Genomic DNA, 72,089 nt, shown 5'->3' with positions numbered 1-72,089 from the left:
TTAAACACTCATTTGAAATTATAATCTCTGTGAGTAAATGTCATAATCGCCCCTAAGGCCTGGTGCAGATTGGCCGGAGAGCAGTGGTCTCAGAGGTCAGGGGGATTGGTCAATACTGACCTCTCTGTGGTCAGCCAAGACACTCAGTCATTGAGAAACAAAATGGCTTCTGTTGGTCAGCTGTTTACTGGGTTCATGAAGCCGATAGGGGTCATGATCCATTGAATGAAAAAAGTGGGACATTAAATAAATGTTATAAAGATGTGAATGACTGGAGAAATATCTGTGTAATTGTTTAATAGAACCTGTTGTAGTATGTGTTTGTGTTTGTGTGCACAAGTACGTGTGTAGGCACCGTGTGACTGCATGGAGAGTGACGCAGGAGTGACGCAATCCCTGACTGCTCATCAATGCTTCATAGGTTAGATCATTAGATCTGAAGTGACAGGTCTACACTGAGCTGAGCTGGGGAGGGGAGGGAACAGGGAGGGGCATATTGCTATTGATCCTCTGCTCCATGGGCTTCTACTGTTACCATGGTTATCTGTGAGGGGGCAGGGCAGGAAGGGAACACTGCATATGAGGTGATTTAGTTGCTATAAATTTGTATCACAATTACATTTCAGTAGATATTCTAGTTTAATCTTTGTTTTTGTTAATTTTGTGGGGCTCCTCACCTGATTTTATTGTACAAAAGTCTCTATATGCCTGTTATAATTTGCCCATAATTTAATTTGTCATAATTACACCACAGACGAATAGGACACTCATCTGATATACATGTTAGCTAAGGCTCTGTGGTCCTATAACCATTACTCTTCCATAGCTCAATGAGTCAGTGGTTTATTGTGGGCAGATAGATAGAGCAGAGGGGTCTGACAAAATCCTCCCAAAGCTCCCAGTCAGTCAGCCAGGTTGGGCCGGGCCCAGGCAGGCCTGCCAAACTCCTCAGCTGTTCCTCTAAAGCAGGCTGAAATAAGAGCAGGCCTCAAAAGCCCTTTGATCTTTTACTGCAGGGGTCAAGGCTGAAATGACCCGTAAATGAAGGAGGAATGAGCTTTCATTTTGTCAACCTGCTCTGTTATTATAAAGCAGGGCCTTCGGGTGACATGAGCTTGTCTTAAGTGCCTACGCCGGTGGAACAGCCAAACATGTTTTGGTGTCACCCAAAGCCCTGTTCACCTACACAAGAAAACATTTACTGGGCCCCCATTGAACAGCTGTGGGAATTTACTGAGGAGTGTGTGTGCTCGTGCTGCATGTCTGTGTGTGTCATGGCAGTGTGCATGTGGGACTTTTTGCCTGTGAGTGTTTGTAGGTAGATTTCTAAGGGAGTTGCTCTCTGGTCTACACAGCGTCTGAGGTGCGTTGTCGTCGAGAGATGAAGAGGAGCAGACATCACATACTAAACAAAGCAACAGCAGTAAATACTGGGCTAAAAGGGAGCCGTCTCTCTACTGCAGCTGCTGTTTACAACATTCACATATCCAGACTAGTAGAGCCAACCTGTGTTGGCGGAGCACATAAAGGTAACAAAACATGATCATTATGGGATGCATTTGTACAAAATCGTGGTACAGAACATCTTCTTCCGAGTGCTGACATCGCCCACGCATCGCTCCGACTACAGAGAGAAAACCCCGCAGCTGACAAAGGGAAAGCTGGGGAAGAAAGAGCGCCATTTCCATCACTCAAGTCTCAGCTTGTGTTTAGAGTAGTTCAATATTGTGCCCCATTTTGATTTGAACCTGACATTTTTTCTGAAGCTCCCCTATTCCGAATCACAGGGAGAGAAATGAGAGCACTGAACTCACTAGATGTGGAAGAACGGGAAAAACCCCCGGAAGAAAACAACAGGGAAACACAGAGAGAAAACAAATAAATACATAAATAAATCAACAATAGTAGTGTTGAGCCGGTGAAGGAGCCAAACAGGGAAACGTTGCAACAGACATTGCAGTGGGGAAATATTTAAATTGCGGTTATATCAATAATTGAGGTATCTGAGACACAGTGTTTTTGTTCACCATAAGGTTTGATGTAACGGTAGGAAGGTTGAGATTAGGAAGTGTTTGTTTTATTGATGCCCTGGTGCAGATCACATCTGGTGTGAACACTCCCCATTACCCCCATACATGCACACACACATGCACACACAGACACACACACACACACACACACACACACACACACACACACACACACACACACACACACACACACACACGCACGCACGCACGCACGCACGCACGCACGCACGCACGCACACACACACACACACACACACACACACACACACACACACACACACACACACACACACACACACACACACACACACACACACACACACACACACACACACACACACACACACACACACACACACACACACACACACACACCAACCAAAATCCGCATCAATCAATTAACAGTAGCCCCGTCTTAACACGTCCAGTTGTTAAGACTAGTTAGACCCAGTTTACAGACCCTTGTGAAATTCTAATAATACAGTATTACTGCACGGCAGGAATTGCAAACTTGTAGTTTATTCAAGGTTTAAAAATGCTTCTAATGTTAGCAATTTCCACTTTAAAATGTCAGACTTGATTTGCCCTAATGCACAATGTGTCTGTGGGAGTATTTACATATTCCCGTCCGTGCGGGGCCAAGGTGACCGAGTTGATAAATACTGTGTTGAAGCCAGATAAAGTCACTCATATTTCTTACTAATTCTGGTGTCCGCGTCCCCTCACTTCATAAAATAAGTAGTCGGGTTTATTATGTCACGGTTTGGAATGAAAAAGTAGACTTGAAAACAAGTTTTACTGGCATTTGATGTCAACTAACTAGCTAGAAAGCAAGCTTACTAGTTAGCTACATTAAGAACAATGCTAGCTAAGTTGCAGAAGCTAGCTAGCTAAAGACCACATGTCGGAACCACAGCAAGATAATAATGAGAATGCAGAACCAGCACACGCTAACCTGAATGAGATGGCACGACAAGCAATATTCCAAATATCTCCCCCTTCCGAATTCAACTTCACTCACCCAGGAGAATGGCCACAGTGGTTCACCCTCTTCCAACATTTCAGACAGGCATCTGGCTTGGACAAGCAGCCGCAAGACAGGCAAGTAAACACGTCGCTATACGCAATGGCCACAGAGGCTGAGACTATAGTATGCTCCAGAAATCTGACAACTGACGAGCTAATGATTTATGACACTGTCTCATAACTCCCCAACTACCATGCTAGCAATTCAGAGACTCGTAAGAAGTAGTCAGGTTAATTATGTCACGGTTTCGAATGAAAAAGTAGTCTTGAGAACAAGTTTTACAGTTTTGTAGTTAATGATCTCAGCTAACTAGCTAGCCACACTAGCCACAGAGGCCAAGGTATGCTCCAGAAATCTGACAACTGACGAGGTAATGATTTGTGACACTGTCAGATCTGCGCTAAACAGCCACTTTGTGCCGAAACAGAATGTGATTTTTGAAATAGTTAGATTTAATAAACGCATTCAGGAAAGTGAGGAATCAGTGGACAAGTTCATCATTGCTTTGCATGAGCTCAGTGAACATTGTGATTATGGACAATGGCGAAGGTGCATAAAGATGGAGGAATTCAGATATGATGCTGTTGCTTTCAGCACTACACACAGAGTTCTTAAACTATGGCGCGCGACATGGTTCAATGTGCCAGAAAATCAGCACAATCTACTTTTCTTATATCCTGTGCTAATGCCGATACAAAAAATGAGTAACTTAGAGAAATGTACCATTTGCAAATGAGGCATTTGTGGTAAGTACATGGAGGCTTATCTTTATGGACCGGGGGACTAGGGTCAGTTTGTTATATCTGGAGTACTTCTCCTGTCCTATCCGGTGTCCTGTGTGAATTTAAGTATGCTCTCTTTTGATTTGATCTTCGCAATTACGTGATGATCTAATAGGGCCAAATTAGTGGTAGGTCTTCATGACAGAGCCCTATCAGAACCAATGCAGGTGGATCCAGCCCTTACCTTACAGAAAGCTTAAACCATGGCCCGTCAAAAATAAATGATAAAGAAACAACAATCCTTACTCAGTGAACGGAGAACAAAGACAAATGGTCGAGGCTATAGGAAACACAAAGTAGCCTTTCTAGCATTCTTGGCGACCAAGATACACTGACACTGCTAGTGAACCAAACAGGGCTACACAGAGAAGTGACTCACAGTGTAAAAAACACAAATCAACAGACAAAACCATGTTCATGGTGTGGAAATAAAAAAAATCGTCCCATAACAGACGATTTTGCCCAGACAGAGATGTTATCTGCAGAAATTGTCAAAAGAAGTGGTCTACTATACAACAGTCTGCAGATTACAACCCTCAGTGTCAGAACTCCTAGAGGAAGAGGAGTGTGAAATTGCATTTCTTGGCTCTATCAGGACAGATACAGACCAGCCATGGGTAACTACACTCAGTCTGTGTAATCAACAGGTCAAATAAAAAGGGACACAGGCGCAGATGTCACAGTCATTCTGGAGATCATAAACCAACAGCTGACCAAAGACCCACTGCAGCACACACCTCAAGTTCTTCAGGGCCCCAGTCAAATACCCCTTATTGTGAGAGGTAAATTCCCGGGCAACGTTCAACTCAATAAGAAATCTATGTCATTTGTGACCATTGCACTGTTCTACTGGGCCACCCCGCTGTCACTGCACTCGGACTGGTCACAGGGACTGAAAAGATACAACCGCTGTCACTGCACTCGGACTGGTCGCAGGGACTGAACAGATACAACCGCTGTCACTGCACTCGGACTGGTCGCAGGGACTGAACAGCAGGGACTGAACAGGGACTGAACAGATACAACCGCTGTCACTGCACTCGGACTGGTCACAGGGACTGAACAGATACAACCGCTGTCACTGCACTCGGATTGGTCACAGGGACTGAACAGATACAACCGCTGTCACTGCACTCTGACTGGTCACAGGGACTGAACAGATACAACCGCTGTCACTGCACTCGGATTGGTCACAGGGACTGAACAGATACAACCGCTGTCACTGCACTCTGACTGGTCACAGGGACTGAATAGATACAACCGCTGTCACTGCACTCGGACTGGTCACAGGGACTGAATAGATACAACCGCTGTCACTGCACTCTGACTGGTCACAGGGACTGAACAGATACAACCGCTGTCACTGCACTCGGACTGGTCACAGGGACTGAAAAGATACAACCGCTGTCACTGCACTCGGACTGGTCACAGGGACTGAACAGATACAACCGCTGTCACTGCACTCGGATTGGTCACAGGGACTGAAAAGATACAACCGCTGTCACTGCACTCAGACAGGTCACAGGGACTGAACAGATACAACCGCTGTCACTGCACTCGGACTGGTCACAGGGACTGAAAAGATACAACCGCTGTCACTGCACTCGGACTGGTCACAGGGACTGAAAAGATACAACCGCTGTCACTGCACTCGGATTGGTCACAGGGACTGAAAAGATACAACCGCTGTCACTGCACTCGGACTGGTCACAGGGACTGAAAAGATACAACCGCTGTCACTGCACTCGGACTGGTCGCAGTGACTGAACAGATACAACCGCTGTCACTGCATTCGGACTGGTCACAGTGACTGAACACATACAACCGCTGTCACTGCACTCGGACTGGTCACAGGGACTGAACAGATACAACCGCTGTCACTGCACTCGGACTGGTCACAGGGACTGAACAGATACAACCGCTGTCACTGCACACTGACTGGTCACAGGGACTGAATAGATACAACCGCTGTCACTGCACTCGGACTGGTCACAGGGACTGAACAGAGACAACCGCTGTCACTGCACACTGACTGGTCACAGGGACTGAACAGATACAACCGCTGTCACTGCACTGGGACTGGTCACAGGGACTGAATAGATACAACCGCTGTCACTGCACTGGGACTGGTCACAGGGACTGAACAGATACAACTGCACACAGTGTCATCAGATCTGGAACAAGAGATCAAAGAAACATTTCCCAAACTTTTTCAAGGGACACAAACTGGCAGGTGAATACCATATCAACCTCGAACCTGAAGCTCAGCCATTTGCGATGTCTACACTCAGACAAGTGGTTCTCCCTCTCCTGGCTAAGGTAAAAAAGGAACTTGGCCGCATGGTGGTAGACATCATTACAAGAGTGGGAGAAGCAACGGAATGGTGTGCTGGGATGGTGGTAGTCTTCAAGCCTGATGGTAAATGTGCGCATCTGTGTGGACTTAGCCAACCCCTAAACGAAAGCGTCTGTTGGGAGCTACACATGCTACCTTGCATTGAACACACTCTAGGGCAGCTGAAAGACGCCAAGATCTTTTCCAAGCTTGACGAACAGTCAGAGTCCTTTCAAATTCCTCTGTCAAAAGACTGAAAAATGCACCACATTCATCACCTCCTGTGACGGATTCTGCTTTCAGAGGCTCCTGTTTGTAAATCACATTGGCACCAAAACATTTCTAGTGCAGAATGTCACAACTGCTGATGGCCTTGAAGGAGTCATCTGCCAAATGGATGATATCCTGGTGTAAGGGGCAACTCAGGATGAACACAACAACCGGCTGTTTGCTGAACGCAAAATGTGAGTTTTTCAATTCACAAGTGAAATTCCTGGGCCAGATCATCAATGGAAGTGGCGTTCGAGCTGACCCAGCCAAGGTGTGTTGGTACTGGAATGTAATGCCAGTACCAACAAACGTAAGCAAGGTATGGGGAAATACATCCCTCACCTTGCAGAGATTTCCAGACCCCTCAGAGAGCTACTGAACAAAAAACAGCACATGGACTTGGGATCCCCAGCAAGTGCAGGCATTTAATGACTCCTCCTGGATTAGCCCTTTACGACCCTACAGCAGATACCAAGGTGTCAGCTGATGTGTCCTCCTACAGCCTAGGAGCTGTTCTGCTACAGAGGAAAAGCGACACAGACTGGCGTCCCATTGCGTACGCCCGGGCCTTGTCTAGCGAGGAACATTGCACAAATCAAAAAATAAGCTCTTACTACTACATGGGGTTGTGTGCACTTCAGAGACTTGCTTATAGGCCTTGCATTTCAAGTCGACACTGACTATAAGCCCCTCCTAGCACTGATTAGCTTAAAGCGGCTAGGCAAACTACCACCAAGGATCCAATGTATCAGAATGAGACTCATGCCATTCAAGTTCTCTATTGCACATGTCTGGTAAGTGCTTGGCCATGGCCAACACACTGTTCAGAGCACCAGTGCTCTAGAACCCTTCAACAGAGAACCAGACAACCAATCTGAGGAACAGCTAATTGAAGGGAATGTGCACAGTATCCTCTCTGCTCTTCCCATTATGGAAAAATGCTACTGCCTAGTGAGACAGTGCTGTGAACAAGGTTGGGCAGAAGAAGTCCGACACAACCACGCTCTGAAACCCTATTGTGCCGCCTCAGGTGACCTCAATGTGGCACAAGGACTCTTACTAAAAGGTCATCCCCTCCAAAAGGCAAGAGGATGTTCTTATATGGTTGCATGAGGACCACCAAGGTATTCCGAAATCCAGAGAGAGAGCCAAGTCCTCTGTCTGGTGGCCAGGTCCCAGCAAGCAGCTACAAGTGAAAGTCGAACAATGTGACAAATACAGAAGACAGACACCAGAGTCCCTCCTCCCAAGTCCAACAGCAGATGGCTCTTGGCAAAAGCAAGGGGCTGACCTTTTTCACCTCAACAACTCCACCTACCTCGCTGTCTTTGACTATTTCTCTGGATTCATGGAGATGGCAAAAATGACCTCAACGAAATCTAGCATAATGGTGGAGAGTATGAGGTCATGGTTCACTCGTAGTAGGATCCCTCTTCTCCTTGTCTTAGAAAATGCCCCCCAGTTTGCCTCTGAGAATTTCAAAATATTCACAGACACCTGAGGATTCACACACACAACCTCAAGCCCGCTGTTTCCCCAAAGCAACGGTGCAGCCAAACGAGAAGTACAGACTGCCAAACAGCTCCTTTGCAGATCATCAGACCCCTACCTGACGCTCTTAGCGTACAGATCAACCCCCCTCTCTAATGGACTGAGCACAGCAGAGTTGTTGCACGGCAGGAAGCAGCTTCTGACCATTCCTACTCTGCCCTGACCGGTGACTCCAGGGTGGCCAGACCTCTCTGAGTGTACACACAAAGACAGACAATATGAGCTCAGCCTTAAAGAAACACTTTGACAGCCGACATTGAGCAAAGGCTTATCGAGCCTACGCCCAGGAGATAAAGTATGGATACAGGACTCCCGGGACATAGGTATAGCGCAATGACACTCAGACACAGCATGCTCCATCCTAGTAAACACTCATGGCCAGACAGTCAGGAGAAACCGTCGACACCTCACCCTGGACCAACAGAAACTGCGTCACCACAGCTGTACTACGACTCCACTGGCAACCACAGCACCTCTGACTCAGGCTCTGCGGAGCCTTCCCCAGCTCAGACATTACAGACAGACACATCCATTACCTCTCCACAACCTCTCGACGGTACTCTGTGAGGACTAGGCTCCCACCCACTTACAGTACCTTAAAGACTTTAAGCCCCATAGGTCAAACACCTTGAACTGGGACAGAATAAAGGCCCAGGTGTATGGAGAGAGTTACAGGTAGTCTACCCTGTGCTCTCTTTAAAAAATATTTTGACTGGATATGAACATGTTGTTTACATGTTAGTTTGGGTATTTATTGAAATGCTAGTTTAGAGAACTGTTACAGTTGTTAACTAGTGTATGCTTTCTGTTGTTCCTTAAGAAAGGGAGATGTGGGAGTAGTTACATGTCCCTCTCCGTAAGGGGACGCAAGGTGAGGTGTTTTGAAGACAGATAGTCACTCATGTTTCCTACTAACTGTGGTGTCCACGACCCTTCACTCCATAACTTAACAGTATCAACCCGTACAAAAAATGTCCATTAATTATAATCTACATAAAAATGCAAATTTCCTGTTGCTGCAGGATTATCTTCCTTCTGTAGCAAACTGGCTCAAATTAAGATCCTACCTCTATAGCTCCTCTGAGCAAACAAAGAAGATTTATAAGTAAACTCCCTGACCCATCAAAGGAGTGTATCTTTAGCACTAATTACGGACTGTGTTGACTCTTTGTCTCTCTGCTAGCTTGCACAGGCCTTATTACTTTTAGTCTGTCAAATCTGTCTCTGTCTGGGACACTTTCCCCTTCAAGACATTCCAGGCTACTGACTGTGAGACTATAGGCTACTGTGAGATAAATTAGCATATCCCTAGAGCCATGGCCCTATAGCTTTGATCATGTGACGCCTGCCCTGCCTGACCAGACCTGGTTGTAGTTAGTTAGAGACATGGGATGCGTACTTGTGGTTCTGTATGTTAAAGCTCTAGCAGACCTGCCAGTGTAACCCCCATGGCTGTAAGCCTTCTTGTCACGCTGCTATAATGCAGTGTCACTCCTACTGCTAATGGTTAGCATCACGCTCACTCCCCTCCCTCCCTCCTCCTCTCTAACTCAGCCAGACATAAGTGACCCGCGCCAGTACACTGGATCTGGCGTGAACTTAATCACTTGAGCAAATTGAAACCACTTGCTCAGCAGTATTTTTACAGCGGTATATAGTGTGTGACCCAGGCCTATTGTGAAGTGACCTCTGCTTTTTGAAAGAAGGCTGGGAGCTGGGGGACTGTACTGATGAGAGACCGAATGCCTTTGAAAAGACATGAGATGGTTAACTTTCCCTTTTTCTCCCTTTCTCCCTCCTTAGCTTGATCCCCTCAGTATGTTGGTTGGATGTTGGACATTCCTCCCCTAAACCCACTCTACCTGTTAGATTTACTACGCCTGGGTAATCCCCTCACAGTTGACATTTAGAGGACATGTTAAGAGTCATGCCTTTAGTGTGAATGTGTTTTTATCTTGAGTGCTTTATCGCCAGTAGGATCCACCACTTTGAAGACCTTCCTGTCCCTATAGGAAAGTTCCTGACCCTGATAACAAGAGTGAGTCCCAAATGGCACGCTATTCCCTATTAAGTGCACTACTTTTTACCAGAACCTATGGGCTCAAAAATAGTGCACAATATTGGAAATAGGGTGCCATTTGGGACTAATACCACTCTTACCAGCTCTCATCTCTGGGTCCTATCAGCAGGGGGAGCAGGGAGTAAGGGAAGCAGGAAGGGTCAAACAGCCCGCAGCCAGAGGGTTTAACCCAGGCGGACAAACACTGATCAGACACAGAGCTGGAATGCTTCTCTGCTTCTCTTGTCTTTGGAAAAATAGAGTATGTCCTTCTGTTGAGAAAAAGACAATGTTCACTTATTACAAAAACTTAGACTTGAGTGATTGGCGGATACATAGATCATAGACACGGATAGAGAGAAATATATTTACAAGGAAAGTCACAGGCTAGTTGTTAGCAAACATGTAGCTTTCCTTACCCCTCTGCTTTATCCCAGGGACTAGGAGAGCAAGGGTCCAGAACTTGAAAGACTTCAGACGGGGTCTGTTTAACTTTAAACGTCAAGTAATTATGTTGTAACGCAGAGGACATACAGTGGGGCAAAAAAGTATTTAGTCAGCCACCAATTGTGCAAGTTTTCCCATTTAAAAAGATGAGAGAGGCCTGTCATTTTCATCATAGGCACACTTCAACTATGACAGACAAAGGGAGAAAAAGAAATCCAGAAAATCACATTGTAGGATTTTTAATTAATTTATTAGGAAAATATGGTGGAAAATAAGTATTTGGTCAATAACAAAAGTTTATCTCAATACTTTGTTATATACCCTTTGTTGGCAATGACAGAGGTCAAACGTTTTCTGTAAGTCTTCACAAGGTTTTCACACACTGTTGCTGGTATTTTGGCCCATTCCTCCATGCAGATCTCCTCTAGAGCAGTGATGTTTTGGGGCTGTTGCTGGGCAACACAGACTTTCAACTCCCTCCAAAGATTTTCTATTGGGTTGAGATCTGGAGACTGGCTAGGCCACTCTAGGACCTTGAAATGCTTCTTACGAAGCCACTCATTCGTTGCCCAGGCGGTGTGTTTGGGATCATTGTCATGCTGAAAGACCCAGCCACGTTTCATCTTCAATGCCCTTGCTGGTGGAAGGAGGTTTTCACTCAAAATCTCACGATACATGGCCCCATTCATTCTTTCCTTTACATGGATCAGTCGTCCTGGTCCCTTTACAGAAATGCTTCACAGTAGGAATGGTGTTCTTTGGATGCAACTCAGCATTCTTTGTCCTCCAAACACGACGAGTTGAGTTTTTACCAAAAAGTTATATTTCGGTTTCATCTGACCATATGACATTCTCCCAATCTTCTTCTGGATCATTCAAATGCTCTCTAGCAAACTTCAGACGGGCTTGGACATGTACTGGCTTAAGCAGGGGGACACGTCTGGCACTGCAGGATTTGAGTCGCTGGCGGCATAGTGTGTTACTGATGGTAGGCTTTGTTACTTTGGTCCCAGCTCTCTGCAGGTCATTCACTAGGTCCCCCTGTGTGGTTCTGGGATTTTTGCTCACCGTTCTTGTGATCATTTTGACCCCACGGGGTGAGATGTTGCGTGGAGCCCCAGATCGAGGGAGATTATCAGTGGTCTTGTATGTCTTCCATTTCCTAATAATTGCTCCCTCAGTTGATTTCTTCAAACCAAGCTGCTTACCTATTGCAGATTCAATCTTCCCAGCCTGGTGCAGGTCTACAATTTTGTTTCTGGTGTCCTTTGACAGCTCTTTGGTCTTGGCCATAGTGGAGTTTGGAGTGTGACTGTTTGAGGTTGTGGACAGGTGTCTTTTATTCTGATAACAAGTTCAAACAGGTGCCATTAATACAGGTAACGAGTGGAGGACAGAGGGGCCTCTTAAAGAAGAAGTTACAGGTCTGTGAGAGCCAGAAATCTAGCTTTTTGTAGGTGACCAAATACTTATTTTCTACCATAATTTGCAAATAAATTCATAAAAAATCCTACAATGTGATTTTCTGGATAATTTTTCTCATTTTGTCTGTCATAGTTGAAGTGTACCTATGATGTAAATTACAGGCCTCTCTCATATTTTTAAGTGGGAGGACTTGCACAATTGGTGGCTGACTAAATACTTTTTTGCCCCACTGTACATGTTCACACAACACTCTTTCACAGGCCTTCTCCACTCTACAAGTAGCCGTAATCCTGGGACATCCAGGGGTTCCCTATGAAATTCCCAGTCCTCTTTTCCCGCCCCCTTTCCTAATCACAAACAGACGAGCACATTAGAGCCTCTGTGCCCTCCTTAATACCTCTTTAAATAATCCGTATTTCATTTGGATTTACACAGAGCTGTTAAGGTAGTAAAACTCTTCAAAGTGCTGTGTAACGTTTCATGATGGATGGTGAGGATGGTGTCGGTGTATATCTGTTCTTCATTACCTTTAATCACTCTGTGTTTTACCTGTTCGCTTTATTGTAACAGAGGTCATAAAAACACCCTTGTGAAAAAATGGTCCCGACTCTCAGATTATCTCGTTAACACAACCAAACAAAGTGCTGCGGCCCACTTTTAACATTTACCTTTCTGACAGGAGTGCATTCAGGGCTAAATCATGTTTTTACAGATCTTTCTCTTTCTCATTCTCTCTCTCCCTCCTCTCTGGGCTGAGTGGGACAACAGAGAGGCAAGTTGGAGAGGGAGGGGCTTTCTAGACTGGTCGAAGCCAAAATGAATGAATATAACATTAGAGGAAACTCATGTAAACGCTACTGAAGCCCTGTGATGTCATGAAGCACCCATGAGAAAGTAATGATAAAGTTATACAAGTTTAACTAAAAACACATCAATGAACATATTACATGTCATTGACGGAGTCTTTTGTATTAGCGGTTCCAATCCTACTACTACTGAAGCGTGTTATTAATTAGAGCCCATCCAGCCCCTCTCCTCCTCACCCAAAGCCCCAGAGGTAGAACTAAGGGCTGGGTGGTGCTGGTGCTAGTGGGTCCAGCACCAACCCATGACACTGACCATAGCCCTCCTGTCACAGTGACAGGGGGGGGGGGACCTCGGCTGAGGTATTTGACCTATTTAACCCTTAACCTCTAGGATGATTGAAGTGGCTGGCTTTCCCTGGTCGGCTGCTCATGGAGGGATGACGGTGACGAGTCCTTTAGGACCTCTCTGGTTGCAGGGTGGAGAGGGGAGAAACACACACACTCACACACACACACACACACACCTTCAGAGTCATAGGGGCCAGAGGGGTTGTAATCTGTCTGATGGGCTTGGCTCAGGCCTGAAGGAAGACATGCTGGTCAGTCATGAGAGAGAGAAGGGCAGTAGTAGCAGGCTGTAGGCAGTGACCTTGAGTTGTTCAGAAAGTGTCAACGCAGAGTGGAGTTTCCTCTAGGGCATCTCTTACTCATGTGTCCTGCATTAGCCTACTCACTTAACAAGAGAGTAAGTAGCCAGGGAGACTTGTGTTACTGGGGGTTGTCATGACGTGGCCCTCTTTGGGTATAGCGAGTACCATGCCCCTCTCTCACCACCTCTCTCTCCCTCTCCTACACCCAGGTTCTGTTATCTCAGATCATAAATTCCCAGAGGAGACTCTCTCCCCCATGGCCATGCAGTATATGGAGAGAGAGTTTCACAGTAGAACAAAGGAACTTCTTCTACATCACAGAACTTGAAAACTGAACAATATCCATGTTTTGGAGAATGTGTAAATGGTCGGTGGAGAAGCCAGCTATGACCCGGTCAGTTTTGTTTCATGTTGTGACCTCATGAAAGACAATACAGCCACAATACCATAACTCTGTTTATACAGGAGCCTCCATTATGAGGTTTGCATCTAATTATTGTTTAGAATTAATGAGTTAAGATGAAACTATTTGTGAAATTATGTAATGTGATTTTAAACTGTTAATGTGAGAGAATTGTATTCCCTTTAAAGTTTAACTAAGTCATTGGCCCTGTGAGCACAGACATGATCTGGCTCATGGGACAGCCCTTTTCTACTGTTACGAATAAAACCCCCACCTGAAGAAATCCTCTTTCGACCATGCGTACCTCGACCATCGAGGGGGCGAAGGTTTGAGTAGAGACCCCAAAAAACTCAGTATAAGCTAAGGTTGTAATAGTTGTTGAATTCCTAACCAAACCACGTGGAGCATTGGCTACAGGGGTGGAAATGGTTCAACTCTGAGACTATCGATCCCGACAGCTAGAAATGATGTACCATTGAATGCGAAGACCGAAGGACAACTACTGACAAAACATCTATTCTATAAGAACATTTCTGCATGGTACTCTGACGTATACATTCTAACCACGAAAGACTCCTGGGAAGCTTGGATGAACATTCCAACAGAAAGACGGATGATATCAACGGAGATCACGACGACACATTGAGCGTAAAAATATGTATTGATTACAATTATTCCCGGAGCGTTCATGTGCAAAGGATTAGCATTTCAATTAATATAATTATCAACTGTGTAGTCACTCTTTTGTCTTTCCCGCCCTTCTCAGTCCACACCCACTTCCCTTTGTCCACCAAGCCATCCTATCGGCTTAGCCCACTGGTGGAACCTCCCCTAATCATTTATTTGTAACCATATCTACTATTTGTTTGTTTATGCATTTCTGTGGTTATTTAGTTAGTAAATAAATAAATGATTAAGACAATTGATGTATGGATGATTCATAGTAAAGGCTGGGTTCGTGCAGATAACCAACGATTTACGAGAGAATTGATTTGATAAAATAACTAGTCTTCAATTTAATGATGCCAAAGACACGACAGGGTGTTATTGGGCACATTGCTTTATTTATAGATTATCTTAAAACTATTCAATATTTTCTGGTATGTTGTATGTAAAGTCATTTTTCTATTACGACAGATTCAAATTAAACAACAGTACTGTATCTATGTCAGTTGAAGTCCTTGGATTCTTGTGATAAAGACATAACATTGAGTCTGTATCCCCTATTGACACAGATACATCTAAATCTTATGTTTCACCTCCACTAATCTAATAATCTCTCTTAGTTTTCACCTTGTTCATGCCTCAAGGTCAAACAACTTTTCTCTCTTCAGTGTTCTCAAATAATCTGCTCTGCTCCCGGGGTCATCCCCGCTAATCCCCAGTCGCTCCATTCCTGGTGGGTTCTCCCATAGGGCCGGTGAAACTAGACCCCAAAACCCTGAGCCGGGCAAAAGATGTCCGCAGAGATAAAGAGTTCTGAGCCCACTCTCAGTCAGTGGTCTCAGGCAGGATTTCAGCGATACATCATCACAAAGCCATTAGGACTGGTCCCCAGCTCCACCCAGCCCAATGCCGAGCTGCATCCAAGTACCAAGCACCAAGACCCTGACCCAAATTCTAGGGCTGGGCGATATATCAAATTAATTCAATTAATTCTAATGGATGTTTCTGGGCGACATTCCAAATGCCTGCACCAGTGTTTATGTTAGCTTGTTCTCATGTTGTCTTGTGTCTCGTCTCCTTCACTCATTCTATGCTGTGTGCACCTTCCCTTTTACACCAGAGATCTGTATATAATGACGAGATGCACGTCTTCTCTCTAACAATAGGAGTTATTGCTCCAAAGGCAGGAAGGCAGGCGACCAGCTTAGGTCCAAAATAAGCCCATAAAAACTAATTGGGCTTATATTGGACAGATTTTAGCGAGAGTGAAACCTCTCGCTTTACCTCTTCCTCTATGGTTTACACACACATGCATGCGCATTCACACACACACACACACACACACACACACACACACACACACACACACACACACACACACACACACACACACACACACACACACACACACACACACACACACACACACACACACACACACACACACACACACACACACACACACACACACACACACACACACACACACACACACACACACACACACACACACACACACACACACCAAGCCCCTCCCCCTGCCACTCACAAGAACAAAGATGAGAGACCACTTCTTCCTCTCTGACAAGCAGTTTCAACACTCTATTTGCACTTGAGTCTTGGTCCAACAGAATCAGTCATATGGTCACCGCTACACATTGAGACATTATTTTACAGTAATGTCTCAACATGTCTCAACTCCTCAAATTGCACTCAGAACAGACACTACTAAAACGAGAGTATCAATGAACATTGATTCTGGAAAATGAATGTACAGTTTGTCGCTGTAGGCCTACCAAGTAGGCCTACCGCTAGAAGCATTTTAACCAAAGACTGTTATACTAGCTGTCTAGTCTGTGTTTTATAAATGTGCCATAAGCATAAAACACAATTATATGAGGAATTGGCAACTGGGAGTCCACTTGATTTCAACATCTGAACAAAGTAAACAGCCTAACATTCTGCTTAAACAGTTGGAGACAGAAGGGTGTGGTCATAACAATTCACATGTTCTACCTGGTTAGGTAGCAAATAGATCCAAGTTGGCTGAACTTGAAATAGAAAGATTAGCTGGTTACTCACTAGCATGTGGGCTTGTGCTTGAGAGATTGCTGTGTTCATTTTATATCATGTCTGCTACAAGAAGATAGTTATTATCAGTGAATGAGCATTAGTCATGGTTCTGGATACATTTGTAACAAAAAAAATGCATGCTCACCATACATGGCCGTGGAAGCCCATACTTACATATGAGCCAATGGTTATCAGTAATACTGTTGTTTCTGGCCTAAATGTATCACTGCATGAAACTGGTACTGCAAGTAGAGACGCCCACCAATCAGAGCATATGACTCAACTCTTATTAACTACAGCTAATGATTGACACTGACAAGAGAGTGTGTGAGAGAGAGAAAGAGAGAGAGGGGGGTGGGATGAAGAGAGGGGTAGAGAAACAGGGGGAGAGCAAGGGGGAGGAAGGGAGAGAGAGAGTGAGGGAGAGAGAGAGGGAAAAGAGAGAGAGAGAGAGAGAGTGGGGGAGAGAAAGAGAGAGGGAGACAGAGAGAGAGAGAGAGAGAGAGAGAGAGAGAGAGAGAGAGAGAGAGAGAGAGAGAGAGAGAGAGAGAGAGAGAGAGAGAGAGAGAGAGAGAGAGAGAGAGAGAGAGGAAGGGGGAGAAAGAGAGCGAGAGAGAGAGAGGGGGAGAGAAAGAGAGAGATGGAGAGAGAGAGAGGGAGAGAGAGAGAGGGGGGGAGAGAGAGAGAGAGAGTGAGAGTGAGAGAGAGAGAGAGGGAGAGAGAGGGAGAGAGAGAGGGAGAGAGAGAGGGAGTTAAATGAAAGGGAGGGTGGGGGGTTAAAGGGCAGAAGGGGGTCCATGTTTTAAAACCAAGGAAAATCTCAATTACACATTAGGGCTGGAGGGCAGATTCCCAACCAGAGACAGGCAGGGAGATGTTTGAGAAACAAACCACTCTCACAATCATTGACGTTTGTTTTAGGGGAAAGTGTTCAAAAGATGCACTCTTTGGACGGCGTGTCCTGTTACTAAGCTTATCACACTAAGCTTCCATCACTGGTGTAAATTTATACATGGTGTTCTAGCCTGGTGTCTGTGGGCTGGCCATCAGTGTGATGCCTGGACTGGAAGGGCTGTAGCCTGAAGCGGTGGCCAGCCAGCATCCCACAGTGTGGTTGAGTTGACAATCAACAGTGAATAGTAGCAGGCTGTTCTATTGTCTAACCATGAGTGTTGTTTGTGCAGTTCTAGATGTGTTAATGACGCCACTGCAGGCAGCCAGTGAGCCAGTGGCTTTGTTATGTGCCAACTATAAACGGGAGGATTTGTCTCCTTGTCTCTTAACATCCACTTACCATACGTCCAGTGTGCTGCTCTCTCCATCTGACAGAAGCATTGTGTTGTGTCTTAAACGCCACTGTCGCCCGGGCATGTTTCTGGACAGGTTTTATGTCTAGTAAACTGCGTCGAGGCTGGCGAACCCTGCAATTAAGACGGCCTTCAGCTGCAATCTTTTCAACCATGATTGGGATACAATTAGAGTAAAGCCATAGCATTTTCAAATAGTTTTCTGACACTTCACATTAGTGTTGTGTTTATTGCTATAGTTTCTGTCATAAAAAGTTATTTCTGGGAGAATACTTTGTGTGTGTGAATGCTTTATTTTGAGACAGATTTTCAAAAGTTGTCAAATTCAATACATTCTGGTATTTGTGTATTTAAACAATCAAATAATCTGTCAATCAATGGATTTAGTCTGTTTTTTTATCCTTACATAACACAGTTATTTTTATGAATACAGTATCTAGTGCTGACTTACATACTGGTATACTGTACGTGTGGAGTAAGAGCCTGGCTGTGTACATATCAATAGGTTTGCAATATGGACCAGCCCCATCTGGGTTTGACTTGAAAAGGCTCTCCTATTATTTACAGGAGGGCTCCAGTGTTTTACATCTGGGTGTTCTGTTATTCTCAGCTACAAGGGCATGTAAATGGAGGCTGTATTCTCAGGACAGAGCAGCAGAGCAAGAGGCCCGAGAACTAGCAAACCTGAACCAGCCCTCAATTAGTCCCGGGGCACATTTGTTCTGTATTATGATGTCTGATGTACTGTAAGCATGCTGTAAGTTACGCTGCTATCTATTTATACCTACAACTTTAATTATCCTGCTTTCTGGCTTTGATCTGCGATCAATCACTTCATACCTGATGTCAGGAAACCAAGAGATGGGAAAGCGCTGCAGACTTAGTGGGTCTGGGGCTGCTCCCCCTCTCCTCCCTCTCTCTTCCTCTCTCTCCCCCTATTGTTCTTTTCAGCAGTCCAATAAGGGCTCTGCCTGTACAATACAGTGCAGACCCTCTCTCTCTCTCTCTCCTCTCTCTCTCTCGCTCTGTCTTTATCTCTATCTATGTCTCTCTCTCTCTCTCTCTCTCTCTCTCTCTCTCTCTCTCTCTCTCTCTCTCTCTCTCTCTCTCTCTTTATCTCTCTCTCTCTCTCTCTCTCTCGCTCTGTCTTTATCTCTATCTATGTCTCTTTATCTCTCTCCTTCTCTCTCTCTCTCGCTCTGTCTTTATCTCTATCTCTATCTCTCTCTCTCTCTCTCTCTCTCTCTCTCTCTCTCTCTCTCTCTCTCTCTCTCTCTCTCTCTTGCTCTGTCTTTATCTCTATCTCTATCTCTGTCTCTCTCTCTCTCTCATGTTCTGTCTTTATCTCTATCTCTCTCTGTCTCTCTCTCTCCCTCTCTCTCCCTCCTTCTCTCTCTGTCTCTCTCTGTCTCTCTATCTCTCATTCTCTCTCTCTCTCTCTCTCTCTCTCTCCATCTCTCTCTCTCTCTCTCTCTCTCTCTCTCTCTCTCTCTCTCTCTCTCTCTCTCTCTCTCTCTCTCTCTCTCTCTCTCTCTCTCCCCCTTCCATCTCTGTCTCCTTCTCTCTCTCTCCTCTCTCTCTCTCTCTCTCTCTCTCTCTCTCTCTCTCTCTCTCTCTCTCTCTCTCTCTCTCTCTCTCTCTCTCTCTCTCTCTCGCTCTGTCTTTATCTCTATCTCTGTCGCTCACTCCAACACCACGTGGCAGGACACATCTGACTCTCTTAATACCAACCAGACCAGACTGTACTGAGGACTACAGGGATCTGACTTGACTTGTTTTTTGTCTGTTGTCTGTTGGGTATACTTAATAATGTGGTGAGAAAATATAAAATAGTTAGAAAAGTTGAATAGATTTGTAACTTATTTATCGTCTACCCAATTCCCAATATCAGTAGTACGTTCAGGAAGGCATAGGTTGAAAACACAACACTTCAGTCATAAAAAAATACATTACACAAGCACCCAGTGAAAAACAAGTTATTAATCTAAAAAACAACCAAATCGAACACAGGGAGGCAGATGAGCCTTATCAGAAACCCAACATTCTGAGAGGAACTCAGAGAACAAATGAGTTCCTGGTGGCTCCGTGTTCCAGCAGCACATCTGAGGACATGCAGACATCTATGAGAGAAAAATTCAAGCCTGTTTCCTCCCCAGCATGTTTTCATTTAGCAAACGGGGAGTGGAGCCAATGAGAAAATCAATAGCACAGATAAGCTCCTGCCACCAACGTGACACAATTTACCCACATGGACATAGCAGGGTGTTGTGTTGGAAAGGGTTCATTTACATCCAACTGTCCTCCAAAGACAATCTCAGTCAGTGTCGGATCATTTGTCAATTCTTGCCATTGTAGTTATTTTAAACTAAATGTGTGTAAGCCTTCGCTCATTTCAGAGTGAGTTAGACATGTTTCTTATCGGATGCTAAATGAGTGTAAGCCTTCGCTCATTTCAGAGTGAGTTAGACATGTTTCTTATCGGATGCTGAATGAGTGTAAGCCTTCGCTCATTTCAGAGTGAGTTAGACATGTTTCTTATCGGATGCTGAATGAGTGTAAGCCTTCGCTCATTTCAGAGTGAGTTAGACATGTTTCTTATCGGATGCTGAATGAGTGTAAGCCTTCGCTCATTTCAGAGTGAGTTAGACATGTTTCTTATCGGATGCTAAATGAGTGTAAGCCTTCGCTCATTTCAGAGTGAGTTAGACATGTTTCTTATCGGATGCTGAATGAGTGTAAGCCTTCGCTCATTTCAGAGTGAGTTAGACATGTTTCTTATCGGATGCTAAATGAGTGACAAATAAAAGCGGAACATATCCGGTTTAATTGAAGGAATGTTTCATACATATCAAGATATAGTATTTCTATGCATTACTCAACTTAATAATTCAGAGGGTGAATGTGTGAGCGTGTGAGAGAGCGAGAGGGAGAGAGAGAGAGAGAGAGAGAGAGAGAGAGAGAGAGAGAGAGAGAGAGAGAGAGAGAGAGAGAGAGAGTAAAAGAGAGAGCTGTGGGAGTAGGGGGGAGAAGTGTGTTGCCTATCCTATAGAATCCTTCAACTACTCCTTCAGGTATCTGGGGAAAAAATCTAAGAGTGGTTGGAAACAGAGTATGAAGAATGTATAGCGGTAGACTGTATAGTCTGGTCCAGGAGACATGCTTAGGGGTCTCCGTGCAATATGTTCTCTATTACATATACCAGGTGATTTCTGCTTGTCTCCTCTCAGAACATGATCTCCTCCAGGCCGGGCCCGGACCATGCCGCCGAGCACTGCTCGGCGCAGAGCCTCGTTAAATCGCCACGGACGGAACGAGGGATCGTGGATTAAGTAATACAAGAAGTGACCTGCTGGCTAGGTGAAAAACCCACTATCGGATTCCTAAGAGCAACTTTCTTTTCATGTACAGACTGCATTCAACGAAGCATTTAATTCAACAAATCCATGGTTGTGATCCACCAGAAATGGAGCTTGGGTTAGTTCAATTTGTACCAAACGATCTCCAAATGATCAAAGCCCAGAGAGCTCTCCCCAACATGCTGCTTAAATTAGACTAACACCAAAGTCTTTGGAATGTCTTAACAGAAGAGAAATTCTTTGGCACATATGGTTCCAATAGAATCTAGATGCCGCTCCACGGCTTTAATGGGCTGAGAGGGAACTTTGGCGCTAACTCTCTGACTCCCAAAAGTTATCTTGCTGTCACCCGCAAAGTAGCATGGATGTCGTTTTTCTCTTTTCTCTTATTTTCATCCCTCTCTTTCCCTTCCCATTACCAGGCACTGAAGGGGAGCGACTGTGTGGCGGAAGGAGAGAAGGGAGGAGGAGGAAGGGGAGGTTTTCTGTGCCTGCTGCAGACTGCCATCCCTGGCTGGGAGACTGTCACTCCTCTCCACTTCTCTCCCTGTGTGTCAACTACGTTGAGGCAGACAGGCCTGTGGTCTGCCACCAATAACTAACCAGAGTTAGTAAGTTACCCAGAAGGCACCACTCTAACGCTCCAGCTACGCCATTAGGCTGTTCAGCCCATTTGAGATTTCACTAACAGTATGTGTTATGTAAGTGATATAGACAGACCAGGATGAAGAGTGTGTGTGTGTGTGTTTGTGTATGTGTGTGTGTGTGTGTGTGTATGTATGTGCCTGCATGTGTGAAACAAGCCTGGCTACATCTGTAGGCCATGTGGAACCCAGAAAACACACAAACACACAGAAGGAAGAGAACAGGGGTGCTGTCCTCGTGTGTGTTGGAAGTCGAGCATCTTCTCTGCACACTGTAAAAAAAGCCTCTCTAATATTGGACCTATACCATTGCACAGATGGGGCTCGTAGTTTAGAACTAGTCTTTTTTCACTGTACTTGGAAATGTGACAAAGTAGGAAAAGGAAAGAAAGGAATAAAATAGTATACAGTACTCTTGCACAATATCCCATAATATCATGCAGTACATTGGCCGTGTATGAATTGTCTGGATGAGTGGGTGTTACAGACGTTACAAATATGATCGTAATATCACACGAGTACACGCACAGTCCCAGATATTTCACATTTCACAGCTCAGTTGACTTAGCACTCTCGGGAGTGTTAAGAATGTGACATTTTCACTCTGCGTCTGCACTTTTGTCACAACAGGCATAAAATGTGAAAAGTTGAAACAGCGGGGGGTTTCACTCCGGGGCACATTCAGCTCCTCAGCTCTATTTCTGTTATACTGCAATTAGTATGTTCCCAGAAGACAGCACTGGTGAGAGGCAATATACACGCCTGTGTGCATGTCACTGTGTGTACTGTATGCACTTCTACAGCAGTGTGTGTACAGTATGTGCATTCAGTTACTCACCTATATATAGAGTGTGTGTGTGTGTGTGTTTGTCAATGTGTACAGTATGCTTGATGGCAGTGGAGGCTGGTGGGAGGATCTATAGGAGGACGGGCCCATTGTAATGGCTGGAATGGAATCAATGGAACGGTATCAAACACATCAAACGTATGGAAACCACATGTTGGGCTCCATTCAATGAATTCCATTCCAGCCATTACAATGGGCCCGTCCTCCTATAGCTCCTCCCATCAGACTCCTCTGCTTGATGTTTAAGCTTATTGATTGTATTGCATGAGTCAATGAGTTGGTCAGAGTTCCATGTTAAGGACCTCGAGTAAGATTCAAATTGCCTTGGACGAACAAATACTCTCCCAGAGTTAGAAAATGTGTTTCTGATTCCTACAGTATTCTTATTATTCTCATTGCCAAGAATTGCCACATACATTACATTTACATTTAAGTCATTTAGCAGACGCTCTTATCCAGAGCGACTTACAAATTGGTGCATTCACCTTATGACATCCAGTAGAACAGTCACTTTAGAATAGTGCATCTAAATCTTAAAGGGGGGGGGTGAGAAGGATTACTTATCCTATCCTAGGTATTCCTTAAAGAGGTGGGGTTTCAGGTGTCTCCGGAAGGTGGTGATTGACTCCGCTGTCCTGGCGTCGTGAGGGAGTTTGTTCCACCATTGGGGGGCCAGAGCATATGTGTGTGTGTCTGAGGGACCCCTAGTCAACACAGCACTGCCCAACCTGGCAACCTTGTATCAAAGTTAAAATGACTGGAGAAGCTTCCAATATGAATCATCATCGTCAACTTCAATCACAGACCAACCACAGCTAACTTAGTGTATTTATTTACAGCAGTCATTTATGCAGAAAGTGGCTTGTCAGTCCCACAACACAGTTGATGAATGCAACTTTGATTATTGTCATGTATCTGAAATCAAAGTGAAACATTTACTAGCCGTATGCTGAGCTAGTCCAGAGGAGAGGCTGGGTCAGGCAGACCAGTGAGAGTGAACCCAGTCAGCCTCAAGTTGACTTTCTTGTCTTCAGAACAGCCCTCTCTACAGCCTGGGAGGTTCATCTGACGCATTAAGGTTACGATGTATGTCTAGTGAATAATGACCATATGATGTGTTCCGAAACAGCGTGACAGTTTGCAGCCATTAACCCCTGAGCAGGCCAGGGCTCGTCGTTACAGGCAGTCAGTCCAGCGTTGCCAGTCAGGCCTTCTCAGGGCCAGGGGAGCGAGGCTCCTAATATATCTATATGATTTACCATACCACGTTCAGACAGCACACAGCAAGAGCAGACTGGTAGGAACACATCAAGTTAAATAAAAACTGTCACTATAGTTGGATGAAGGGAAAAGAGCACTTTGATTCCATCAAAAGTCACACAATCCCAATTCGTGAGACTGTTGAGGGAGAAGTGTTTCATATGACAAAAATGATTGAACCGTGAACTGCGAGTTCAAATCCGAAGCACATGTTCATGTGCTTTATGGCAAATTCGTTTTTTTTGATGACTCAGCTGTATTTGTGAGTGGATTGTTAAAAAGGCAATCCAAATTAGACCCCATAACAAAGATGCCCTATCCTGCTTTGTTCAATAAGTGACTTGTTGAGAAATGCACCCCCTCTTGAGAAGAGAGAAAAGCTGAGTTAACAGGGTGACTCACCAGCTGACCTCTGCTCCTGATCCTAAGCCTGTTTGTTGACACTTTCCCAATGGAGTCACTTGAACCAAAAACGGGGGAGGAGGAAAAGAAAAAAGCAGGAGAGGAGGATTTAAAAAAATGTTTTTTGATGGATGAGGTCTTCTCCTGTTACATTTGGAGAGAACACAGCTGTGGGGAGCTGTTAAGTACACGCAAACAAGCCGTCTGCTTCAGACAAGCCTGCTGGGCACCGGGCCTCCACCCCACCCTCCGCCCGCCACAGCCGCCCGGCCCCAATTGTATGACTCTGTCTCTGACACATGATCACAGCCGGCCAATACATGTGGGAGCAGAGCTGAGTAGAGCAGAGCAACGCTAGCGTCGCAAAAACAGCGAGAAATAGTTTCAGCTAAAACAAAAACAATCCACTCTTTAATACCATTGGGACTCCCTGCTACTAATTCATCTTGTTTCTCTTTGTTTTGTGCTGGTTTTGTGGGCTGTTGAGAAAGAGGGGGGGGGGGTAAAGAGAGAGACAGAAAGAGAGAGAGGGGGAAAGAGAGCTATAGGGGGAAGAGAGAGAGCGAGAGAGAAAAGAGGGAGAGAGACAGAGACAGAGAGAGAGCAGGGGTTTTAGTAGCTGTACTGGGTACGAGGAAATAGGTTAGGAATGGGAGGGAAATGTAAAGGACATCTGCTACCGTGACAATGGTGTCACTGCTACTCTAATGTTTTTATGGAATAGACACAACAGGACCAGGGTTTTTGTCATTAGGACATTTTGGGAGTATAATATCAAGTTATAGTGATAATGATATTAGATGGCTTGGCTGTCATTATAGGTGCATTTTTTCATATGTTATCAGGAAACAATGGCTGTCAAGGCAGAACAGACTGATTCAAATGAGATGGATTATTAAAGTATATTAAGTTATCGTGTCATCCTTTCAGCACATTGACGTTACACAGACATATTGACTGAAAAAGTCAGTTGTACTCCATGTTAGATGTGGGGTTGTAATTCCTGTGTTACATCCCAACAGCTCTGCTACCAGTTAGCAGCTATGCTATGGGACCCATGTGTCACGTATTGAGTATCCAGACTGGCGTGGCGCGACAACATAAGTCAATATGTTTGTGTATTGAAAAAAGGAGAAGTGATGTGTTCTTTAATACCTGTGGCCTACCACAATCAAGTTAATAAAGTTTTAGCTTTAATACTCTTCCAATTGACAAGTAATGGAAAGCATGGAGAGTGGGCTGGGGCATTGTCGTATTAGGGACATGTGGCTCTCTACTCTACTGGGCCATGGCTTAGTTTGCGGTCCAGAGAATAATCGTGGATGGCGTGATGACAGATGGATGTTGTGGTGAAATCCGTCTCCCCAGTACAAACTGTGTCCTTTGTCATATTTGTAGTAATAATCTGAAAGTCTATGTGAGTGTAACCTAACGCTATGAGAGCTTGGCAGAAGGCGGGATGGTAGTGGGTGGTAATGGTAGTTTCTCTCTGTGTTGTGGACAGTGTACTTGCTGATGTAACATTAATCAGAACAGAGTCCCATAGCTGGTTGAGTTTTGGGGTACAGGCTCCTCTGACGCCTCTGTCTGGACCAAGAACTTCACATGACTCCTTTCCCCTTCACACCTTCAATCCGACCCCCTCTAATCCTACCCCCTTCCAAACCTTCAATCTTACCCCCTCCGAACATACAATCCTACCCCCTCCAAAGTGGGACACTTCAATTGTCAATTGTGCCATACTAATGTGGACAGGAACCAAGGGGCTGGGCAGGAACCATGGGGTGTGGGCAGGAACCATGGGGTGTGGGCAGGAACCAAGGGGCTGGTCCAGGACCATAGGGGTGGAAGGGGATAACATAGTCTTAGTCATCATTTCATTATACCTTCAAGGTCAACATACCCCCAAAGTCATACCTCCCTATCTCTCCAATAAGTCTGATTTGAACTGTTGGGTGCATTGTCCCTATTTTTATTTTTATTTGACCTTTATTTAACTAGGCAAGTCAGTTAAGAACAAATTCTTATTTTCAATGACGGCCTAGGAACAGTGGGTTAACTGCCTGTTAAGGGGCAGAACCTTGTCAGCTCGGGGGTTTGAACTTGCAACCTTCCGGTTACTAGTCCAACACTCTAACCACTAGGCTACCCTGCCGCCCCTATAGCCATGGACCCTTTGCTTTAGTCTCTGCAGTATGTTCATTGTATGTGACCACTGTTTTGGAAAATTCATTTTTTTTATGTGTTTGTCATTCTGCTTGCCAAAACTGTTGAACCTTTATGCCTAGGGGTGGAGCTCCCTGTGTTTCTGAAATGTGAGCTAGTATAAGACATTGCTTTCAGTCGTCACGGTCCCCCTTGTTGGCACGGGGGGCTACAAGTGCAGAGCAGAGAGGGCCGACCCAGCGCTGACTCAGGGTCAATATGAGATGATGTGAATATGAGTTCAACACAATCGTTCATTACTGAATGACGTAGGAGCTATAATTCAAGATGTAACAATCTTGAGATGGTCATCGCTGTGACACCTGGTTCTCTGTGTTTGGGATATCCGGTAAACAGAAGATTGTGGTTCTTCATCGTGGCTTACCACTGTTCTACTGTATAGAGGGGGTAGAGTTAGTGTGGGAGAGTGACACACACACACACGCGCACGCACGCACGCACACACACACACACACACACACACACACACACACACACACACACACACACACACACACACACACACACACACACACACACACACACACACACACACACACACACACACACACACACACACACACACACACACACACACACACACACAGCGAAGAGAGGACAGGCAGCCCAGGGCTCAGGATGCTCCCATTGTTAAGTGGCTCCATCTGTCACGGGTGCAGGTTAAAGAGCAACACTACTTCCTGTATTCCTGCACTTCACACTCAGCTGAACTGTTCTGCAGGACCAACCAAACAAAGGCAACCTTTACACAACCAAGCACTGGGGCTTACTAAAGAAAATAAACTCACAAATGAATAAGTCACGGCCGGGTCAGGACAGACTGAGCAACGGTAGGGAGGAAAGGAAATATATTTATATCAATGGTCTCTGTGGTGTTATTACAATGCGTTGGGATACGTGATGTTTTGGCTGAGAACAGAGAGAACCGAGGGCTGAAGGTGACAGAGGAAATCCAGGTGAGGACGCTCCGACGCTCGCTATGACGTCACGGTGGTGGCTGCCCGCTGACATGGCATGAAGCGCAGCCTGCATGGCACCAGACTGTACAATATAATGTACAGCCACAGTCTTTGTACTGTGTATGACATGACTGGTTTAAACACTAGGTCATCCGTGGTAGAGTATGGTGCAGGGGCCAGTGTATGTACACCAGCTATCACAGACATGGACTGGTTTAAACAACACAGCCTGCATGGCACCAGACTGTACAATATAATGTACAGCCACAGTCTTTGTACTGTGTATGACATGACTGGTTTAAACACTAGGTCATCCGTGGTAGAGTATGGTGCAGGGGCCAGTGTATGTACACCAGCTATCACAGACATGGAACACAGCCTGCATGGCACCAGACTGTACAATATAATGTACAGCCACAGTCTTTGTACTGTGTATGACATGACTGGTTTAAACACTAGGTCATCCGTGGGAGAGTATGGTGCAGGGGCCAGTGTATGTACACCAGCTATCACAGACATGGAACACAGCCTGCATGGCACCAGGATGTAACAATCTACTGGATACTTGGTGTAGTGATCGACCGGGTCAATGTATTATAGTTTCCACTTTCAAACACTGGGTCAACTGTGGGAAAGTGCTGTATGACACAGTGCATAGGACACTTATTATCAACATAAACCAGTGTAATACCTGTAGCCCAGCTGTAGTTTTTTCCACTCTCCTCCCTTCACTCCTTCACAAAGAGATTCAGTACCTGGAGATGGAAGAAGTTCTACCACCTTGCCATATGCTGTCGGTGTTGCATTCCTTGACCGAACGCTGGAGTGTGATGCACGTTGCATTGTTTTGCCTTTGTTCTAAATGTTCAGTGCATGTGTAGCTGTTCTGTGTTCCATGTGCAGCCCAACACTGCCAGCCATTGTGCATCTGTTCCCGGTGATGATGGAGGGAAGATGGAACACTCAGGGAAAATGTTGTTCCACTCCATGTCTCATTAGTCATCTGTCTTTAACGGCATGGGAGATTTGCATACCTAATTACCCTCAACCAGGAGGGAGAGCCTCCCTGTCTCTCTCTGTCTCTGTGTCTCTGTCTCTCTCTCACTCTCCATCTCACTGTTTGTCTAACCATGTGCAGTGATATGCTGTGCTCACTCAACGCTGCTGTTATGTGTTATTATAGCATAAACACTTAGACTTTCATTTCATTTGTCAAACTTTTTTGTCACTATTTGTCTTTGTGGGTTGGGGAGAAAACGCAACAACTGTGCCCCAACTGAACTGATGGCTTGTTCTTCAGATATTCATTTGGTTTCATTCGATTTGGAAAACATCTCTAGCAAGTTTCCTGGCACAGCCTTTGAAGTGACAATATTAAATAATAAACCCTATTAAATATAAATCATAGGATCCATGTCAGCTTTCGTGTGATTCCTATTAGATTTTTGGAGAGCGATTTGATTGCTCCCTTTTTATTTTTTGCCTAACCGACTACTTCAGCTTTAATTGAATTCATTTTTTGTTGTTGTTGCCCACCAATCATCAACCCCCCTTGTCTATTTCCTCAAGCACGTAATACATGCAGTAAATAATTTAAATGAAATTAATTTTACAGCACCTTGTTTCCACTAAGCATGCCAACATCTGTTGTCAAGTCACAAGTTTACATTGTTGGTCATTACTTTCCACAATGAGCAAAATGTTTTATTAAAGTCCCACGGGACCCCCCTTGGATCAGACGTGAAACAACGCTACTGTTCTGAACCCTCCCTGAACTCCCATAATCAAAGATTGGCTGCCATTCTGTTATTGTGGACCTGACTAACTACTGTCTTTCTTCCCAGAACAGAATGGGCCGGGACGCTAATTCGATTGAGGTATTGGACGGCTCAGGTCCTTCAGGAAATTGCTGACCATAATGAAATAGAGCTTTGCTGACGGTTTGAAGTGACGTATTGCTTTTGTTCTGCAACAACAGAGTCAATCTCCTCCGCTGTTGTTTCACAGTCAGCCAGCCGTTCATTACGCCCAGGATATATGAAATAACCTTCTATATTTCTGCTAATATTCATTACCTAATTAAAAATCACAGAGGATCAAGATAAAAGTATAGTCTTAAAGTTCAATGATGATGTTATTGAAGATCTATGACCTGTGACTGAAAGTGTTTTACCAAACTAATTCTAAGTGAATAGCCTACAGCTCTGTAAGGATGTTCAATAGCCTATGTTACACAATAGACAGACAGACTTAAACGTGTTTGTTAAAGCAATGAGAGGATTGATACATATGTAATATAACAGACAGATGCGTGTGCACACCCAGTCTGTACGTATATGAGGATGAAGAGCATCAACTGGCACGTCTCTTCTGTTTGCTGCTCTGAGCCCAAAGCAGGAATTAGGGTGTTTATTTGTGTTGGTCCACATTTCAACAGCTTTACACTGCAGAGGCTTTCAAAGAGAAACGCATCACATATTCATCAATGTTAATACTCACAGGAGGTGAGAAATAAATCAACAGAGCGTGATACATAAATCATACATACAAAAACAAAAATATACATTCAAACTCATGTGCTTTGGCATCGCCTGCGGATGTAGTCCCCTGAACCTCCAAATCAAATAGAACAGGGGCAGTTTTATCAGTTACACCAGGAGAGCAGCTTTAAATGCTACTGTCTGTCTGTCTGTCTCCTCTGGCAATGGCTGAAACATGAAGCAGAGCGTGAGACCGACAGGCCAGGGAGAGGCAGACATAGCTCAGATGTTTCTGGATGCATGTGTTTCCTCTGTGGCCTTGGCTGTAAAACATGGTGGGACAGAGGACTCAGCCCTGAGGGACCCCCTGAGTGGTAACAGTGAGGGCCCCGTGGTGGCATGGCCCTTCTGCCTCTGTGCTTCACCAGTCTCTGAGCAGGTGACAGGGACCCGTCCGTCCAGAGTCTGGGCCCCAGCCACTAACAGATGTGCTCAGTCAAATGACTAATTGAAAACCTAAAACAGAATCAGCAGCTTGGCTATTTGGCCTGCATAACAAGAGGCCCAGGATGATAAAGGGAAGCGGGGAAAAACTCACACCCCTCTCATCAGTGGCGCCATTAACAATCATGAGCAAAGATGAAAACAACGCTTGGTTTATTCGGCAAATGAAAGCACATAACTAGATGCCGTCCCTGGAGTCCATTTCCAATTTTAATAATACATCAAGGAGCCATACCCTCGGCAAACACTCTCTATGTTAAGAGCCAAGCTCAACCACCAAACTACTTACAGCTCCCTCCACCATGTGTGCCGTCGAGAGACAACTCCCAGCTCTACTAGGAATTTAGCAAATGCATAAAGGTACACAACATGATAGCTATTAGCTAAATTAAAAGAGCCATTACCATGAGCAGAGAGAGTGTGGAACCACTTGCCAGTTAAAGAGTACAAACTGAAATATCCCGTTCCACAAGTCGAACGTTGTCTGTTTATGTTTTTAGTGTTATTATTCCACCCTGTCTCTTTCCTTCTTTATAGTGAAAAGCTGTAGCCTGAGCTCGCCTCAAATTATGTGCATGAATAATAAAATGGCATCTAATTAAAAACTGTTGTTAAATATGCAAAAATCTAATGATAATGTGATTGCGCAATACCTTGGAGTAAAGCACATTATAAATTACTTAGAAGTGCAAGTCGGCTTGACCCAAACATTGCATTTTGAAAGCTGATTGGAATATTATGTCTGGAGCACGTGGATGGGGATATGTGTGGGTACACTGTGTTTGTTTGGGTGTATGATGGGATGTGTGCTGTGTCTGTGTGTGTGTGTGTGTGTGTGTGTGTGTGTGTGTGTGTGTGTGTGTGTGTGTGTGTGTGTGTGTGTGTGTGTGTGTGTGTGTGTGTGTGTGTGTGTGTGTGTGTGTGTGTGTGTGTGTGTGTGTGTGTGTGTGTGTGTGTGTGTACAGTGCCTTGCAAAAGTCTTCATTCCCCTTGTTGTTTTTCTTCATTTGGATTTCATGTAATGGACGTACCCAAAATAGTCCAAATTGATGAAGTGAAATGAAAAAAATAACATGTTTTAAAAAATTCAACAAATATAAGAAGGAATAGTAGTGAGTGCATATTTATTCACTCCCTTTGCTATGAAGCCCCTAAATAAGATCTGGTGCAAACAATTACCTTCAGAAGTCACATAATTAGTTAAGTAAAGTCCACCTGTGTGCAATCTAAGTGTCACATGATCTGTCACATGTTCTCAGTATATATACACCTGTTCTGATAGGCCCCAGATTAGTCTGCAACACCACTAAGCAAGCGGCACCATGATGACCAAGGAGCTCTCCAAACAGGTCAGGGACAAAGTTGAGGAGAAGTACAGATCAGGGTTGGGTTAAAAAAATTGAAAGAAAATGGCACCACAACAAACCTGCAAAGAGAGGGCCGCCCACCAAACCTCACAGACCAGGCAGGAGGGCATTAACTAGAGAGTTAACAAGGAGACCAAAGATAACCCTGAAAGGAGCTGCAAAGCTCCACAGCGGAGATTGGAGTATCTGTCCATCGGACCACTTTAAGCCGTACACTCCCCAGAGCTGGGCTTTACGGAAGAGGGGCCAGAAAAAAGCCATTGCATAAAGAAAAAAATAAGCAAACACATTTGGTGTTTGTCAAAAGGCATGTGGGAGACTCCCCAACGATATTGAAGAAGGTACTCTGGTCAGATGAGACAAAATTGTAGATTTTTGGATATCAAGGAAAATGTTAGGTCTGGCGCAAACCCAACACCTCTCATTACCCCGAATACACCATGAAGCATGGTGGTGGCAGCATCATGATGTGGGGATGGTTTTCATCGGCAGGGTCTGGGAAACTGGTCAGAATTGAAGGAATGGTGGCGCTAAATACAGGGAAATTAATGAGGGAAACCTGTTTCAGGCTTCCAAAGATTTGAGACTGGGATGGAGGTTCACCTTCCAGCAGAACAATGACCCTAAACATACTGCTGAAGCAACACTCGAGTGGTTTAAGGGGAAACATTTAAACGTCTTGGAATGGCCTAGTCAAAGCTCAGACCTCAATCCAATTGAGAATCTGTGGTATGACTTAAAGATTGCTGTACACCAGAGGCAACCCATCTAACTTGAAGGAGCTGGAGCAGTTTGCCTTGAAGAATGGGCAAAAATCCCAGTGTCTAGATGTGCCAAGCATATAAAGACATACCCCAACTGCTGCAAAAGGTGGTTCTACAAAGTATTGACTTTGGGGGGGGGTGAATAGTTATGCACGCTCAAGTTTTCAGTTTTTTTGGTCTTATTTCTTGTTTGTTTCACAATAAAAACTATTTTGCATCTTCAAAGTGGTAGGCATGTTGTTTAAATCAAATCATACAAACCCCCCAGAAATCTAATTTAACTCCAGGTTGTAAGACAACAAAATAAGAAGAATGCCAAGGCGGGTGAATACTTTCGCAAGCCACTGTATGTGTGTGTACATGTCTATATGTCTGGGTGTTAGTGTATGCATGGATGCACATGCATGTCTGCATGTACCGGCCTTGTTAATGACATAGTAGTAGGTACATTACAGTTCTAAAGTTTGGGGTCACTTAGAAATGTCCTTGTTTTTGAAAGAAAATGTAAAAAATGTAACATTAATATAACATCAAAATGATCAGAAATACAGTGCAGACATGTTTAATGTTGTAAATTACTATTGTAGCTGGAAACGGCAGATTGAAATGGAATATCTACATAGGCGTACAGAGCCCCATTATCAGCAACCATCACTCCTGTGTTCCAATGGCACGTTCTGTTAGCTAATCCAAGTTTATAATTTTAAAAGGCTAATTAATCATTAGAAAACCCTTTTGAAATTATGTTAGCACAGCTGAAAACTGTGTTCTGATTAAAACTGTGTTCTGATTAAAACTGTGTTCTGATTAAAACTGTGTTCTGATAGAACTGGCATTTTTAGACTAGTTGAGTACCTGAAGCATCAACAATTGTGATTCCGATTACAGGCTCAAAATGGCCAGGAACAAATAACTTTCTTCTGAAACTCGTCAGTCTGTTCTTGTTCTGAGAAATTAAGGCTATTTCATTTGAGAAATTGCCAAGAAACTGAAGATCTCATACATCGCTGTGTACTACTCCCTTCACAGAAGAAAGAAAGAGGAGTGGGAGGCCCCAATGCACAACTGAGCAAGATGACAAGTACATTAGTGTCTAGTTTGAGAAACAGACGCCTCACAAGTCCTCAACTGGCAGCTTCACTAAACACCAGTCTCAACTTCAACAGTGAAGAGGTGACTCCGGGATGCTGGCCTTCTAGGCAGAGTTCCAATGTCCAGTGTCTGTGTTCTTTTGCCCATCTTAATATTTTCTTTTTATTGACCAGTCTGAGATATGGCTTTTTCTTTGCAACTCTGCCTAGAAGGCCAGCATCCCGGAGTCGCCTCTTCACTGTTGACGTTGAGACTGATGTTTTGAACGGTAGTGTTTATGAGGTGAGGTAGGAAAACAGAGGACAGACTTTCTCTTCTCCAACCTCACAGAACAGTTTGAGGACTTATCAATCCTCTACCATGACCTGTAGCTGTATAGAGATCACTGAACAGCATTACAGGCCACTGATAGATTTACATCATATAGTTGCCTCATTCAAGGCTTAACAGAAATTACTGTACAGTCATGTACATACAGTCCAGTACATAGACCGCAGATAGAAAACTGTCAATTGACACAGACACACACAATACATCAGGCATGTTACCACTACACAAACCAACTGCATTAGTGTATTTACTATTTTAATTAGCATGACAAATAAATCAACGTACAGCTCGACAAATCCCAACTCTTCTTCATGCTGGTTTTGTTTTGTATTTTAAATCCAGTTCTTCATGTCATCAATCACAGAGTTGTTCTTCTGTCCTCTGGTTCAGTTGTCTTCATCTCTACATTTGACAAAGCCTTTATGTTGGGGGGGATGATGTACAGTAGTCAATAAAAATAGAAGTCCTCAAAGACATATTTATCTGTGTTTAAACGAGGAGATAACAGATGAAGACATGAGGATGTCAGTTAGACGAGATAGATCCCCACAGAAACACACAGGGAGAACAATTGCATTTTGAAGTCTCTTAGTACAGTTTTTCAGTGACAGTCATGTTCAATTTGATTCTTCCTGTGAAGTAAATTAATAACTATCCCCTCACTTTCCGGTGTGAATATCAACTCGCAGATGGAGCATCATCTCTACTAGAAGCCACAAATACGCACTTACACACACGCACACACACACACACACACACACACACACACACACACACACACACACACACACACACACACACACACACACACACACACACACACACACACACACACACACACACACACACACACACACACACACACACACACACACACACACACACACACACACACACCACGTCCTAGGGGTACTCTGATGCATATAATTCCAACATATTTATGAGGAGGAGGGGGGTTGGATGTGGTATTGCATTGGAAGCAATAATATTCCTTCAGCTTTAATTCACTTGACATGTAGAATGGAGTCTGTATTTAATATTCAGGGAAATAAGACTACTTTGATTGAAAGGTTTGCACTGCACATTGTCAAACATGATTGCTCCATTCTAGGGCCCGCCAGCCTCAGGAACAGCCTGCATATTTCACTTCAAGTCCATAGGCCTCTCTGAGATGTTTATTAACATTTTAACAGGACTTCGGGCTTGACGGGTTCATCAGCTATTCAAAGCAACCAAACAAATCAGCTGTCATCTCTCCCAGTGCATGTTCCCCCTCTCTGTGTCTGTGACCTTCCCTGCATCCAGCCCCATGTTCCCCCTCTCTGTGTCTGTGACCTTCCCTGCATCCAGCCCCATCTACACCCTGTAAAAACTTTAGATGACAATCGCCCCACTTTTTAGGACCAGATAAATATCAGCATGCAGTGCTATCCATCAGGCCTTATAACCATGATGGTTTTTATGTTTAAACTATAAACAAATACTTGATTATGGAGTGAGGGGATAAACCAGGCAGCACAATATGAGGCAGGCAGAGCACATTGAAACAGTCATTTTGATTAACGAAACAGGAGGCACTCAACTCATATTACACACACACACACACACACACACACACACACACACACACACACACACACACACACACACACACACACACACACACACACACACACACACACACACACACACACACACACACACACACACACACACACACACACACACACACACACACACACACACACACACACACACACACACGGAGGTGGGAGTCGTCTTGTTAGACTGGAGTATGAACTCAGATGTAACTCCAGCGTTCCCAAACCGTAGGACAGCAGTAAAGAACAATCATGTGTTGAAGAGTTTTCCTTTCAACGTTTGCAGACTAGAACCATTTGCTTAATTGTAGTAACGCTAAATATATATGCTAAATGTTTATGCGATGTGTAGCGCCTTCCTTTCATCAGAGAAATCAATTTGACATGCTTTAGTTATTTCATTACCACCCTCTCTCTCTCTATTTCTCTAGCTTATCAAAAGAGCTAAACACAATCCAAGTGAAAACTTGACATAACAATGCTATGACGTCAGATGACACATCCAGAGTCAACTGGGAGAGACTAGGGTGCTTTGATGTCAGAATGAAATGCAAGGCGGAATGAAAACAAAAGCGTTTACTGAGGCAGGATGAAGTGGCAATGTGTGTGTGTGTGTACGCTTCTGTGCATGTATACAGTATATGTGTGTGTTTGCGTGCATGATTGTGTGGATGCTTTTTGTGTGTGTGCCTTTTGTGTGTGCGTGTGCATGCGTATATGTGCTTTCGTGTGTGTGTGTGTGCAAATTTGATCCTGCACTCCACGAATTCTGTTCTTCCCTCAAATAGATGCAGTGAGTGAGAAAGAGCTGCGGCTCTTAGGCAAATAAAAGTGGGTTCATGCAAAGCCAGTATTAATTTAGTTTTCCTGTTGGAATGAAGTGTTTTTGTTTTGCGAGGAAATTGCCCTGAGCGGTAATGAATTTCTCCCTCTGTGCTGGGTGGCACCATGATTTAACAGAACCATAGATCACGTGGACTCACCATTTGACTGGGCATATATTCTGATAGAAAGCTGATGCATATTAAATGTGCAACATTTAAAAAAGAGACCCATTTTCTCAGCTTGTAGAAGCAGAGAGGGAGAGAGAGAGAGAGAGAGAGCAGAATGTTTTATAATGCCTACTGGCAAAAAAGAGAAAAAACAACAACTGTTATGGAAGTGGCCAATATGTATTCATATTTATTTATGTGTCTTTATGTAAATGAGATATTACAGAGTTGTACATATAGTTCTGCCAAGCTCAAGGCTCTATGTCTATGGCATGTGACAATATCCATTTGTGTATTTCTATTTCAAAGTTATGGGTTGCTACCATATCCAGCCCTATGGTGATTCTGCCTTTATACTTGTGTTGAGATGTTTCCATGGCCACTCACGTTATTGTGAACAGTGCTTTAGTTGGAATGAAGTTACGATCAAACTACTACAGCACTACGGTACGCTAGTGTTTATCAACTGAAACAACTTTGAATGGAGCTCTGTAGGAAAAAAGATACATCCCCCAAAACATGTCAGAGTGTTTTTGTTGTTTAGATATTAGTTTTAGAAATCAGTGTCTGTTAGAAACGTACTGATCTTACTGACATATTCCTTTTCATGTTGTCGCTGTGGTTAAACACATTCACAAATCAACACAGTTACTGTCGGAATGAGAAAGTGAGTGTCACAAACATCATTTTTCAAAGGAAATCAGCATTTCTCCTATTTCCTATCCCTGATGATGATAATAACAGATGCAATATCATTGCAACAGTAAATAAACATCACTTTCATGAACTTGCAGTGTTCTGGTTGTGTTGAGGTGTAAAACACCAGGCTCAGAGTTGTCAGGTGTTTGTTGTCTCTTGTATGACCAGTAATTTATAATGCTTTTGGGTATATCTTAGAAGGGGAACTATTGCTTCAACTATACATCGTTTGTGCTTATAAATCTATAATTCTTTAAATGTATCTATAACAGTTCCCTACCTCTCAGAAATTGAGAACTTAATCTAGCCAGTTGACGACTAGACACCCCACCCCATCATCACACAAAATGCCTTAAACTGGCAGGAAAGAATCACAGCTACATTGCCTTCAGAAAGTATTCACTCCCCTTGACTTTTTCCACATTTTGTTGTGTTACGTCCTGAATTTAAAATTGAATAAGTGTTTCAGTCATTTCAGTCGCTTTAGTAGCTGACGTGTATTGTGTTGAGTCATCCGCATATATAGACACACTGGCCTTACTCAAAGCCAGTGGCATGTTGTTAGTAAAGATTGAAAAAAGAAAGGGGCCTAAACAGCTACCCTGGGGAATTTCTCCTCCTACCTGGATTATGTTTGAGAGGCTTCCATTAAAGAACACCCTCTGTGTTCTGTTAAACAAGTAACTCTTTATCCACAGTGTAGCAGGTGGTGTAAAGCCATAACACATACGTTTTTCCAGCAGCAGACTGTGATCGATAATGTCAAAAGCTAACAAGACAGCCCACACAATAATTGTATCATCAATTTCTGTAAGCTACTTATCAGTCATTTATATACGTGCCGTGCTTGTTGAGTGTCCTTCCCTATTTGCATGCTGAAAGTCTGTTGTCAATTTATTTACTGTGAAATAGCATTGTATCTGGACAAACACAATTTTTTCCAGAAGTTAACTAAGGGTTGGTAACAGACTGAATGGTGGGTTATTTGAGCCATTAAATGGGGCTTTACTATTCTTGGGTAGCTGTCACAATCGTCGTATGGAGGGGACCAAAGTGCAGAGTGGTGTGAATACATTCTTCTTTATTGAATGAAGAACAAGAAGAACACTTAAACAAAAAACAACAAAAAGATTAAGACGAACGTGACCGCTATATAAACAATGTGCAAACGTGCAACATAACGTAGACAATAACCCACAAAATACCCAAAGAAGATGGCTGCCTAAATATGGTTCCTAATCAGAGACAACGATAAACACCTGCCTCTAATTGAGAACCAATCTAGGCAACCATAGACCAACATAAACACCTAGATGAAAACAACCCCATAAATATACAAAAACCCCTAGACAGTTCAAACACCCTAGAATGAGACAAAAACACACATATCACCCATGTCACACCCTGACATAACCAAAATAATAAAGAAAACAAAGAATACTAAGGTCAGGGTGTGACAGTAGCGGAATGACTTTAGCTTCCATCCAGGCCTGAGAGCACACACTTTCTACTAGGCTTTAATTGAAGATGTGGCAATATTGTCCGCTATTATCCTCAGTCATTTTCCATCCAGATGTCAGACGCCGGTGGCTTGTCATTTTTGATAGGCAACAATATTTGTTTTTGAATTTATTTAGGCTTGCCATAACAAAGGGGGTGAATACTTATTGACTCAAGACTGGGGTGGCAGGGTAGCGTAGTTAGAGCATTGGACTAGTACTACTGGGCTGCAGGACTACTGGTTTGGTGCTGTTGGTGTGTACTACTGGGGTACAGGACTACTGGTTTGGTGCTGTTGGTGTGTACTACTGGGGTACAGGACTACTGGTTTGGTGCTGTTGGTGTGTACTACTGGGGTACAGGACTACTGGTTTGGTGCTGTTGATGTGTACTACTGGGGTACAGGACTACTGGTTTGGTGCTGTTGGTGTGTACTACTGGGGTACAGGACTACTGGTTTGGTGCTGTTGGTGTGTACTACTGGGGTACAGGACTACTGGTTTGGTGCTGTTGGTGTGTACTACTGGGGTACAGGACTACTGGTTTGGTGCTGTTGGTGTGTACTACTGGGTTACAGGACTACTGGTTTGGTCCAATTTGTAAGTCGATCTGGATAAGAGCGTCTGCTAAATGACTTAAATGTAAATGTAAATGTAAATGACTAGTAACCGAAAGGTTGCAAGTTCAAACCCCTGAGCTGACAAGGTACAAATCTGTTGTTCTGCCTCTGAACTGCCTTAGCAGCAAATGGGGATCCATAATAAATACAAATACACATTATCTGTAAGGTCCAGACAACAGATACATATTCAACCAAGGAGACCAGGGAGGTATTCCAATGCCTTGCAAAGAATGGCCCCTATTGTTAGATGGGTAAAAATATAAAAGAAGCAGACATTGAATATGCCATTGGTCCTGGTGAAGTTATTCATTAGATTTTAGATGGTGTATCAATACACCCAGTCATTAAAAAGATACAGGTGTCCTTCCTAACGCAGTTGCCGGAGAGTGACTTTAAAACAGTTACAGAGTTGAATGGCTGGGATGGGAGAAAACTGAGGATGGATCAACAACTTTGTAGTTACTCCACTAAATGACAGAGTGATAATAAGGAAGCCTGTACAGAATACAAATATTCCAAAACATGCTTCATGTTTGCAACAAGGCACTAAATTTAATACTGCACCAAAAATGTGGAAAACCAATTCACGTTTTGTCCTGAATACAAAGTGGTATGTTTTGGGCAAATCCAACATAACACATTACTGAGTTCCACTCCTTATATTTTCAAACATAGTGGTGGCTGCATCATGTTATGGGAACACTTGTAATTGCTGAGGACTGGGGAGTTTTTCTGGCTAAAAATACATGGAATGAAGGCAAAGGCAATGCATAGGCAAAATCAAAGAGGAAAATCTGGATCAGTCTGCTTTCCACCTGACACTGTGAGGTGAATTCACGTTTCAGCAGGACAATAACCTAAAACACAAGGTGAAATCTACACTAGAGTTGCTTACCAAGAAGACAGTGAATGTTCCTGAGTGGCCGAGTTTTGACGTAAATCTGCTTGAAAATCTATGGCAGTACTTAAACATGGCTGTCTAGCAATGATCAACAACCAATTTGACAGAGCTTGGAGAATGTTGAAGATAATAATGGGCAAAAACTGTATTATCCAGGAATGGAAATCTCTTAGAGACTTACCCAGAAAGACTCACAGTTGTAATCGCAAAGGTCATGTTGCATTTAATTCTCAATACGTTTGTAAAAAAATATAATAAAACATGTTTTCACTTTCTGAAAATGATGTATTGTGTGAGTGAGGTGGGTGAGATTTTTAAAAAAAATCCATTTTGAATTCAGGCTGTAACAGAACAAAGTTTGGAATAAGTCAAGAGGTATGAATACTTTCTGAAGGCACTGTATGTGTTCTCTGTCATCTATTAGACATCGTGTGTGTGTGTGTGTGTGTACGTGTACGTGTGCGTGTGCGTGCGCGCGCGTGCGTGTGTGTGTGTGTGCGTGTGCGTGTGCGTGTGTGTGTGTGTGTGTGTGTGTGTGTGTGTGTGTGTGTGTGTGTGTGTGTGTGTGTGTGTGTGTGTGTGTGTGTGTGTGTGTGTGTGTGTGTGTGTGTGCACCAGTGTATGAGTTGTGCCACAGCCAGCCGGCCAAGCTCCATCTTTACATAGCGCTTGGCCTAATTAAGAAATATGGAAAGGTTCATGAGCTGAAAAGAGCAGTCTATTGACCTTCTCGTTGCTACAAGAGCCAGAGAGTGAGCAGGCGGGCGGGTGGTGGGCCGCGGTGAAGCCTGTGTCTGTCAGGGGAGGGACATTTATACCGAGAACAATCGAATGGCACCAGGAGCAGACGGTACGGAGATCCTCTAATAATTGGTTCCATTAAGCCCTTAAAGGCCGGCGCTCACTTATACGAGGTGTTCTCTCTCTCTCTCTCTCTCTCTCTCTCTCTCTCTCTCTCTCTCTCTCTCTCTCTCTCTCTCTCTCTCTCTCTCTCTCTCTCTCTCTCTCTCTCTCTCTCTCTCTCTCTCTCTAATTCAATGGGCTTTATTGGTATGGGAAACATGTGTTAACATTGCCAAAGCAAGTGAGGTAGATAATATATAAAAGTGAAATAAACAATAAAAATTAACAGTAAACATTACACATACAGAAGTTTCAAAACAATAAAGACATTACAAATGTCATATTATGTATATTTATAGTGTTGTAACAATGTACAAATCGTTAAAGTACACACAGGAGAATAAATAAACATAAATATGGGTTGTATTTACAATGGTGTTTGTTCTTCACTGGGTGCCCTTTTCTTGTGGCAACAGGTCACACATCTTGCTGCTGTAATGGCACACTGTGGAATTTCACCCAGTAGATATGGGAGTTTATCAAAATTGGGTTTGTTTTCGAATTCTTTGTGGATTTATGTGTCTCTAATATGGTCATACATTGGAAAGGAGGTTAAGTGCAGCTCAGTTTCCACCTCATTTTGTGGGCAGTGTGCACATAGCCTGTCTTCTCTTGAGAGCCATGTCTGCCTACGGTGGCCTTTCTCAATAGCAAGGCTATGCTCACTGAGTCTGTACATAGTCAAAGATTTCCTTAAGTTTAGTCACAGTGGTCAGGTATTCATCACCTTCTTCGAAGGGGGGCACTCTGGACCCAAACTGCTTCAGACCTATAGCTTTCCTACCCTGCCTTTCTGTCTTCGAAAGCCAAGTCAACAAACAGATTACCGACCATTTCGAATCCCACCGCACCTTCTCTGCTACGCAATCTGGTTTCAGAGCTGGTCATGGGTGCACCTCAGCCACGCTCAAGGTCCTAAACGATATCTTAACCGCCATTGATAAGAAACAATACTGTGCAGCCGTATTCATTGACCTGGCCAAGGCTTTCGACTGTGTCAATCACCACATCCTCACCGGCAGACTCGATAGCCTTGGTTTCTCAAATGATTGCCTGGTTCACCAACTACATATCTGATAGAATTCAGTTTGTCAAATCGGAGGGCCTGTTGTCCGGGTCTCTGGCAGTCTCTATGGGGGTGCCACAGGGTTCAATTCTTGGGCCGACTCTCTTCTCTGTATAAATCAATAGTGTCGCTCTTGCTGCTGGTGAGTCTCTGATCCACCTCTACGCAGACGACACCATTCTGTATAATTCTGGCCCTTCTTTGGACACTGTGTTAACAACCCTCCAAACGAGCTTCAATGCCATACAACTCTCCTTCTCCGGCCTCCAATTGCTCTTAAATACAAGTAAAACTGAATGCATGCTCTTCAACCGATCGCTGCCTGCACCTGCCAGCCCGCCTGCCCAACATCACTATTCTGGACGGTTCTGACTTAGAATATGTGGACAACTACAAATACCTAGGTGTCTGGTTAGACTGTAAACTCTCCTTCCAGACTCACATCAAACATCTACAATCCAAAGTTAAATCTAGAATTGGCTTCCTATTTCGCAACAAAGCATCTTTCACTCATGCTGCCAAACATACCCTTGCAAAACTACCAATCCTCGACTTCGGCGATGTAATTTACAAAATAGCCTCCAATACCCTACTCAATAAATTGGATGCAGTCTATCACAGTGCCATCCGTTTTGTCACCAAAGCCTCATATACTACCCACCACTGCGACCTGTACGCTCTCGTTGGCTGGCCCTTGCTTCATACTCGTCGCCAAACCCACTGGCTCCAGGTCATCTACAAGACCCTGCTAGGTAAAGTCCCCCCTTATCTCAGCTCGCTGGTCACCATAGCAGCACCCACCTGTAGCATGCGCTCCAGCAGGTACATCTCTCTGGTCACCCCCAAAACCAATTCTTCCTTTGGCCGCCTCTCCTTCCAGTTCTCTGCTGCCAATGACTGGAACAAACTACAAAAATCTCTCAAACTGGAAACACATATCTCCCTCACTAGCTTTAAGCACCAGCTGTCAGAGCAGTTCAGAGATTACTGTACACTGTCCATCTATAATTTATCCCAAACAGCTACCTCTTCCCCTACTGTATTTATTTATTTTGCTCCTATGCACCCCATTATTTATATCTCTACTTTGCACACTCTTCCACTGCAAATCTACCATTCCAGTGTTTACCTTGCTATATTGTATTTACTTCGCCACCATGGCCTTCTTTTTGCCTTTACCTCCCTTATCTCACCTCATTTGCTCACAATGTATATAGACGTATTTTTCTACTGTATTATTTACTGTATGCTTGTTTTACTCCATGTGTAACTCTGTGTTGTTGTATGTGTCGAACTGCTTAGCTTTATCTTGACCAGGTCGGAATTGTAAATGAGAACTTGTTCTCAACTTGCCTACCTGGTTAAATAAAGGTGAAATAAAAATGAAAAATAAATACATTTCTGCCACTGTGTACTCTCTGTTTAGGGCCAAATAGCATTCTAGTTTGCTCAGTTTTTTTGTTGATTCTTTCCAATGTGTCAAGTAATAATCTTTTTGTTTTCTCATGATTTGGTTGGGTCTAATTGTGCTGTTGTCCTGGGGCTCTGTAGGGTGTGTTTATGTTTGTGAACAGAGCCCCAGGACCAGGGGACTCTTCTCCAGGTTCATCTCTCTGTAGGTGATGACTTTGTTATGGAAGGTTTGGGAATCGCTTCATTTTAGGTGGTTGTAGAATTTAACGTCTCTTTTCTGGATTTTGATAATTAGTGGGTATCGGCCTAATTCTGCTCTGCATGCATTATTCGGTGTTCTACGTTGTACACTGAAGATATTTTTGCGTGCAGAGTCTCAATTTGGTGTTTGTCCCATTTTGTGAAATCTTGGTTGGTGAGCGAACCCCAGACCTCACAACCATAAAGGGCAATGGGTTCTATGACCGATTCAAGTATTTTTAGCCAGATCCTAATTGGTATGTTGAATTTTATGTTCCTTTTGATGGTATAGAATGCCCTTCTTGCCTTGTCTCTCAGATCGTTCACAGTTTGTGGACGTTACCTGTCGCTCTGATGTTTAGGTCAAGGTATGTATTATTTTTTGTGCTCTAGGGCAATGGTGTCTAGATGGAATTTGTATTTGTGGTCCGGTCCTGGCGACTGGACCTTTTTTGGAACACCATTATTTTGGTCTTACTGAGATTTACTGTCAGGGCCCAGGTCTGGCAGAATCTGTGCAGAATATCTAGGTGCTGATGTAGGCCCTCCTTGGTTGGTGACAGAAGCACCAGATCATCAGCCAACAGTAGACATTTGACTATAGAATCTAGTAGGTTGAGGCCTGGTGCTGCAGACTTTTCTAGTGCCCACGCCAATCCGCTGATATATATGTTGAAGAGGGTGGGGCTTAAGCTGCATCCCTGTCTTACCCCACGGCCCTGTGTGAAGAAATGTGTGTTTTTTTTGCCAATTTTAACCGCACACTTGTTGTTTGTGTACATGGATTTTATAACGTCGTATGTTTTACCCCCAACACCACTTTTCATCAATTTGTATTGCAGACCATCATGTCAAATTGAGTCAAAGGCTTTTTTAAATCAACAAAGCATGAGAAGACTTTGCCTTTGTTGTGGTTTGTTTGGTGTGCAGGGTGAATACATGGTCTGTTGTACGATAATTTGGTAAAAAGCCAATTTGACATTTGCTCAGTATATTGTTTTCATTAAGGAAATGTACGAGTCTGCTGTTAATGATAATGCAGAGGATTTTCCCAAGGTTACTGTTGACGCATATCCCACGGTAGTTATTGGGGTCAAATTTGTCTCCACTTTTGTGGATTGGGGTGATCAGTCCTTGGTTCCAAATATTGGGGAAGATGCCAGAGCTAAGGATGTTAAAGAGTTTTAGTATATCCAATTGGAATTTGTTGTCTGTATATTAGATCATTTCATTAAGGATACCATCAACACCACATGCCTTTTTGGGTTGGAGGGTTTTTATTTTGTCAGTAGCTCATTCAAGGTAATTGAAGAATCTAGTGGGTTCTGGTAGTCAATCAGTCAGTCTCTCTCTCTCTCTCTCTCTCTCTCTCTCTCTCTCTCTCTCTCTCTCTCTCTCTCTCTCTCTCTCTCTCTCTCTCTCTCTCTCTCTCTCTCTCTCTCTCTCTCTCTCTCTCTCTCTCTCGAAACCTCGCCACCCCCCGCTTAAAATAAAACACCAAAATATCACAATAACCACAAATCACAATAATCAAAAAACCTCACAACTTCTACAACTGTATTTCCAAAACATCCCCCAGCTATACAAGACAGACCCCCCAACACACCATTCTCCTGAAACATCTCCACACTTTTAATTTTATAGAACTCAAATTCTACCCTAAGGCGTGCAGAGACCATCCCCTTAAATAATAGTAAAGGGTCTGTTATCCCCCCACCTTTGACCCTGTTCCTTCTTGTTAGCCAACTGTTCTCCAACAAACAGATCACTGAATCCCACCGTACCTTCTCTGCTGTGCAATCTGGTTTCCGAGCTGGTCACGGGTGCACCTCAGCCACGCTCAAGGTACTAAACGATATCATAACCGCCATCGATAAAAGACAGTACTGTGCAGCCGTCTTCATCGACCTGGCCAAGGCTTTCGACTCTGTCAATCACCATATTCTTATCGGCAGACTCAGTAGCAGTAGCCTCGGTTTTTCTAATAACTGCCTTGCCTGGTTCACCAACTACTTTGCAGACAGAGTTCAGTGTGTCAAATCGGAGGGCATGTTGTCCGGTCCTCTGGCAGTCTCTATGGGGGTGCCACAGGGTTCAATTATCGGGCCGACTCTTTTCTCTGATCCACCTCTACGCAGACGACACCATTCTGTTTACTTCTGGCCCTTCCTTGGACACTGTGCTATCTAACCTCCAAACGAGCTTCAATGCCATACAACACTCCTTCCGTGGCCTCCAACTGCTCTTAAACGCTAGTAAAACCAAATGCATGCTTTTCAACCGTTCGCTGCCTGCACCCGCACGCCCAACTAGCATCACCACCCTGGATGGTTCCGACCTAGAATATGTGGACATCTATAAGTACCTAGGTGTCTGGCTAGACTGTAAACTCTCCTTCCAGACTCACATCAAACATCTCCAATCTAAAATCACATCTAGAGTTGGCTTTCTATTCCGTAACAAAACTTACCCTAGTAAAACTGACTATCCTACCGATCCTGGACTTTGGAGATGTCATCTACAAAATAGCTTTCAATACTCTACTCAGCAAACTGGATGCAGTTTATCACAGTGCCATCCGTTTTGTTACTAAAGCACCTTATACCACCAACCACTGCGACCTTTATGCTCTAGTCGGCTGGCCCTCGCTACATATTCGTCGCCAGACCCATTGGCCTCCAGGTCATCTACAAGTCCATGCTAGGTAAAGCTCCGCCTTATCTCAGTTCACTGGTCACGGTGTCAACACCCACCCGTAGCACGCGCTCCAGCAGGTGTATCTCACTGATCATCCCTAAAGCCAACACCTAATTTGGCTGCCTTTCGTTCCAGTTCTTTGCTGCCTGTGACTGGAACGAATTGCAAAAATCACTGAAGTTGGAGACTTTTGTCTCCCTCACCAACTTCAAACATCTGCTATCTGAGCAGCTAACCAATCACTTTTTTTTCTACTGTGTTATTGACTTGTTAATTTTGGCAGACTGAACCAATCTCAAAGGAATGGCTGGGTTGTGGAAGATAGGCTCCACGCACAGCCCAGGCTCCACACCCCCTTCTCGTGTGGGCCTTAGCAGCTGCCAGTCCCTCAGCACTGCAGAGTAAAAATCTGAGAGACCGGCTGTACTCAGCCTCTCCAGCTTCATGAGGACAGCTGCCAGTCCAACCCTAATCCGCCAGCTCTCCTCCGTCGGAATGCAGCCATCCTGCTCTCCAGTTCCACCAGGCCCTGTCCTCCTTCGTGGACAGTCATGTACAACACTGCTGCCCTCAGCCAGTGATGGCCCGACCAGAAAATGTCCACCAGCTTGCGTTGCAGGTCTGCGAGCAGACCGGCGGAGGGGTTGAGGACAGCCAGTTTATGCTACAGGGAAGATGCCACCAGGTTGTTGATTATCAGGATTACCCTCCCTCTATATGACACTTGGGACAGGAGCCACCTCCACCTGGCCAGTCTTGACACCACTGCATGTGACAGCCCCTCCCAGTTCTTCCTGACCCACCTCTCCGAGCCCAGGTACACCCCCAACACTTTAAGCCCTCACAACCCCACGGAAAACCCCTTGGTAGCAGAGAGGCCCTATCCACCCAAGCTCCACATAACAGAGCTTTGCTCTTGCCCCAGTTTACCTTAGCTGACGAAGCTCCCTCATACACCTTAAGACTATTCACATTAGAACCTCTTGATTAGTCCAACATGTCCCTGATTAAGAACAAGTTGTCCGTGATTGAGCACAATATGTTTGGCCCGTATGTACTATCGAGTCCAGATGGGACTTCAGTCTGTTAGAGAGGACCTTTGCAAATATCTTATAGTCCGCACAGAGCAATGCCACAGGCCTCCAGTTCTTAAAAGTTCACACAAGTCCCCTTTTTTGGGCAGGAGAGTCAGAGCCGCCTGACGGCAGCTTCATCGGCAAATCTCCTACCCCGACGCATTCATGCAACATGCAAAAGAAATCCAGTCCAATTATTCCCCATAATTTTAAATAAAACTCCATTGGGTGTCCATCGACCCCCGGTGCATGACCGGGGGACAGCTGGGTTATGGCCTCTGCCAGTTCATGGGACAAAAGAGGAATGTCCATTTCATCCCTCCGTGCCCGAGAGAGTTTAATGAGTGCTGCGAAGAAGACGTGAGCACACATAGGATCACATATTTCTGCCCTATACAACTCAGTATAAAACTCCAGTCCGCTCCCGCATCTCCCCCACCACAGAGATCACCTGACCATCAGACAGCCGTAAACAATGCATACCCTTGGCTTCACCGCTCTGTCTTTCCAAACAAAAGAAGGAGGAGCTGGGAGCTTCCATCTCCTTGAGCATCGAGAATCTGGCTCTTACAAGTGCACCCTTTGCTTTAACCTGGAAAAAAACTACCCAGGTCCCTACGTAGTTCAGCTAAATTAGCCTGGAGTCCTACATTGCCTTGTCCCACCATCTCTACCTCAATCTCACTAATACAACACTCTAGTTCCCCCAATAATCTCCTAGCCTCTGAGGATGAGAGAGCTGTATACTGTTGACAGAAAAGCCGAATTTGGACTTTCCCCACATCCCACCGTTGACTCAGAGACTCATACTCCTCTCTTCGCTGCCCCCACCTTTCCCAAAAAGTCTGGAAACCTGAGCAAAAAGTGGAATCTTGTAAGTGCTTTACATTAAACTTCCAATAGGATGCCTGCCGAGGCCCTGATGAAATAAACAGCTGAGCCATGGTTATGTGGTGATCCGAAAACCCCACAAGGAGAATGGTAGCGCTCAATAGCCTATTGCTCTGATTCCTGGACATGTAAAAACGATCAAGTGTAAATGTAAGTCGGGCTGCACTCACAAAGCCCCAAAATCCTTCACCCATGTATACTGTCTTGTGTAGGGATGTTTAGTTCTCCAAACATCCACTAGGTAGAACTGATTAATGATGTCCCTTAATATTCCCACTGACACTGAATGAGGCTCTTCCCCATTTCTGTCTTTCGTAAAATCCATTGTATAGTTCCAGTCCCCGCCGACCACCAGAGTGTCTTTAGGCGCTACGTGTGAGAGTTCCTGTCTTAGACACCCAAATAGAACCCCCCTCTCTCTCCCTGTGTTAGGTGCATACACATTTATAAAGACAAAACCCATGTTGTTAATTTCTGCTTTTACAACAAAGCAGCTTACACCTACACACCTTCTTTGAGGAGCACATTTTTACAGACAGACCCGGTACAAAAAGGACTACCACCCCTACACTAAGATCTGTCCCATGGCTCAACACACAGACAGACCCGGTACAAAAAGGACTACCACCCCTACACTAAGATCTGTCCCATGGCTCAACACACAGACAGACCCGGTACAAAAAGGACTACCACCCCTACACTAAGATCTGTCCCATGGCTCAACACACAGACAGACCCAGTACAAAAAGGACTGCCACCCCTACACTAAGTCCCCTACACCCCTACACCACCGGTTCCGGTTGGAGCGAGTGGTCGCATCTGCACTTCGCTCCCGCGGGTAGTATAACTTTTTCATTATATTTCATTATATCACAACGGTTTGATTTGTCTAATCTTAGCAATTTCTTCTCAGCTAGCTACATAGCCGTCTTTGTATCAAAGATAATTGCGTAATTATCGTATTTCGCCGTCCTAACGTAGTCTTCACTAGCCAGCTAGCTAACGTCCACTGATTAGCTGCACTGGAGAAACTATTACACTCAACTGAACGACTTGATTAGTGTAGTGTTAGCTAGCTACATAGCTGTCTTTGCTGTCTTCATATCATCGTATCCAAGATAATTGTGTTGTTTAGGTTTAGAGTGTGTAGTCTTAGAGTGATTATCTTAATTTACCGAGGTTAGCTAGCCAGCTATTTGTCGTCCTTAACGTAGGTGACTCTGCTAGCTAGCCAACGCTAGCCAACGTCTTCTGTATAGAACTCAACTACCCGGTCGCATTCACAGGTAGTATCACATTTTCACTTCATTTCATTACAGTACAACGGTTTGATTTGTTTGATCGTAGCTAGCTACTTAGCTAGCTACATAGCCGTCTTTGTATCAAAGATAATTGTGTAGTCTAGAGCGATTTTCTAGGTTCGCTAGCCAGCTATTGTCGTTCTTTTAACGCAACGTAACGTAAACAACACTGCTAGCTAGCCAGCTAGCCCCGAATAGCAACACTGCAGAAACTATTACACTCAACGGAACGACTTGATTAGTGTAGTGTCAACAACGCACCCACTGCCAGCTGGCCTACTTCAGCAGTACTGTATCATTTTAATCATTTTAGTCAATAAGATTCTTGCTACGTAGCTTAACTTTCTGAACATTCGAGACGTGTAGTCCACTTGTCATTCCAATCTCCTTTGCATTAGCGTAGCCTCTTCTGTAGCCTGTCAACTATGTGTCTGTTTATCCCTGTTCTCTCCTCTCTGCACAGACCATACAAACGCTCCTCACCGCGTGGCCGCGACCACCCTACTCTGGTGGTCCCAGCGCGCACGACCCACGTGGAGTTCCAGGTCTCCGGTAGCCTCTGGAACTGCCAATCTGCGGTCAACAAGGCAGAGTTCATCTCAGCCTATGCCTCCCTCCAGTCCCTCGACTTCTTGGCACTGACGGAAACATGGATCACCACAGACAACACTGCTACTCCTACTGCTCTCTCTTCGTCCGCCCACGTGTTCTCGCACACCCTGAGAGCGTCTGGTCAGCGGGGTGGTGGCACCGGGATCATCATCTCTCCCAAGTGGTCATTCTCTCTTTCTCCCCTTACCCATCTGTCTATCGCCTCCTTTGAATTCCATGCTGTCACAGTTACTAGCCCTTTCAAGCTTAACATCCTTATCATTTATCGCCCTCCAGGTTCCCTCGGAGAGTTCATCAATGAGCTTGATGCCTTGATAAGCTCCTTTCCTGAGGACGGCTCACCTCTCACAGTTCTGGGCGACTTTAACCTCCCCACGTCTACCTTTGACTCTTTCCTCTCTGCCTCCTTCTTTCCACTCCTCTCCTCTTTTGACCTCACCCTCTCACCTTCCCCCCTACTCACAAGGCAGGCAATACGCTCGACCTCATCTTTACTAGATGCTGTTCTTCCACTAACCTCATTGCAACTCCCCTCCAAGTCTCCGACCACTGCCTTGTATCCTTTTCCCTCTCGCTCTCATCCAACACCTCCCACACTGCCCCTACTCGGATGGTATCGCTCCGTCCCAACCTTCGCTCTCTCTCCCCGCTACTCTCTCCTCTTCCATCCTATCATCTCTTCCCTCCGCTCAAACCTTCTCCCACCTATCTCCTGATTCTGCCTCCTCAACCCTCCTCTCCTCCCTCTCTGCATCCCTTGACTCTCTATGTCCCCTATCCTCCAGGCCGGCTCGGTCCTCCCCTCCCGCTCCGTGGCTCGATGACTCATTGCGAGCTCACAGAACAGGGCTCCGGGCAGCCGAGCGGAAATGGAGGAAAACTCGCCTCCCTGCGGACCTGGCATCCTTTCACTCCCTCCTCTCTACATTTTCCTCCTCTGTCTCTGCTGCTAAAGCCACTTTCTACCACGCTAAATTCCAAGCATCTGCCTCTAACCCTAGGAAGCTCTTTGCCACCTTCTCCTCCCTCCTGAATCCTCCTCCCCCTCCCCCCCCTCCTCCCTCTCTGCAGATGACTTTGTCAACCATTTTGAAAAGAAGGTCGACGACATCCGATCCTCGTTTGCTAAGTCAAACGACACCGCTGGTTCTGCTCACACTGCCCTACCCTGTGCTCTGACCTCTTTCTCCCCTCTCTCTCCAGATGAAATCTCGCGTCTTGTGACGGCCGGCCGCCCAACAACCTGCCCGCTTGACCCTATCCCCTCCTCTCTTCTCCAGACCATTTCCGGAGACCTTCTCCCTTACCTCACCTCGCTCTTCAACTCATCGCTGACCGCTGGCTACGTCCCTTCCGTCTTCAAGAGAGCGAGAGTTGCACCCCTTCTGAAAAAACCTACACTCGATCCCTCCGATGTCAACAATTACAGACCAGTATCCCTTCTTTCTTTTCTCTCCAAAACTCTTGAACGTGCCGTCCTTGGCCAGCTCTCCCGCTATCTCTCTCTGAATGACCTTCTTGATCCAAATCAGTCAGGTTTCAAGACTAGTCATTCAACTGAGACTGCTCTCCTCTGTATCACGGAGGCGCTCCGCACTGCTAAAGCTAACTCTCTCTCCTCTGCTCTCATCCTTCTAGATCTATCGGCTGCCTTCGATACTGTGAACCATCAGATCCTCCTCTCCACCCTCTTCGAGTTGGGCATCTCTGGCGCGGCCCACGCTTGGATTGCGTCCTACCTGACAGGTCGCTCCTACCAGGTGGCGTGGCGAGAATCTGTCTCCTCACCACGCGCTCTCACCACTGGTGTCCCCCAGGGCTCTGTTCTTGGCCCTCTCCTATTCTCGCTATACACCAAGTCACTTGGCTCTGTCATAACCTCACATGGTCTCTCTTATCATTGCTATGCAGACGACACACAATTAATCTTCTCCTTTCCCCCTTCTGATGACCAGGTGGCGAATCGCATCTCTGCATGTCTGGCAGACATATCAGTGTGGATGACGGATCACCACCTCAAGCTGAACCTCGGCAAGACGGAGCTGCTCTTCCTCCCGGGGAAGGACTGCCCGTTCCATGATCTCGCCATCACGGTTGACAACTCCATTGTGTCCTCCTCCCAGAGCGCCAAGAACCTTGGCGTGATCCTGGACAACACCCTGTCGTTCTCAACCAACATCAAGGCGGTGGCCCGTTCCTGTAGGTTCATGCTCTACAACATCCGCAGAGTACGACCCTGCCTCACACAGGAAGCGGCGCAGGTCCTAATCCAGGCACTTGTCATCTCCCGTCTGGATTACTGCAACTCGCTGTTGGCTGGGCTCCCTGCCTGTGCCATTAAACCCCTTCAACTCATCCAGAACGCCGCAGCTCGTCTGGTGTTCAACCTTCCCAAGTTCTCTCACATCACCCCGCTCCTCCGTTCTCTCCACTGGCTTCCAGTTGAAGCTCGCATCCGCTACAAGACTATGGTGCTTGCCTACGGAGCTGTGAGGGGAACGGCACCTCAGTACCTCCAGGCTCTGATCAGGCCCTACACCCAAACAAGGGCACTGCGTTCATCCACCTCTGGCCTGCTCGCCTCCCTACCACTGAGGAAGTACAGCTCCCGCTCAGCCCAGTCAAAACTGTTCGCTGCCCTGGCCCCCCAATGGTGGAACAAACTCCCTCACGACGCCAGGACAGCGGAGTCAATCACCACCTTCCGGAGACACCTGAAACCCCACCTCTTTAAGGAATACCTAGGATAGGATAAGTAATCCCTCTCACCCCCCTTAAGTTTTAGATGCACTATTGTAAAGTGACTGTTCCACTGGATGTCATAAGGTGAATGCACCAATTTGTAAGTCGCTCTGGATAAGAGCGTCTGCTAAATGACTTAAATGTAAATGTAAGATCTGTCCCATGTCTCAACACACAGACAGACCCGGTACAAAAAGGACTGCCACCCCTACACTAAGATCTGTCCCATGTCTCAACACACAGACAGACCCGGTACAAAAAGGACTGCCACCCCTGCACTAAGATCTGTCCCATGGCTCAACACACTTTCCCCTTTCCACCAGAGCCCCCAATCGACTTCATTCACCACATCACTATGCGTCTCCTGCAGAAATAACACCTGTACTTTTTTTGTTTTACATATTCACCCAACACACTCCTCTTTCCCACATCTCTGGTGCCATTTATATTGAGCGAGTCTACCCGAAGAGTCTCCATAATAAGTGGGAGAAAAGCCAGCAAAGAAAGAGACCAATAGCAAAGCTCAAAAAGCCCCATTGCCAGAAAGAAACTATACATCTAAACAGTGTCTGAAAGTAGACCCTTACGCACTGTTGTGACCCACATCCTCAACCTAAACTGTTTCCTGGGTGAGAGGACACCATGCCATTTTTATAGCATGTTGTACTGATCTTACAAACTTTCTCGGATCAGAAAGATCTTCCCCCTTGGTCTCATTCAGGAACCTTGTCAGTTCTTTCAACGTGTACTTTGACCCCTCTGCTTGACTGGCTGTCAGCTCTGGACCCATTGAAGAGGAGTCTGAAAAAAAACTCTTCATCCTCTTCATCAGACTCAGTATCCTCCTCATCTCCATCTCCCATCCTGACCACCTGCCCTTCCTCTCCATTCAGGGCCTCCCCCCAGCACTAGGCAATAGTTCCTTGGTACCTTTGACCACACCAGCATCACCCCTTCTTTCTTCTCCCCCTTTTTCCTTTTCCGCTTGACACCCTCCCCCTTCCCCCTAGTCTCTTACACTTCCCCACTATACTCTCCTCATCCACTAGCATAACCTGACGAGACCCAGCCTCACCCACACCACCCTCCATAGCATGTCTAGGCCCAGCCTCATCTACCCCACCATCTCTAGTCTGACTAGACCCAGCCTCAGCTACACCACCATCCATAGCATGACTAGGCCCAGCCTCATCTACCCCACCATCTCTAGTCTGACTAGACCCAGCCTCAGCTACACCACCATCCATAGCATGACTAGGCCCAGCCTCATCTAGCCCACCATCTCTAGTCTGACTAGACCCAGCCTCAGCTACACCACCATCCATAGCATGACTAGGCCCAGCCTCATCTACCCCACCATCTCTAGTTTGACTAGACCCGGCCTCAGCTACACCACCATCCATAGCATGACTAGGCCCAGCCTCATCTACATCCCCATCCATAGCATGACTAGGCCCAGCCTCATCTACATCCCCATCCCTGGCATGACTAGGCCGAGCCTCTGCTGTCTGAGTCTTATTGCCCCCTGCACGTTGACCTCAATTTCCCTCACTGGCGCTTGTACCCTCGCCTTGTCTACAGCCTTTATGTGGGTACGCAAAGCTCTTATGCCCCAAATCCCTACACTCAAAACTATCTCCACTACTAACAGTAACCAATGATAGCTAACTAAATCAACTCTCGCAGTAGCCCCTCCGCCTTCCATCTTCCACAGTGTCTGAGGAAAATCAGGGTGTTGTCGCCTGGGCAACACATCCCTATCCTTGGGTGGCGCCACTCTCCCACGTGTGCCCCGGAGTATGTGGAGAGAGCAATGGAGGGAGGAAGGGGTGGATGTAGGGAGGGAGGGAGGGGAGGAGAGGAAAGACCATTAGAGGAGTTGACGCTTGTTCGCGCTGGAAGTCCTCAAGTTGTTCCAATGCCGATCCAGTCGGTTGTTTCTGATACTAATTAGCAATCAGAAGGGTGGCACAACTCCATGTGTCAGCTAGGCCCATCAGAGGCCTGCTGAAGAGCCTCTCTCTCAATTCAATTACATTTAAGGGGCTTTATTGGTATGGGAAACATATTTTACATTGCCTAAGCAAGTGAAGTAGATACTAAACAAAAGTGAAATAAACAATAACACATTTACAGTAAACATTACACACACAAATGTTCCAAATGATAACGCTTTTACACACTCTATGTGTATGTGTGTGCGTGTGTGTGCATGTGTGTGTGAACGTGCTTGTGTGTGTGTGTGTGTGTGTGTGTGTGTGTGTGTGTGTGTGTGTGTGTGTGTGTGTGTGTGTGTGTGTGTGTGTGTGTGTGTGTGTGTGTGTGTGTGTGTGTGTGTGTGTGTGTGTGTGTGATGTTGCTTCAGATATGATACCAATGTTCCCACCACTGTTAACTTCCATTGTCACGCTACTGATGTCATGTAGCCAGCGCTCCATATAAAGTTTACACGCTGGATGGAAACAGTGTGACAAAGAAACATTCAGGAGAGGAATAGTGTTGGCAGAGAGAAAGAGAGAGTGACCGTTTAGGTAGTTTCCTGGCTGTGTATACTTTCATTACATTGCCACTGTGTTATTTACATAATTCCAAGGTCCATGCCTCCACTTTCCAGCCTATTGTACTATAACCAGCAGTTTGTGTTTTATGTGTTTTTCCAGGTCACAATGTTCAATCATTTGTCCAAGATGAATTAAGTGGGTTGTGTAGAACAATGCATTGTGTTTTTGACTGTCTCTTTTTAATTGCTTGTGTCTCCTAGAAGGGAGAGGAGTCTCTAGTCATAGCTGTTATGGCTAGAGACATACCACTGGCCCTAGTATTTACTGGTTCCACACTAACACCCACTGTTCTTGAGGTGGGCCTTCCCTGTCTCTGTCTGTCTTTGTTCAATTTTCAATTCAATCCAATTTAAGGAGATTTATTGACATGAACAATTAATTTTCTTGACTCCAACTCTGTCTCTGTTCTGTTTGTTCTCTCTCTCTCTCTCTCTCTCTCTCTCTCTCTCTCTCTCTCTCTCTCTCTCTCTCTCTCTCTCTCTCTCTCTCTCTCTCTCTCTCTCTCTCTCTCTCTCTCTCTCTCTCTCTCTCTCTCTCTTTCTCTGACGCCTGGGTTATCCTGCAGTGTTTTGACCCGCGGATATTTAGCAGGGTAAATGTTTAGCTCTCTCCAATATCTGGTAAAACACATGGTGGAAGCCGCTGGCTTCCTGGTCCTCCCCCCATGCCCCAGCCTGTGGCCCTCATTCCCCAACTCCTGGCCCTTGTCTCTGGAGTTATCCCCTCACACAGGGCGGGGTGCTGGAGCCACCCTACGTCACCCCATAGCCAAATAAATAAAAGGGTCTAAAACTGCTTTTGTCGTTTTTACTGTATGGAAGTGTTGAAGGGGCGAGAGGGAGAGAAAGAGGGAGAGAAAAGAGGGGACATATGGAGAAAGAGAAGGAAGAAAGAGAGAAACAAAGACATAGATGGCCCCCACTCCATAAAACGTAACCAAATGAGAGTAGATAGATATGGAAGTTCTCACATTCTTTGTGGGTCTGTGTAATCTGAAGGAAGTATGCGTCTCTAATATGGTCATACATTTGGCAGGAGGTTAGGAAGTGCAGCTCAGTTTCCACCTCATCTTGTGGGCAGAGTGCACATAGCCTGTCTTCTCTTGATTGCCAGGTCTGCATTCAGTGGCCTTTCTCAATAGCAAGGCTATGCTCACTGCGTCTGTACATCGTCAAAGAATCTCAATTTGGTGTTGGTCGCATTTTGTGAATTCTTGGTTGGTGAGAGGACCCCAGACCTCAAAACCATGAAGGGCAATGGGTTCTATAACTGATTCAAGAATTTTTAAGCCAGATCCTAATTTGTATGTAAAATGTTATGTTCCTTTTGATTGCATAGAAGGCCCATCATGCCTTGTCTCTCAGATCGTTCACAGCTTTGCGGAAGTTTCCTGTGGCACTGATGTTTAGGCTGAGGTATGTATCGTTTTTGTGTGCTCTAGGGCAACGGTGTCTAGATGGAATTTGTCGTGAAGAGGGCACGACAAAACCTATTCCCAACCATGCAAATAGTCTGTGTAGCCATTTGATTAGCTGTTCAGCAGTCTTATGGCTTGGGGGTAGAAGCAGTTGAGAAGTCTTTGGACCTAGACTTGGCGCTCCGATACAGCTTGCCGTGTGGTAGCAGAGAGAAAAGTCTATGACTATGGTGGCTGGAGTCTTTGACTATATTTAGGGCCTTCCTCTGACACCACCTGGTATCAAGGTCCTTAATGGCAGGAAGCTTAGCCCCAGTGATCTACTGGGCAGTAAATACTACCACTGTAGTGCCTTGCGGTCAGAGGCCGAGCAGTTTCCATACCAGGCAGTGATGTAAGTCAGGATGCGTGGTCCTTCTGTAGCTCAGTTGGTAGAGCATGGCACTTGTAACGCCAGGGTAGTGGGTTCGATCCCCGGGACCACCCATACGTAGAATGTATGCACACATGACTGTAAGTCGCTTTGGATAAAAGCGTCTGCTAAATGGCATATTTTTTTTTTTTAAAGGATGCTCTCAATGGTGCAGCTGTAGAACTTTTGAGGATCTGAGGAACCATACCAAATCTTTTCAGTCTCCTGAGGGGGAATAGGTTTTGTAGTTAAGGGGTGAAGTGCTGACTTCTAAAACCTCTGTTAGCTAGCTGGGATGTATCTTTGAGGGATGCTTGGGAGGTGTGAGCATGGCCAATAAAGTGCTAGGGAAGGTTAATGCCACGCTAGTACTTCCTGGTTTGGGGCCTTATCTAAGCTAATGAAGGGGAAGCTCCAGATAGACCAGAATAAGCTGATAAGGGTAGTATTGAAAGTGAGTCCACACACTCACATAGGCAGGAGCTGCTTTCAGGAACTAAACTGGCTGCCTGTTGAAGCTACGGTGTCCCAGATCAGACTAGGTTTGGTTTACAGGAGTATTTATGGTTCTGCACCCAGATACAGTATCTTACTGATTACTTTTCCCATGTTAGGGATGCACACAATCACAGCACCAGATCAGGTGTTGCTAATGTGTGCTTATGCAGGTTCAGGAGTAATGCTGGGAAAGGTACTTTCCTGTATACTGGAGCCTCAGAATGGAATGAGATGCCTCTGCCCATAACAACGACGTCCTCTCTGGGCAACTTTAAAAATAATGTAAAAATATGTTTGACGTCTTCTGTGCTCATATGAATAGACCCTACAATGTAACTGCAATGATGAGAATGATGTTCTTCTTCTATGTTTTTATGTTTTATTATCTCCATGCCATGTCTGATTTAGGGGGGGGGCTATATAGGGCATGGCCAGGGTTTGCTTGGGGAGGTCTTAACTGGTTGGGGTGTGGCTGATGATCCTGTGGTCTGGATGTGGGTTTTCTCAGTATAGGTCCTTTGGGAGGGGGTCTTGCAGGTCTGGGAGGGTGTCTCACTGGTCTGGGCGGGGCGTCTGTTGCTCTGTTGCTCCTGTGTGAGGTGCTGGGGCTACGGTTGAGGGTGACGTCCTTCAGGGCCCTGGCAAAAGTTGGGATTGCTGCCTAATAGAGGTGGACCTGGTCGAAAAGGCTGTTCAAGTCCAGGGTGGAGTGGTGGCGCAGGTAGACATTAGGTTTTGAGGCACAGTCCCAAAAAATGCTTGCATTCACCCACTGTATGGTGGCAGGGTGAAGTATTTTCATGGTAGTAGGGTGGAGATAACCACTTGTGCGTGGTGGAAAGTGGAAGAAGCTTTTTCAATCACTACCTTGAGTGCTGTGGCCACCCTTTCTTGCTGAACCCTCAGGTAATTTGTGCCCGTGTGAGTTATGATGTGGATGGGGGACCCTAGTCTGTCCTCTGACAACAGCTCCAGGGCATGCCTGGTGTTTGGGCACCAGAGTTTAGCCACTTTGTGTTTAGGAAAACGTATATTCTCTTGAATGTCTCTCTCTCTCTCTCTCTCTCTCTCTCTCTCTCTCTCTCTCTCTCTCTCTCTCTCTCTCTCTCTCTCTCTCTCTCTCTCTCTCTCTTTCTCACACATTGGCCCAGAAATGCAATAACCGCCAATCAAGTGATTTGTAGCCATTTCAGAACGCAGGTACATTACGCAGCTTTGTTTTGAGTTAATATGTGAGCTCTGCGTCGGTGGGCGAACTTTGCCAACCCTGATAGCGTGATTCATCTCGGATGGCTTTTAGAAAGCACAATAAAAATACATTCTGGTAATGACTCTGGTTTTCCATCTAGAGAGAGAGAGGGCTGATGGCGTGGTTAAATGCATGAATGCCTGCTTGTATTATTTCCGTATGCACTGGATCTATAGTGAAAATTATACTTTTATTTCCCCTTAACTGCACAGTGTCTGGCACTAAGCATCAACAAACTCTTTAAGTTGGAGGGAGAGTGGATTAAGGAGGAGTTTCTGAGTTCTCAGTGTTTATGTGTGTTGGTTAGTTTGATGGTCCTTGTTTGTGTCAGATTTGTAAGGGTGTGTGTTCAAGTATATTGAGAGGGAGAGAGTCTGTGTGTGTGCGTGCCTATATGTGCGTGTCTGCGTTTGTTTGGAAAAGGTTAAGGGGTGTTGGTGAGTACTTCTGTATTCTTTGAATGTGTGTAGAAGTGCATTGTGACCATTGTGTGTGTCAGTGTTTGTCCACTGGTTGCTTGGAGGGCGTGACCTGTGTGGAGTGCAGAGTGCGGGTGAGGAGAGGACAGTGTGTGTGAAAGCTAAGGGGAGATGTGGTGGGAGGTGAAGTTGGGAGACGTCCAGCCCTCTCATTAGCAGGGCAGATGTGGGGTCGCAACGACTAGATTGCTACCCGCCGACTTCCTAAAAAATACACCCTCCACTGAAACTCTGGCAACAGAGTTATGGTACCGGGTCCGAGGTGGAGGAGGGAATTGGGCATGGAAGTGTGATGTGTTGTCCTGTGTTCCTGACATATTGTGATTGGCCAGGAGATAGGAAGTCAGCCTCTTCAAACTGCCTCAGAGGGCCACTGAACACTGCCGGTCTCTTGTACACAACAACATCCTTGTACAAGCTGCATGGTCAAAAATAACACACAGGGGTGGGAAACTGTAAGGAACAGCTACCTTATCCTCCCCCACCCCTTGACCACCACTCCCTGACCACCTCCTGTGACTATTAGCAATCCAAACTCTGAGAGAGAGAGGGGGGGGGTGAGCAGGCATGGAACCAATTCCACCATACTTTTCAACCCTTTTGAGATAATCGCACATGAAATGGCGAGGGGGAAATTAATTAGATAATTACAGACCAAAGGCCAAATCATCCTTTCTAATTCCCTCTCTCTCTCTCTCTCTCTCTCTCTCTCTCTCTCTCTCTCTCTCTCTCTCTCTCTCTCTCTACCTCTCTCTCTCTCTCTCTCTCTCTCTCTCTCTCTCTCTCTCTCTCTCTCTCTACCTCTCTCTCTACTCTCTCTCTCTCTCTCTCTCTCTCTCTCTACCTCTCTCTCTACCTCTCTCTCTCTCTCTCTCTCTCTCTCTCTCTCTCTCTCTCTCTCTCTCTCTCTCTCTCTCTCTCTCTCTCTCTCTCTCTACCTCTCTCTCTCTCTCTCTCTCTCTCTCTCTCTCTCTCTCTCTCTCTCTCTCTCTCTCTCTCTCTCTCTCTCTCTCTCGCTTTCGCTCAGACTATTTACAGAACAAAGATGTCGTCAGGTTTCAGACTCATCTGAGGTGAGGTGAAGTTCTAATAACTGTCTTTCCTGTAAGTGAATTCCTATTAGCCTTGAACGATATTTCTGGTTGGCTTATACATCAACAGTGGTTTATGACGTTGCATAAGTCATTTAGCATTTTATGATACTCAATTGTTATATTCTTGCCCGAGATGGCATAGCAGTTCAGACGTCTTTTGTCCTCGTCTTGTCGTGTCCTGTATATATATATATTTACAACTTTTTTTCACGTACATTTTATTTTTATTTTCCATCAACTCATCTTCAAAACACTCTCCTGCAACCCACCTCACCAATTTATATTTATAAATAAGTATTATTTACCTCAAATCTGCAATCCTCCAAGAAGCTAGCCAGAAGCTAGCCAGAAACTCCAAGAAGATAGCCAGAAACTAACCAGAAGCTAGCCAGGAGCTAGCTAGAAGCTAATCAGAAGCTAGTTCAGAAGCTAGTTAGCTTCTTTACTGGAAAATCGTTAGTATTCAGCTAACCACGGTTTGTGGTCATCAGCTATCCTTTAGCTCGAAAATCTATCGCCAGTTTTGTACGGCGCAGCGCGGCTCGGAACGGAACATACCGGACCAATTTTTCTCTCCATGTCCTTCGATTTCAACTGCTCTCTGGACATTCATTCCCGGATCTCACAGCTAGCTAGCTGCTAGCCGTGTGTCTATCTGCTCTCGTCGATTCCGGAGCAAACATCAATTAATCCGGAGCTAGCCAGCTCCGTCAATCACTCCTGAGCTCCGTCAATCACTCCTGGGCTGCAGTCACCTATCCGGACCCGTTTTACTGCCTACGGAGCCCCACCGGGCCTTCACAACTGGACTGCCGACGTTATCTACCCGAAGGAGATCCGGCTGGCTCCTCCGTCGCGACGTTACCTGAACGCCCATCTGCGGCCTGCTAACCATTAGCTGTCTTACCGGCTGCTCTCAGAATAGACAATCGGACAATTTATTTATTTTTATTATTATTATTATGTTTCTTCTTGGGCCTCTATAACTATATCTATTGTTTTTATTTTATTTTTGTTGTTGTGTGATTTGGACTAATCCCCTGTACCACACGGAACCCCACTAATCTACTGACGGAACGCAAGAGGTGGCTAACAACAGACCTCCATCCTATGCTAGCTTGCTACCGATGTCCTGGCTAGCTGTCTAAATCGCCGTGACCCCCAAACCAACCACTCCACTCACTGGACTCTTTTGATCACCCGACTAAGGATGCCTCTCCTTAATGTCAATATGTCTTGTCCATTGTTGTTCTGGTTAGTGTTTATTGGCTTATTTCACTGTAGAGCCTCTAGTCCTGCTCACTATACCTTATCCAATTTATTAGTTCCACCACCCACACATGCAATGACATCTCCTGGTTTCAATGATGTTTCTAGAGACAATATCTCTCTCTTCATCACTCAATACCTAGGTTTACCTCCACTGTATTCACATCCTACCATACCTTTGTCTGTACATTATACCTTGATGCTATTTTATCGCCCCCAGAAACCTCCTTTTACTCTCTGTTCTAGACGTTCTAGATGACCAATTCTTATTGCTTTTAGCCGTACCCTTATTCTTCTCCTCCTATGTTCCTCTGGCGATGTAGAGGTGAATCCAGGCCCTGCAGTGCCTAGCTCCACTCTTATTCCCCAGGCGCTCTCTTTTGATGACTTCTGTAACCGTAATAGCCTTGATTTCATGCATGTTAACATTAGAAGCCTCCTCCCTAAGTTTGTTCTATTCACTGCTTTAGCACACTCTGCCAACCCGGATGTTCTAGCTGTGTCTGAATCCTGGCTTAGGAAGACCACCAAAAATTCAGAAATTTTAATTCCAAATTACAACATTTTCAAACAAGATAGAACTGCCAAAGGGGGCGGTGTTGCAATCTACTGCAAAGATAGCCTGCAGAGTTCTGTCCTACTATCCAGGTCTGTACCCAAACAATTTGAACTTCTACTTTTAAAAATCCACCTCTCTAAAAACAAGTCTCTCACCATTGCCGCCTGCTATAGACCACCCTCTGCCCCCAGCTGTGCACTGGACACCATATGTGAACTGATTTCCCCCCATCTATCTTCAGAGCTCGTGCTGCTAGGCGACCTAAACTGGAACATGCTTAACACCCCAGCCATCCTACAATCTAAACTTGATGCCCTCAATCTCACTAAAATTATCAATGAACCTACCAGGTACCCCCCCAAAGCCTTAAACACGGGCACCCTCATAGATATCATCCTAACCAACTTCCCCTCTAAATACACCTCTGCTGTCTTCAACCAAGATCTCAGCGATCACTGCCACATTGCCTGCATCCGTAATGGGTCAGCGGTCAAACGACCTCCACTCATCACTGTAAAACGCTCCCTGAAACACTTCAGCGAGCAGGCCTTTCGACCTGGCCGGGGTATCCTGGAAGGATATTGATCTCATCCCGTCAGTAGAGGATGCCTGGATATTTTTTTTAAATGCCTTCCTAACCATCTTAAATAAACATGCCCTATTCAAGAAATTTAGAACCAGGAACAGATATAGCCGTTGGTTCTCCCCAGACCTGACTGCCCTTAACCAACACAAAAACATCCTATGGCGTTCTGCATTAGCATCGAACAGCCCCCGTGATATGCAGCTGTTCAGGGAAGCTAGAAACCGTTATACACAGGCAGTTAGAAAAGCCAAGGCTAGCTTTTTCAAGCAGAAATTTGCTTCCTGCAACACTAACTCAAAAAAGTTCTGGGACACAGCTGCCCACTGCACTGAAGATAGGAAACACTGTCACCACTGATAAATCCACCATAATTGAGAATTTCAATAAGCATTTTTCTACGGCTGGCCATGCTTTCCACCTGGCTACTCCTACCCCGGTCAACAGCACTGCACCCCCAACAGCAACTCGCCCAAGCCTTCCCCATTTCTCCTCCCAAATTCATTCAGCTGATGTTCTGAAAGAGCTGAAAAAACTGGACCCCTACAAATCAGCCGGGCTAGACAATCTGGACCCTTTCTTTCTAAAATTATCTGCCGAAATTGTTGCCACCCCTATTACTAGCCTGTTCAACCTCTCTTTCGTGTCGTCTGAGATTCCCAAAGATTGGAAAGCAGCTGCGGTCATCCCCCTCTTCAAAGGGGGGGACACTCTTGACCCAAACTGCTACAGACCTATATCTATCCTTCCATGCCTTTCTAAGGTCTTTCGAAAGCCAAGTCAACAAACAGATTACCGACCATTTCGAATCTCACCATACCTTCTCTGCTATGCAATCTGGTTTCAGAGATGGTCATGGGTGCACCTCAGCCACGCTCAAGGTCCTAAATGATATCTTAACCGCCATCGATAAGAAACATTACTGTGCAGCCGTATTCATTGATCTGGCCAAGGCTTTCGACTCTGTCAACCACCACATCCTCATCGGCAGACTCGACAGCCTTGGTTTCTCAAATGATTGCCTCGCCTGGTTCACCAACTACTTCTCTGATAGAGTTCAGTGTGTCTAATCGGAGGGTCTGCTGTCCTGACCTCTGGCAGTCTCTATGGGGGTGCCACAGGGTTCAATTCTTGGACCGACTCTCTTCTCTGTATACATCAATGAGGTCGCTCTTGCTGCTGGTGAGTCCCTGATCCACCTCTACGCAGACAACACCATTCTGTATACTTCCGGCCCTTCTTTGGACACTGCGTTAACAACCCTCCAGGCAAGCTTCAATGCCATACAACTCTCCTTCCGTGGCCTCCAATTGCTCTTAAATACAAGTAAAACTAAATGCATGCTCTTCAACCGATCGCTACCTGCACCTACCCGCCTGTCCAACATCACTACTCTGGACGGCTCTGACTTAGAATACGTGGACAACTACAAATACTTAGGTGTCTGGTTAGACTGTAAACTCTCCTTCCAGACCCATATCAAACATCTCCAATCCAAAGTTAAATCTAGAATTGGCTTCCTATTTCGCAACAAAGCATCCTTCACTCATGCTGCCAAACATACCCTTGTAAAACTGACCATCCTACCAATCCTCGACTTTGGCGATGTCATTTACAAAATAGCCTCCAATACCCTACTCAACAAATTGGATGCAGTGTCCGTTTTGTCACCAAAGCCCCATATACTACCCACCATTGCGACCTGTACGATCTCGTTGGCTGGCCCTCGCTTCATACTCATCACCAAACCCACTGGCTCCATGTCATCTACAAGACCCTGCTAAGTAAAGTCCCCCCTTATCTCAGCTCGCTGGTCACCATAGCATCTCCCACCTGTAGCACACGCTCCAGCAGGTATATCTCTCTAGTCACCCCCAAAACCAATTCTTTCTTTGGCCGCCTCTCCTTCCAGTTCTCTGCTGCCAATGACTGGAACGAACTACAAAAATCTCTGAAACTGGAAACACTTATCTCCCTCACTAGCTTTAAGCACCAACTGTCAGAGCAGCTCACAGATTACTGCACCTGTACATAGCCCACCTATAATTTAGCCCAAACAACTACCTCTTTCCTAACTGTATTTCATTAATTAATTAATTTTGCTCCTTTGCACCCCATTATTTTTATTTCTACTTTGCACATTCTTCTATTGCAAAACTACCATTCCAGTGTTTTACTTGCTATATTGTATTTACTTTGCCACCATGGCCTTTTTTGCGTTTACCTCCCTTCTCACCTAATTTGCTCATATTGTATAAAGACTTGTTTATACTGTATTATTGACTGTATGTTTGTTTTACTCTATGTGTAACTCTGTGTCGTTGTATCTGTCGAACTGCTTTGCTTTATCTTGGCCAGGTCGCAATTGTAAATGAGAACTTGTTCTCAACTTGCCTACCTGGTTAAATAAAGGTGAAAAAAAAAAATATATATATATTGGAGTAAAAGTAAATATACTTTTATAGAAAATGACTCAAGTAAAAGTGAGTCACCCACTAAAATACTACTTGAGTAAAAGTCTAAAAGTAATTGGTTTTAAATATACTTAAATGTCAAAAGTAAATGGAGTTGCTAAATGTACTTAAGTATCAAAAGTAGAAGTAAAAGTATCATTCATTTCAAATTTCTTATACTAAGCAAACCAGACTGTATAATAAAAAAATAAAAAAATATTGATGGATAAATATTGATGCACTTGTGTTTAATGAGTCTGCCAGATCCGAGGCAGTAGAGATGACCAGGGATGTTCTCTTGATAAGTGTGTAAATTTGACCATTTTCCTTGACACCCAAAGTAGTTTTTGGTGTCAGAGAAAAAAATTACATTATTTTCTTTAGGAATGTAGTGAAGTAAAAGTAAAAGTTGGCAAAAATATAAATCGTAAAGTAAAGTACAGAAAACCCCCAAAACGACTTAAGTAGTACTTCAAAGTATTTTTACTTATGTACTTTACACCACTGCATACAGTATTGACAGTGACACAATGATACCTGTCATTGTTCACACACACACCACGCACACACACACACACACACACACACACACACACACACACACACACACACACACACACACACACACACACACACACACACACACACACACACACACACACACACACACACACACACACATCAAGCCACCGACCCCGAGGGGAAACAGAGTGTTGCCTGCGAACAGTGCTAATGGCTTTGAGTGTGTGTCAGGGACAGGAGGCAGGCAGACTGAGCAGGCAGGCAGGTCACAGCAGTGGGCAGGGGGCAAGTGCATGGAAGAGAGGGGTCAAGGACGAATAAATCGCCCTTGCCGCTCGTTTTCAGATGACAAGCACGCTCTCTCTGCCAGAAGGAAACCATTAAAAATAATTTACACAAGCTTTATGTCTGCCGAGCTCTTTTTGATGCAGTGTTTCCCCTGGTGATTATGGGCTGCGGCGGTGCTTTAGCCATATGGCCGGCCGGGCATTGTGTATGTGTTTGTGTGTGTGTGGCCGGGCAGTGGGCCGTGAGGCTCACGAATACCTGGGTGGTTAATTAAGGAGCTGTTGCCAGGGCCACAGGAGGCAGGCCTTAGATCCTACCCACCCCCATATCATCCCCCTTTAACCCCACCCCTACCCATACCCAACCCCCACCTAGACTGAGACCTCACACTGTGACCTGCCTCTGCCTCAGCCACTGATATGGCCTCTCATCATCTTTCACAGCCTGTGCCTTGGTTTTGGCTCTACTCTCCAGCAACAGTCACTGTTGCTGACTATACCTTAGCCTCTGACTCGGTTTCAGCCTCTGACTGCCTGGGCTTCATCTCAACACAGTCACTGGGGACAGGGAGAGGCCACCGGTAATTATTTGAGATAACATCCCATTGCCGAGGTGGGATATGTGCATGAGAATATTTACAGTGCCTGTGTGTGTGTCTGCATGTGTGTGTGTGTGTGTGTGTGTGTGTGTGTGTGTGTGTGTGTGTGTGTGTGTGTGTGTGTGTGTGTGTGTGTGTGTGTGTGTGTGTGTGTGTGTGTGTGTGTGTGTGTGTGTGTGTGTGTGTGTGTGTGTGTGTAAGTCCCTGTTATAAAGGTCAACTTCTCCACTCTCACTGTACAGTGTCTATAATGCGTCTTTAAAATGGAGGACGACGGATCTCCATTTTCATAAATATCTCGTTCTGTATTCAAACATTTACTGTCGTCCGTTCTGGCCCGCCATTCCAATTTGAATAAACTATTCTTGGTTGTCAGAGAAGGCTTTGCTCACTTTGATTGACATTTAGTTTGTTTGCCACTTGCAAAGCAGCTGTACCCTCGAAAGAAAGAACAGGAAAACAGGCATGTCTGTAAACAGTATTTTCAAATTCTATATATTTTTCTCAATAAGCTTAGTGCATGAACAAATATATATATATATATATATACAGTTGAAGTCGGAAGTTTACATACACTTAGGTTGAAGTCATTAAAACTCGTTTTTCAACCAGCCCATAAATAACTTGTTAACAAACTATAGTTTTGGCAAGTCGGGTTAGGACATCTACTTTGTGCATGACACAAGTCATTTTTCCAACAATTGTTTACAGACAGATTATTTCACTTATAATTCACTGTATCACAATTCCAGTGGGTCAGAGGTTTACATACACTAAGTTGACTGTACCTTTAAACAGCTTGGAAAAATCCAGAAAATGATGTCATGGCTTTAGAAGCTTCTGATAGGCTAATTGACTTAATTTGAGTCAATTGGAGGTGTACCTGTGGATGTATTTCATGGCCTACCTTCAAACTCAGTGTCTCTTGGCATGACATCATGGGAAAATGGAAAGAACTCAGTCAAGAAAATTGTAGACCTCCACAAGTCTGATTCATCCTTGAGAGCAATTTCCAAACGCCTGAAGGTACCACGTTCATCTGTACAAACAATTGTACACAAGTTTAAAACCATAGGACTACGCAGCCATCATACCGCTCAGGAAGGAGATGTGTTCTCTCTCCTAGAGATGAGAGTACTTTGGTGCGAAAAGTGCAAATCAATCCCAGAACAACAGCAAAGGACCTTGTAAAGATGCTGGAGGAAACAGGTACAAAAGTATCTATATCCACAGTAAAACGAGTCCTATATCGACATAACCTGAAAGGCCGCTCAGCAAGGAAGAAGCCACTGCTCCAAAACCATCATAAAATGCCAGCCTGCGGTTTGCAACTGCACATGAGGACAAAGATCGTACTTTTTGGAGAAATGTCATCTGGTCTGATGAAACAAAAATAGAACTGATTGGCCATAATGACCATCGTTATGTTTGGAGGAAAAAGGAGTGGCTTGCAAGCCGAAGAACACCATCCCAACCGTGAAGCACGGGGGTGGCAGCATCATGTTTTGGGAGTGCTTTGCTGCAGGAGGGACTGGTACTCTTCACAACATAGATGGCATCATGAGGTAGGAAAATGATGTGGCTATATTGAAGCAACATCTCAAGACATCAGTCAGGAAGTTAAAGCTTGGTCGCAAATGGGTCTTCCAAATGGACAATGACCCCAGGCCTACTTCCAAAGTTGTGGCAATATGGCTTAAGAACAACAAAGTCAAGGTATTGGAGTGGCCATCACAAAGCCCTGACCTATAGAAAATCTGTGGGCAGAACTGAAAAAGCTTGTGTGAGCAAGGAGGCCTTACAACCCTGACTCAGTTACACCAGCTCTGTCAGGAGGAATGGGCCAAAATTCACCCAAATTATTGTGGGAAGCTTGTGGAAGGCTACCCAAACTTTTTGACACAAATTAAGCAATTTAAAGGCAATGCTACCAAATACTAATTGAGTGTATGTAAATTTCTGACCCACTGGGAATGTGATGAAAGAAAGTAAAGCTGGAATAAATCATTCTCTCTACTATTATTCTGACATTTCACATTCTTAAAATAAAGTAATGTTCCTAATTGACCTAAGACAGGGAATTGTTACTATGTTTAAATGTCAGGAATTGTGATACACTGAGTTTAAATGTATTTGGCTAAGGTGTATGTAAACTTCCGACTTCAACTGTGTGTATATATATACACACACACAACCACCAGTAAAAAGTTTGGACACACCTATTAATTTCTTTATTTGTACTATTTTCTCAAAACTATAAAATGACACATATGGAATAATGTAGCAACCAAAAAAGTGTTAAACAAATCAAAACATATTTAATATTTAAGATTCTTCAAAGTAGCCACCCTTTGCACACCCTCTTGGCATTATCTCAACAAGCTTCATGAGGTAGTTACCTGGAATGCATTTCAATTAACAGGTGTGCCTTGTTAAAAGTTAATTTGTGGAATTTCTTTCCTTCTTAATGTGTTTGAGCCAACCAGTTGTGTTGTGACAAGGTAGGGGTGGTATACAGAAGATAGCCCTGTTTTGTAAAAGACCAACTCCATATTTTGGCAAGAACAGCTTAAATAACCAAAGAGAAACAACAGTCCATTATTACTTTAAGACATGTCAGTCAATATGGAAGAACTTTGAAAGTTTATTCAAGTGCAGTCACAAAAACCATGAAGTGCTATGATGAAACTGGCTCTCATGAGGACCGCCACAGGAAAGGAAAAGCCAGAGTTACCTCTGCTGCAGAGGATAAATTCATTAGAGTTACCAGCCTCAGAAATTGCAGCCCAAATAAAAGTAATAGACACATCTCAACATCAACTATACAGAGGAGACTGCGTGAATCAGGCCTTCATTTCCACCTTCAAAGGTGGAAATCTGTCCTTTGGTCTGATGAGTCCAAATTTTAAGAATTTTGGTTCCATGCAGAGTAGGTGAATGGATTATCTCCACATGTGTGGTTCCCACCGTGAAGCACGGAGTAGGAGGTGTGATGGTGTGGGGGCGATTTGCTGGTGACACTGTCTGTGATTCATTTAGAATTCAAGGCACACTTAACCAGCATGGCTGGTATGCCATCCCATCCCTATGCTTTACCTGTCCGTTTAAAGGCTATCAAGGCACATCCACTGAACAGAATTGTAAAAGGAAATGTAACCAAAATCACAAATCTAGACATAATTATTGTAACGATTGAGTCCTCACATTGTTGACACTGAATCTGTTGTGATACCCAATCATTGGCCTTGAAAGAGCTCTTAACATCCTCTATCCACACATATTGGTATTCACATAACAGAAATATCTCTATTAATCTATGATCTATGACAGAATAGATTTAATACAGTTATAATAAGACATTTAATGAGGTGTTTTCTCCTGTTAAAATGTCATAATTTATGTAATGAATAAAAGATGATTGGTTCATCTGTCTGTTTCTGCTTGTGTTCTGAATCAGTGTCTACACTAACAATACCCTCATTGGCAGACAGACATTGTTTCAATAATCAGAGAGAATTGCTTCATGTTTTCCACTATAAACAATCATTAGGATGTTGTTTTGTTCATTCTCCTCGCCTCGCCTTGCCTTGCCTTGCCTTGCCTTGCCTTGCCTTCCCTCAGCCTTCCCTCAGCCTTCCCTCAGCCTAGCCTCGCCTCAGCCTGTCATTAATAAACAGTGGCTCCGCTCAAAATGTCCCTATTTGAAACAATCACTAATGATAGTCCAGAACGTCCTGCCTGTATAGCAACAATGCAGAACAACATACACAGGGTTTGTGTGTGTGTGTGTGTGTGTGTGTGTGTGTGTGTGTGTGTGTGTGTGTGTGTGTGTGTGTGTGTGTGTGTGTGTGTGTGTGTGTGTGTGTGTGTGTGTGTGTGTGTGTGTGTGTGTGTGTGTGTGTGTGTGTGTGTGTGTGTGTGTGTAAGGATATCCCTCTACAGACCCCCTGCTGACACCATCACCTCATTTCCATATTCCTTTATGGAAAATGTAAATGGATATATGATTATTTTTACACGGGCCAACCAGGAAATAAGATCCACCCCTAGACTTTGACAAAAGAAGAAAGAACGGCTACCGTACACATGATAAATGATTAATGCAGTCAAGGGAGGGGTGACATATTTTCAGAGTTCATGTCTCCTATGTGTTTCATGTGTTTTCTCTTCTTGTGGGATTCCATGAGGTCCCTAGTGTGTTTACTGTTGACAATGTCCCAATCCGGTCAAGCTAAACAGTTAAGATTCATACTTGTTTTTCTTGCTTTAAGATATACTGTATGTTGTGCTAACGTGGCAAATCCCTGTAGGTGGACAGCAATGATACATGTGTTGCTGTATAATTGGTCATTTTGGTTGCAGGCTCCCCTGGTCCACATTATAGTGGTAATGAATGTCTAGCTGCTGAATATGGTGATTGCTGTGCCTGGCATGTTGTGTGTGGCTGCGTGCTTGCCTGCCTGCCTGTGTACTTGGGTGTGTGTGTGGGGGGGGGGTGTATAAGTGTGTCTCCCGAGTCAGGGATTATTGTTGATAGATTATTTCTCCAGTTTCCTCGTTATCACTGGATCACAAAGACATGTGACCTGCACTTCATCACTTTATTCATCCCTCTGGGGAGAGAGGGAGGGATGGAGAGAGAGAGGGAGGGAGGGAGGGATGGAGAGATGGAAGGAGGGAGGGATGGAGAGATGGAGGGAGGGATGGAGAGAGAGATGGAGGGAGGGATGGAGAGAGAGATGGAGGAAGGGAAGGAGAGAGAGATGGAGGGAGGGATGGAGAGAGAGAT

The sequence above is a fragment of the Oncorhynchus gorbuscha genome, linkage group LG05, assembly GCF_021184085.1.
Source record: "Oncorhynchus gorbuscha isolate QuinsamMale2020 ecotype Even-year linkage group LG05, OgorEven_v1.0, whole genome shotgun sequence".
NCBI classification, from domain to species: Eukaryota; Metazoa; Chordata; class Actinopteri; order Salmoniformes; family Salmonidae; genus Oncorhynchus; species Oncorhynchus gorbuscha.
This window is presented reverse-complemented; position numbering follows the sequence as displayed.